Source organism: Vulpes vulpes, chromosome 8, assembly GCF_048418805.1.
Source record: "Vulpes vulpes isolate BD-2025 chromosome 8, VulVul3, whole genome shotgun sequence".
Classification (NCBI taxonomy): domain Eukaryota; kingdom Metazoa; phylum Chordata; class Mammalia; order Carnivora; family Canidae; genus Vulpes; species Vulpes vulpes.
The window spans coordinates 53,783,914-53,856,002 of record NC_132787.1 but is presented as its reverse complement, the minus strand read 5'-3'; the positions used below and the strand labels follow the sequence as shown (position 1 = coordinate 53,856,002).

The following is a 72,089-nucleotide window of genomic DNA, read 5'->3' as shown; positions in this document are numbered from 1 at the left end:
TTCTCTACTTCTTTCTGCATTTTCTTAATTTTTCACAATTAAATTTTATTACTTAATAAAATGTTTACAAAAAAAGAATTTAATACAGTGAAGCATATAATGTTGGGAGGAAGATTTTGCAGAACCAGATAGAGATGAGCTTACTTTAACACAAGGACTATCAGTTTATTGTAGGTTTTGACGAAAGCTCCATTTATTTTCACACACTAAAAGCCACAAGTATTTGTGGGAGGTCCCTGGACCTGAACTGGCTGGATTTATTTGTTGAGTAAAAAGTTATGGTCTCTCTGAATACTTTCCTACACACCTCACTCGACAGCCAGACCATTCTATATTCAATATTATTTGATATTATCTTTCAAGTTAACATGCCAGTTTGGGGTCCTCTTTGTACATTATCATTATGGCTTTTGTTTTTCTCATTGTTTTGTAGCTATGACACCATTTGAAATGAACAATCAAACAGATGTCACCGAATTCATCTTCTTGGGATTTTCCAACCACCCCAAACTACAGGGCTTGTTCTTCCTGGTTTTCTTGATCATTTACCTGACAACACTCCTGGGAAACATGCTCATAATAACAGCCACTAAAATCAGCCTTGCTCTTCATACTCCAATGTATTATTTCCTCAGCAACCTGAGTTTCTTGGACGTCTGCTATACATCCACCACCATCCCAGTCATGCTGGTGAACTTCTTCCACAGAAAGAAAACCATCTCATATGAAGGCTGCCTTTCCCAGATTTTCTTCCTTGTGACATGCACTGGCACTGAATGTGTCTTATTGGCTGCTATGGCTTATGACCGCTATGTAGCAATTTGCCACCCCCTTCAATATCCGGTCCTCATGAGTGTGAAGGTCTGTGTTTTTTTGGTGACTGGGTCCTGGCTATGTGGGCTGGTGAATTCTGTGATACACACAGTGCTGGCAGCCACACTCACTCTCTGTGGGCCCAACCAAATCAGCCACTTTCTCTGTGACATCCCATTGCTTCTGGAGCTCTCTTGCTCAGACACCTCTCTCAATGAGTCTGTGCTCCATGTGGCCAGTGCCACCATTGGCCTGAGCCCCTGTCTGTTTACTGGAGTGTCCTATATACTCATAATTTCTGCCATTCTTAGGATTCCCTCTGCTCAGGGCAGGAACAAGGCCTTCTCTACCTGTGCATCCCACCTTACTGTTGTTGTGATCTTTTATGGAATGGCCAATTTCAACTATGATAAACCCAGAGAGGGTTACTCCTTAGACATAGATATTCTGGTCTCTGTGCTCTTCTGTGTTGTGACCCCCATGTTGAACCCCATCATATACAGTCTGAGAAACAAGGAGGTCAAGGGTGCCCTGAGGAAGCTGGCTGGAGGGTATGTGATCCCTGGCAATATTAGTGTCTAGATCAGTGGTCTTCAAACAGATATGAAAAATTTCTAAGATATTTGTAACATACAGAGTTTTAGAGTCTGTATCCAGATGCTCATTTCCTACATACCACTTCCCAAAATTCATCTTTTTCTCCTCTCTTTCCACGGGTACTCTTTTTCTACTTTGCAAAGTCATGATGCATCAGATATTTTGTGTTAGTACTCAGTACCATCTTAATCCTTCTAAGTCCTCTCCACACCCTAAGGCTGAAATCCTGGAAAGATTATTTCTCAGGTTCCCTTGCCAACAGGGTTCCATTTTAAATTCTGCCAATATAAGAGCCATACACAAGAGATTAGGAAGGGAATATAGAAGAAATTGTCTTTTTCTGGATCTGGTAGTAGTGGCACACTAGCACTGCAGTGGCAGAAACAGACTTTTAGGGGTCATTAGCTGATGTTTACAGTCTCCTGAAACAGCTGTTCCTGAAACATGAGATCACACAAGTATGAAATGACTGTCTCTCTATAGGAGAGTAGAGGCTTCCATGAAGAGGGTAGTATAACCTGCCTTCCCCCTTTTCTGTTTGTCCAGCTTTTCCAACGCTTTTATCACTTATTTCCTGTGTTAAATTCTTTTGGGTTGAAATATCTAGATTAGTTTTTAATTTCCTCCTTGAACACTAGCTGCTACAGCATTTTATATCAGGATTTATTCTAAGAATGTGACCCTCAAAGTTTAGAAGTCTAGGGGGCACCCGGGTGGCTCAGTTGCTTAAGCATCTGTCTCTTGATTTTGGCTCAAATCATGATCTCGAGGTTGCGGGATCCAGCCCTGCACCAGGCTCTGTACTTGGCATGGAACCAGCTTTAAGATTGTGTCTGTCCCACTGCCTTCTCTTAAAAAAAAAAAAAAAAAAAAGATGTAAGTCTGGATTGTATATCTGATCTGATGGAGTTTAAATATTTTGATGACATCATAGAGAGTGGAAAATGGGAATCTAATCATTCATAGTGTGCAATAACAAAATGACTGCTTAAAATTATAAACAGACACTGTCTGAAATAAAATGTCTATTGGAAATCATACTTTGAAATACCAGTTACTACTATAATACTACAATTGACTTTTATGATGGGAATGAAAGCTACAAAATCATTTACTAACTGCTATTACTGATTGCAATGGGAGGTTTATAGGAAGAAAATGACAGGCTCAGGCATTTAAATTTCTCACTCAAGGCAAGGTCAAACAACCAAAAAATATTTTTATCTCTCAAGTCTGGTGAAGCTTAATTAAAAAAAAAATCTGATTTTCTGAGTTGCATAATTACAAAGTAAATCGTAAATCCATAATTTCTCCAGGTCTTTTATGTGGCACTTAGGACATTGACTTGGGAATGAGTGGAACTCTGATCATTAGAATGGGGAAAATATAGTGGATTTAGGTAAATCTTAAAACTTTAAACCCCTAAATTTTTGTTAAATTTCCTGACATCAGAAGTAGCCCCTGCTCCTCTATGGAGAAAATTAACTTTCCCTTAGTTGAAACTCTATAATGACCTCACCTGAGGCAATTGTCTTACAAGTAATGCCAATTCTCTTTAAGATTCTCACCTACCATCTTTCATTATCTCTAGACTAGACTCTTAAGGCCCAATTCCTGAAGACCTCAGGCTGATAGCACAGGGTATAACCCAGGAGATTATAATGCTCACACCAAAATAAAATGTCAACATTTTATCATTTTTTATTGGTAAAAGCCTTGATATGTATGACAATGAATTATTAGGGTGCCATACCAGAGGACAGAACATATTGCTGGATCATTTTGAATATATTCACATGGGTTCATTTCCTAGAAATTTTTGGTTCGGTGTGTTATCTTGAGCAGCTAGAAGGGGCTCTAATAGGTTCTTTGGTTGGTTAACTGAAACCTACACTCGATGGACTACATTCAATAAAATTAAGATGCCAGGATATTCCTGACATAATGTAAATCATGGGATCCAAATCTTCAGGGAAATAAAAATGTTCAATTGATTTATTTTACATCACCCACTTACCCTAGACCCACAAGTACTCAAGGAGGGACAAGAATACTTTCCCATTACCGAAACCTTGTGCAAAATGCATTGATAAAGAGAGCACCAACATCCTTATAAAGTTTGTAGTGGCTGTCCTCTGCATCCTGGGAATGACACTAGGAGATGGCATCATTGAAATGGGCTCCCTTATTTCAGTGGGGATAGTGGGATTCTGAAGCGATAGAAGTCATGTGGTTTCACAGAAATCAGAATATTTTAATCTGTAGAGATCTTTGGCAATGGCTAAATGATCACATTATCTCTAGATACGAAATGAATGAGTATCTTACTAAAATATTATCTGTTCAATATAATAAGAAAAACCCAAGTCCAGTAACCAAAATCATTAATTGAATCATTATAGTGGAAAGCTACCTTCACTCAGTTCTCAGACCTTCTGAACCAACAGATTTAATGAGGTTTGAAGGATCTGTGGAATTTGCGCTGCCATATAAAGCCCTTGATGCCCCAGTAGGAAAATTACAGTATCAATTCCCTAGAATATAGAACAAAGCCATGCTCTCTTCTGAAAATAACTCTTATCCCTTTGAAAAATAGCTGCTGGCTGCTATTGGGTAAAAGAGACTGATCATTAGAATGGGATACAATGTAACAATGAGATCTAAACTATTATATTAGCTGTATGTTCTCTGATCCACCAAGTTACAAATGTGGATGAGATAGCCTCATCATCAAGTGGAAGTGATATATATAATATCAGGTTCCAAATAGTCTTGAAGGTCCAAATTAGTGACATAAGCAAGTGGTTTAGACTTTCAAACGCCTTACCTTATAGTACTGGCGCCTCCCTCAACACATGGATTTGGGATACTAATCCTTTATCAGATATGTCATTTGCAAATGTCTTTTCCCATTCCATAGATTGCCTTTTAGTTTTGTTTATTGTTTCCTTAGCTGTGCATAAGCTTTTTATCTTGATGAAGTCTGAATAGTTCATTTTTACTTGTTTTCCCCCTTGCCTCCAGAGACATGTCTTGTAAGAAGTTGCTGTGGTCAAGGTCAAAGAAGTTGTTACTTGTGTTTTCCTCTAGGATTTTGATGGTTTCCTGTCTCATATTTAGATCTCTCATCCATTTTGAATTTATTTTGTGTATGGTATAAGAAAGTAGTTCACTTTTATTCTGCTTCATATTGCCGTCCAGTTTTCCCAACACTGTTTGTCATAGTACTGAAAGTCCTAGCTTCAGCAATCAGACAGCAGAGAGACATTAAAGTCATCCAAATCAGCAAGGAAGAAGTCAAACTTACACTATTTGCAGATGGCATGATACTCTATGTAGAAAACCTGAAAGACTCCACCCAAAAATTTGCTAGAATTTAGTAAAGTTGCGGGATATAAAATCAACATACAGAAATCTGTTGTATTCCTATACCTTGATAATGAAGAAGCAAGAAGAGAAATCAAGAAATCAATCCTATTTACAATTATACAAAGAACCACAAGATACCTAGGGATAAATCTAATCAAAGAGGTAAAAGATCTATACTCTGAAAACTATAGAACACTCATGAAAGAAATTGAAGAGGACACAAAGAAATGGAAAAACAAAAAACAAAAAAACAAAAAAAAGAAATGGAAAAACATTCCATGCTCATGAATTGGAAGAAAAAATATTGTTAAAACGTCTATACTACCCAAAGCAATATACACATTTAATACAAACCCTGTCAAATACCCACTAGCATTTTTCACAGAGCTAGAACAAACAATCCTAAAATTTGTATGGAACCACAAGAGATCCAGAATAGCCAAAGCAATCCTGAGACTCACGTGGACATGTGCTACATTCTAAAAGAACTACTTGAGCTTTCTACCTTCTACAGACAGAAACATGAGGAATATGTGTAGGACCAGAATCTAAGTGTGTGGGATAATGGTGGAAGGAATATAAAATCAGATCAGTCCAAATTTATTGATATGGTCTCAATAAGCAAAGATTCTGCATTTAATGTTGCAGCTTCAGGAATTAGAAAGGGCTCTGTTTGGCCACTTGCTGAAAACATAAACCTTTAAAGGTGACCTACAGTACATGAGTTAGAAAAAATAAGACCTACCTTGGTTTAATCCCTTTCTTTACAGAAAGGGATTTGAGGGTTTTTAGAGTTTGAAATGTTAAAGTATGTTTGTCATTTAAAACCAGCTTATCCATCCTAGAAGGGTCCAGAAGATACACCTTTCACCATAACTGTAAGAAATAAATTTGTGAGAGAAGCCTCAGCCTCCTTTAAAAGCTCTGTGATTGCTCTTCTTTGTAGGCCAGAATGTACAGGAGGAACTGTGGTTATTGAATTGGGAAACCTAAATGCAATGGGAATAATTGGTTCGATCCCGGGGCACTTAACCACCAAAGACAAAGGGCACATGGTTATCATAACGGAGAGAAGAGACAAAGCAGCAATAAGAATAGTTTGATTTGCACAGGGCTAGTTGATCATGGTGGCCCTAGAAGTGAAATAGATAAGCTACTAAATTGTTACTTGGTCTACATAAGGAGAAAATTTCTAGGTCAGGTGGACATAAGTCTAACTTCATAAAAATCAGAGTCATAGCCCCTCAATCAATTCCCAGACCTGAGACACTATATAGAATCAGAACCTCTTGAAAAAGGGGAGTCCAGTTCTCCTTGAGGAAAAAGACTGGTAATTTATACTATTAATATTTCTCCCAGTTCCCGCCCCCCCCCCCCCCCACCAAAGAAACAATGGCATTTTACTAAAGTAACTATACATTGGGGAAAAGGAAATAATCAGACCTTTCAGGGCCTCTGGCTCTGAACTGATGTTAATTCCAGGAGACCCAACACATTGCTGTGGCCCATCAGAGTATGGAAATCAGGTGATCATTGTGGTTTTAGCTCAGGTTTGTCTTATAGTGGGACCGCAAGTCCATCCTGTTGTTATTTACCCAGTTCTGGAATTCACAGTTGGAATAGACATATATAGCAACTGTCAGAATTCTCACACTAGTTCCCTGACCTGTGAAGTGAGGGCTATTATGATGGAAAAGACAAAGTGGAAGCCACTAGAACTGTCTGTTTACAGAAAAATAGTGAAGTAAAAGCAATACTACATTCCTGAAGGGATAGCAGATTAGAGCTCTTGTCAAGGACTCAATGAAGGAGTGGTGATTCCCACCACTCCCCCCATTTAACTTTCCTACTTGGCTTGTGTAGAAGACAGATGGATCTTGGAGAATGACAGTGGATTATCATAAGCTTTATCAGGTGGTGATTCTAATTGCAGCTGTTGTACCAGCTGTGGTTTCCTTGCTTGAACAAATTAACACATCCCCTGATACCTGGTATGCTGCTATTGATCTGGCAATGCTTTAAAAAATAAAATCTATTAATAAAGACCACCAGAAGCAGTTTTCGTTCAGCAGGCAAGGCCAGCAATATGCCTTCACTGTCCTACCTCAGAGGTGTATCAACTATCTAGCATTGTACCACAACTTAGTGTACAAGGATCTTGATTGCCTTTGCCTTCCACAAAATATCCCGGTCCATTACATTGATGGCATTATGCAGATTGGACCTAATGAGCAAGAAGAAACCACTCAAGACTTATTGGTAAGACATTTGTGTGTCAGAGATAAGGAAATAAATCTAACAGAAGCAGAGGCCTTCCACCTCAGTAAAATTTCTAGGAATCCAGTGGTGTGAGACATCTCATAAGATGAAGGATAAATTGTTGTGTCTTGCCCCACCTCTAACAACAACAACAACAACAACAACAACAACAAGGCACAAAGTCTGGTAGACCTTTCTGGATTTCAGAGGCAACATATTTCTCATTTGGACATGTTACTCTGGCCCATTAAACCAATTGATCTTAAGAGCTTCTACTTTTGAGTGGGGCCCAAAATAAGAGAAAGCTCTACAACATGTCCAGGCTGTCATTGAAAGCTGCTCTGCCACTTGAGCTATGTAATCCAGCAGGTCCAATGGCACTTTAAGTGGCAGCGGCAGATAGGGATGCTGCTCTCTGAAGCCTTTGACAGAACATAACATATATGGGAACTATAGCAACCATGCTTAATTTCTTTCTATTTTGCTCCCTATATGAGCATATATAAGTAGGTATTTTCTCCCTTCCTTTTCTTGCTATTTTTTATAAAGAATGTTGGTGGGGAGCTAATTCAATTATTTGGCCTTTAGTTATAGAATATCTAGAATGAATTGTGACTAAATTAGAAACAAAACTTACCTAGAAAAAAATATGACAGGTGAGACTTTGACACTGAAATCTGAAAAGGAGGGTGAGAGTATCCTTGTGTGGGGGACAATCATTTCATGTTACTCTGAGTCATTAAATTATTGTTTAGAAGTTTAAGTTGGAGTTCAAAGGTGTATGTGAATTATTTACCAAAGGGATAAACTATGCCAGATATGTGTCTTGGCACTCAGAATCATCCTCATCATTCTATGCTCTCTTCTGAATTACTGGAGCTAAAAATCTGGAGACTGAACTTCTAAGACTCCCTTGCTACTGGAGTTCTGTTTTAGGTTCAGCCAATGAAAACAGATGACAAACCATAAAGCATAGGGAAGGTAAAAACCTTTTCTTCTGACTCTGGCAGTCAAATGAGATTACAGACTAGCACAGGATCTTGCAATAGTGATATCAACTATAGACAAACATAGGATCAAATGAGCTCCAGCATGGATGGTAGCAGTTTATTACATTTCCTAATCTCTGGGAGATATTGTTTTCCTTCCTCATGTGCTCCTTCAATGTTTCCAAAATTCATTGAAATGAGTTCTCCATATTAAATGGCTTTCTATTTGATATATCTTCTCTTTCTCTGACTGATATAAAAGAACTACTCTCACCCTTTCTCAATCTTACTATGGTGCATAATCCCCAGGGTGTGGTAACCTCTTTTTTTTTAAGATTATATTTTTTAAGCAATCTGTATACTCAACATGGAGTTCAAATTTACAACCCCAAGGTCAAAAGCCGTGGCTCTACTGACTAAATCAGCCTGGTACTCCTGTGATAATCTCTTTAGATCCTAAAAAAATGTAATATTAGACTCAGTGGTAACAATAATTTAAAAATTAAATAATTTAATAAAAATTAAATTAACTTTTTAGGAAGTTAATTATTGAGAGAGACATCTTCATGCATGTAGTGTTTATTCTCATTCAGTCACATAAGAATGGGTCTTGGGCCTGAAACACCTCCTTATCAAGATATAAAGAGCCCATAGAGCCTAAGCTGGGCTTACCACCTTGTGTGTGAATATTTTTCCCTACTTCAAACTCAGCGTGTGCTCTTTTGTTAAGCTTAAGTGAGTATCTTAATGGCCCTCAGACACACTCCCAGTTTTCAGTGTTATGGACTTCATGGGGAGAGAAAGAGGTCCTACCTGAAGCAGTGAGAGAGGTACATGCAGGTAAATTGCCCTGTGTCAGTTGTGGAGAAAGTTCCACTGACTATGAGGGATTAATGCTTCCTACTGCTATTGATCTCACTCTGTCTCTTCTCCTAGCACATGTTGCTCCTTCCAGTGCTTGTCTGCCTGTGTTTTCCTTGGCAACTGCAGTAGCAAGATGCAATGGGAAGAAGTGTTTAGAATCTTCCCCTGGGATTGGTAACCTGTGCTTGGTGTTCTGTTCCCCTGGGATAGATGACTGGCTCATGGTACTCTATTTGGTATCAAATAGTTCCTAGTTCTTTGTTTTCAACAAAATTAAAGGGGAACCAAGTTAAGTAATTACCTGATAGGTCACTTTTTATATTTACTCAGACACTATTTCTGGTGTTCTTATTATTTCTTGATGAGTCAGGATTCCACCTATATAATTTCCCTTCAGTATGAAGAATCTTACTTAGCATTTTCAATAATGCAGCTCTTCTGGCAATATATTCTCTTAGTTTTCTTTTTACCTAAAATGGCCCTTATTTCACCTTGATTCTAGAAGAATAATTTCACTGGATACAGAATTCGGTAATTGACAGAGGTTTTTTCCAACACTTTAAAAATGTAGTTCCAGGAGGTGATCCAAGATGGCAGCATAGGAAGACCCTGAACTCACTTCTTCCCACAGACACACAGAATCTACACCTAAATATAGATCAATTCCACATGAAGAAGAACTGAATGCTAATTGAACTGTACCTGCACACCAAAGGATGCAGGAACCACACATAGAAGAGTTGGAGGGACAGGGACATGGTAGCTACAGGAACCCTATCCCTATATGATGACCTGTAGTAGGGAGGGATATCACTGAGAAGGCCTCATAGACTCACTCACCCTGGGGACAGCAAAAACAAAGAAACACATACATACACAACCAGATACCCACCCTCCCCTCCAAAACAACAACAACAACAACAACAACAACAACCCAGCAATTTAAAGGGAAACTAGACTATAAGTGAAGGAAATCCATTTACCAACCTCAGAGCATTCACCAAACTGTGGCAGAACTGCTGGAACTCTATCAGATTGGAGGTTCTGGCAAATGCCATTCTTTACATTCTTTTTCCACCTTGACAGTATAAATGGGAGCAGGATCCAGGCACTCTAGCCAGCATGCTAGAGCTGCCCCAGCAAGATCCAGGCCCCTAGGCTGCATCAGCTACAGCCATCAAACCAATGTGGCTCCCCACTCATGCCTACCCCAGTTCCAGCCATCACACCTTGGTGGCTCTGGTACGGTCTGGTCCTCTCTAGGACCCCCAGCCCAAGACCACTTCCAGCTCCAGTGATCTCACCAAGGCAGCCCCAATACAGAATGCCCCAAGATACCCTGGCTCACATCCATTTCCACACCACCTCCAGCCATCCTGCTATGGTGGGTGGCCACAGCATAAAATGCCCCAGTACCCCCACAGCCCACCCCCACTCCAGCTCCAGCCCTTCTGCCAGCCAAACAAACCCACAACTAACATTATACTCTGTGATAAAAAAGCTGAAAACCTTTCCTCAAGATCAGGAACAGGACAAGGATGCCCACTCTCACCACTTTTATTCAATATGGTATTGGATGTTCTAGCCACAGCAACTAAGGCAAGAAAAATAAATAAACATTCAAATTGGAAAGAAACTGGTAAAACTGTCATATATTCAAATAATATGATGATATATATATATAGAAAACCCTAAGATTCCACCAAAAAACTATCAGAACTAATAAATAAACTCAGTAAAGTTGCAGGATACAAAATTAAAATACAGAAATTATTTGCATTTCTATACAGAGTAATAAGCTATTGGAAAGAGAAAGTAAGAAAACTATCCCCTTCACAAATATATCAAAGAAAAAATATCTAGGAGTAAATTTAACCAAGGAGGTTAAATACCTCAGCCTTGAAAACTAAAACGCATTGATGAAATAAATTGAGGAAGACACAAATAAATGGAAACATATTTCATAATCATGGATTTGAAGAATTAATTTTGTTAAGATGTCCATGTGGCCTAAAGCAATTCTAAGATTCAATGCAATCCCTGTCAAAATACAATGGCACTTTTCATAGAAATAGAACAATAATACTAAAATTTGTATAGAATCACAAAAGATCCCAAATGAAAAAAAAAAAAAAAGATCCCAAATGGCCAAAACAATTTTGAGAAAGAACAAAGATGGAAGTATCACAATGCCAAATTCCAAACTATCTACAAAGCTATAGTAATCAAAGCAGTATGGTATTGGCACAAAAATAGACACATGGATCAATGGAATAGAAAAGAGAACCCAGGAAAAGCCCATGCACATATGGCCAACTAATCTATGACAAAAAAGGTAAGAATATACAATGAGAAAAAACAGTCTCTTTAATAAATGATATTGGGAAAACTGGACAGTTACATGCAAAAAAAGAAGGAACCTGGACCACTATCTTACACGAGATACAAAAATAAATTCAAAATGGATTAAAGACTTGAATGTTAGACCTGTTGCTATCAAACTCCTAGAAAAAAATGTAGGCACAAGCTTTTTTTTTTACATTTTTATTTATTTATGATAGTCACAGAGAGAGAGAGAGGCAGAGAGAGAAGCAGGCTCCATGCACCGGGAGCCCGACGTGGGATTCGATTCTGGGTCTTCAGGATCGCGCCTTGGACCAAAGGCAGGCGCTAAACCGCTGCGCCGCCCAGGGATCCCCAGGCACAAGCTTTTTGACATTGGTCTTAGCAATAGTTTTTTGGACCAGTCTACTCAGGAAACAGCAATAAAAGCTAAAATAAACAAATGGGATTACATAAAACTAAAAAACTTTTACACAGTGAAAGAAATCAACAAAACAAAAGGCAACCTATTGAAAGGGAGAAGATACCTGCAAATAATATATTCAATAAGGAGTTCAAATCTAAAATACGTGAAGAACTTACACAACATAACATAAAAAATAGTCTGATTAAATATGGGCAGGGGTGTTTGGGTGGCTCGGTTGATTAAATGTCTGACTCTTGATCTCAGGTCAGGTCTTGACCTCAGAGTTATGAGTCCATACCCCACATTGGGCTCCATGCTGCACATACAGCCTGCTTAATAAAATAGGCAGAGACCTTAAATAGATATTTTTCCAAAAAAGACCGATGACTAATAAGTATGTGAAGAGATGCTAATCATGGGGAAGTGCAGATCAAAACCACAATGACATATCATCTCACACCTGTTAGATTGGTTATTATCAGAAAGACAAAAATAACAAGTGTTGGTAAGGATATAGAGGAAAAGGCACCCTTTTACACTGCTGGTGGGAATGTAGATTGGTGCAGCCACTATAGAAAACAATATAGAAGTTCCTTAAAAAAAAAATAGAGCTACCATGCAATATAGCAATTTCATTTCTGGATATTTATCCAAAGAAAACAAAGATACCAATCTGAAGAGATATATACACTCTTGGGTTAGTTGCATCATTTTTTACAATAGCCAAAGATATGGAAGCAACCTAAGTGCCCATCAATAGATGAGTGGAACAAGATATGATATACACACATGCACGCGCATACACACATACACTGGAATATTACCTAGCCATAAAAAGAACAAAATCTTACTGTCTGCAAGAACACGGATAGAATTAGGGGGTATATGTCAAGTGAAACAAGTCATACAGTGAAAACAAATCCCTTATGATTTCATTTATAGGTGGAATATAAAGTACAAAACATAATGAATCAGGAGCATGGACATGGGGCAAAATATAGGAGAGGAGGAAGGATTGCTCGAACAAAACACAACAGAAACAGACTTATAGATACAGAAATGTTTTTTAATTTCCTAATATTTTGTGATTTTCCATTTACTTTTTTTGTTATTGATTTCTAGTTTACTTTCATTGTGATCAGGTATATTTTATGTAATTCCAATAACAACGAGAGAGAGAAACAAATCATAAGAGACTCTTAATGTTAGAGAACATACTGAGGGTTGATGGAAGGAATGGGTCAGAAATGGGCTAAATGAGTGACAGTATTAAGGAGGGCACTTATTATGATGAGCCCTGGGTGTTATATATAAGTGATGAATCACAAAATTCTACTCCTGAAACCAGTATTAAGCTATATGTTAACTAACTAGAATTTAAATATAAACTTGAAAAAAATTATTAACACTTATTTTAAGTCCCACTTACATGGTTTATTTTGGCAGAAATCAATGAAATAGAAACCAGACCAATTAAGCCAGGAGTTTGTTCTTTGAAAATATTTTTGTACTCAATGTTTTTTGTGATTTTCTTAGAATTTTTTAGACCCGATCGTAGTACCCTAGGATTTTATGTGCACTCAAAACGAATGTTTATTCTGCAGTTATTGGGTAAAGTGCTTTATAAATATCAATGACATGAAGTTGTTCAAATCTTTAAATAAAATTATTAACTTGTCTATTCTCCTTTCATTCTGTTAATTTTGTTTCCAAAGTAGATATTTTAAAATAAAATTTGTTTTGTTGTATTTTTTAATTGAAGTAAAACTAATATGCAACACTACATTAGTTTCAGGTGTACAACATATTAGTTTGGTATTTGTGATGCCTGAATGTCTCAGTAGGTTGAGTGTCAGACTCTTAATTTGGTTCAGATCACCATCTCAGGGTTGTGAGATTGAGCCATGTGTAGGGCTCCATGCTGGGCATGGAGCCTGCTTAAGATTCTCTCTCACGCTCTGTCTGCCCCTCCCTACATCTACCCCTTACACATGTTTCTCTCTCTAAAATAATAATAATAATAATAACAATAATAATTAATAATAATTTGAGGGACACCTGGGTGGCTCAGCAGTTGAACATCCGCCTTCGGCTCAGGGCGTGATCCTGGAGTCCCAGGATCAAGTCCCACATCGGGCTCCCTGCATGGAGCCTGCTTCTCCCTCTGCCTGTGTCTCTGCCTCTCTCTTTCTGTGTCTCTCATGAATAAATAAATAAAATCTTTAAAATAATAATAATAAATTGATATTTGTATACATTACAAAGTGATCAACACAGTAAGTCTAGTTGTCATTTGTCACCCTACAATTGACCCCTTTCACCTTCTCCACTCATTCCCATAGTTCTGTTAATTTTGCATGAAGTCTGAAGCTGTAATTAGGTGCATAAACATTTTTTAAGATAACCATCACCAAAATCTCATTTTACCAACATTTTAATCATTCCTAAATGATCCCTAATTTCATTTGTAGTCAGTTCCCATTCCCATATCCAGCCCCACGCAACTATTAATTCATTTTCTGTATATATGGATTTGTCTATTCTGTATATTTCACATAAATAAGATCACATAATATGTGGCCTTTTGTGTCTGGCTTCTTTCGTTTAGCATAATGTTTGTAAGGTTCATATATGCTGTAGCATATGTCAGTAGTTCATTCCTTTTAATAGTAAATAATATTCCATTGTAAAGATAGGCCACATTTTATTTATCCATTAAGCATTTGATGGACATTTGGATTGCTTTCACTTGGAGAATAGTGTGAATAATACTGCTATTAACATTCATGTACAAGTTTTTTCTTGAACATATATTTTCATTTTGGGGGGGGCACATCTCTAGATGTGAAATTTTTGGGTCCTTTTGAAGCATTCCCAGGCTGTTGTCCAAAGCAGTTATATCATGGGGCACCTCAGTGGCTCAATCAGTTAAGTGTCTGACTTCTGCTCAGTTCATGATCTCAGGGTCCTGGGATGGAACTCCGCATCTGACTCCCTGTTCAGTGGAGAGTCGGCTTGACCCTCTGCCACTCCTCTTGCTTGTACTCTCTCTCAAAAAAATAAATAAAATCTTTTTTTTAAAAAAAAGGTAATGAAGCAGCTATTGCATTTTACATTCCCACCAGCAATGCAAGAGGTTCAAATTTCTCCCTATCATCATTAACAGTTATCACTCTTTTTGATTATAGCTATTCTAGTGAGTAAAAAGTGGTTTTGTTTTGCATTTCTCTGATGGCTAAAGATGTGCAACATCGTTACTTGTGCTTATTGGTCTTTTGTATATCTTCTTTTGAAGGGTCTACTCAGAAACTTTGCTCTCTTTTAATAAAGTTATTTGACTTTTTATCAATGAGTCGTAAGAGTTCTTTGATACATTCTAAGTACAATTCCTTATTAGATATTTGTTTTCAAATATTTTTCCCATTGTCTTTCACATTCTTTTTTTTTTAAGATTTTGTTTATTTATTTATGAGAGACACAGAGAGAGGCAGAGACATAGACAGAGGGAGAGGTAGGCTCCCTGCAGAGAGCCCAGTGTGGGACTCCATCTCTGGACTGGAATCACACCCTGAACCAAAGACAGATGCTCGACCGCTGAGCCACCCAGGAGCCCCTGTCTCACATTCTTGATGATACCTTTGAATCACAAAATGTTTTAATTTAATAAGTCCAATGTCTCAATGTATCTATTTGTGGTTTTTTTTGCATTGACTTTTGATGTCAAATCCATAAAACTATTGTCTAACTCAGTGTCATAACAATTTATTCCTTTGTTTTTTTTTTCTAAGAGTTGTATAGTGTTAGCTCTTACAATTAGGAATATGACCCAAGGGCAGCCCCGGTGGCTCAGCGGTTTGGCGCCGCCTTCAGCCCTGGGTGTGATCCTGGAGACCTGGGATAGAGTCCCACATGGGCTCCGCCCAGGGAGCCTGCTTCTCCCTCTGCCTCTCTCTCTGTCTCTGTGTCTCTCATGAATAAGTAAAAATAAAATCTTTTTTTTAAAAAAAGGAATATGACCCAATTTGAGTTAATTTTTGTGTACCTTACTTACAAATCTTAAAAATGATTTTTTTTATTTCAAGTTTTTATTTAAAGTCAAGTTAGTTAACATATATAGTAAAGTTGATTTCTGGTGTAGAATTTAGTGATTCTTCATTTACATATAACCCCTACTATTCATCACAATAAGTGCCTTTCTTAACACTTATCACCCATTTAGGCCATCCCCTCATCCACCACCTCTCCAGCAACCCTCAGTTTGTTCTCTATAGTTAAGAGTCTGTTTTATGATTTGTCTCCTTCTCTTTTTTTCCTTTCCTCTATGTTCATCTGTTTTGTTCTTTTTTTAAGATTTATTTATTTATTTATTTGAAAGAGAGTGAGCAGGGGAAGGGGCAGGGAGAGAATCCTCAAGCAGATTCCCCACCAAGCACAGAGCCCAACATAGGGCTTGATCTCACAACCCATGAGATAATGACCTGGGCTGAAAAGCAAGAGTCAGGTGCTCAACCGAATGGGCCAGTCAGGTGCTCCTCATCTCTTTGGTTTCTTAAATTCCACACATGAGTGATATTATATGGAATTTGTCTTTCTCTGACTTATTTCACTTAGCATAATACACGCTACCTCCATCCACATCATTGCAAATAGCAAGATTTCATACTTTTTGATGGTTGAGTAATATTCCATTGCATATACATACCACATCTTCTTTATCCATGGACTATTGTTGATAATGCAGCTATAAACATTGGGGGGCATGTGACCCTTTGAATTTGTATTTTTGTATCCTTTGGGCAAATACCTAGTAGTACAATTGCTCAGTCATAGGGTACTTCTATTTTTAACTTCTTGAGGAACCTCTATACTGTTTTCCAGAGTGGCTGCACTAGTTTCCACTCACCAACAACACAAGAGGTTTCCCCTTTCTCTGCATCCTTGCCAACATCTATGGTTTCCTGTGTTGTTAACTTTAGCCATTCTGGCAGGTGTGAGCTGGTATCTTATTGTAGTTTTGATCTGTAATTCCCTGATGATGAGTGTTGGTAAGCATCTTTTCATGTGCCTGTTAGCCATCTGTATGTTTTCTTTGGAAAAATGTCTATTTGTCTTCTGACCATTTCTTAACTGGATTATTTGTTTTTTGAGTGTTGAGTTTGATAAGTTATTTATAGATTTGGGATACTAATCCTTTATCTCATATGTCATTTGCAGATGTCTTCTCCCATTCTGCAGGTTGCCTTTTAGTTTTGTTGTTTCCTTTGCTGTGCATAGCTTTTTATATTGATGAAGTCCTAATAGTTCATTTTTGCTTTCATTTCCCTTGCCTCCAGAGACAGGTCTAGTAAGAAGTTGCTGTGGCCAAGGTCAAAAAGGTTGTTGCTTGTGTTTTCCTCTAGGATTTTAATGGTTTCCTGTCTCACATTTAGGTGTTCATCCATTTTGAATTTATTCTGTGTGTGGTGTAAGAAACTGATCCAGTTTCATTCTTCTGCTGTCCAATATTCCCAACACCATTTGTTGAAAAGACTGTCTTTTTTCCATTGGATATTCTTTCTTCTTTGTTGAAGATTAGTTTACCATCTGGTTTTGGGTCCATTTCTGGGTTTTCTATTTAGTTCCATTGATCTTTGTGTCTATCTTTGTGACAGTACACTACTGTCTTGATGACTAGAGCTTTATAATATAGCTTAAGGTCTGGAATCATGACGTCTCCAGCTTTGTGTTTCTTTTTCAAAATTGCTTTGGGATTTGGAGTTTTTTGTGGTTTTATACAACTTTTAGGATTGTTTGTTTTAGCTCTGTGAAAAGTGCTGGTCGCATTTGATAGTATTGCATTAAATGTATAAATTGCTTTGGGTAGTGTAATATTTTAACAATATTTGTTCTTCCGATCCATGAGCAGGGAATGGTTTTCCATTTCTTTGTGTCATTTTCAATTTCTTTCATAAGTTTTCTAGAGCTTACAGAGTATAGATCTTTTACCTCTTTGGTTAGGTTTTTGTGGGGAAGGAGCAGAGGAGAAGGGAGAGAGAATCTTAAGCAGGATCCATGACCAATGAGGAGACTGACCCAGGGCTGATCTCACAACCCTGAGATCATGACCTGAACTGAAATCAAGAGTCAAATGCCCATCCAACTGGTTAGGTTTATTGCTAGGTATCTTATGGTTTTTGGTGCAACTGTAAATAGGATTGATTCCTTGATTTTTCTTTCCACTGCTTCATTTCTATATTACATATAGAAATGTAACAGATTTCTGTATGTTGATTTAATATCCTGCAACTTTGCTGAACTTGTGTATCAGTTCTAACAATTTTTTGGTAGAGTCTTTCAGGTTTTCTACATAGAATATCATGCTGTCTGTAAAGAGTGAAAATTTGACTTCTTTCTGGCTGATTGGGATGCCTTTTATTTCTTTTTGTGTCTGATTGCTGAGGCTAGGACTTCCAGTCCACTATGTTAAATAACAATAGTGAGAGTGGACATCTCTGTCTTGTTCCTGACCTTAGGAGAAAAGCTCTTTCTCCCCATTTCGGGTAATACTAGATGTAGGTCTTTCATATATGGCTTTAATGATGTTGAGGTATATTCCCTCCATCCCTACCTTGTTGAGGGTTTTTATAAAAAAAAAAAATGGATGCTATATTTTGTCAAATGCTTTTCCTGCATCTATTGAGAGGAACATATGGTTCTTCTCCCTTCTTTTATTCATCTGGTATATCATGTTGCTTGATTTAAGAATATTGAACCACCTCTATAGCCCAGGATAAAAATGGTATTCTATGAACAAAACCTATTTGTGAGCTGGAAACTGCCTTACATGTGATCTTTTGAACAACACAAGATTCACTTTGACATTAACTGTGATGCATGGGAATATGCCAAACTATCTTGGCACTTTTGTTTTGGGGGCCAAGCAGGTGAGTGGTTCTTAACAAAATCTAGTGGTAGTTGTATGAGTTTTTTTTAAAAAAGAGAGACAGAGACTTTTTCTTCAGGTTCAAACATTAAAAGAAGAGCAACAAAATCCAGGTGAGCTGCAAAAGTTGAATCCCAAAACAATATTTCTATTTTGGATGGCTGTTGGTTATGCCTAGATTTTATACAATTTGTACACCTCCATTATGACATTTCTGAGGTCTCCTGATACATATCATTCCTCCTCAGTAAGCAGAAATAACATAAATTATTATTGGTGTCTGCATTTTGACATCTAAGTTTGACACTATCAGATGTTTTTGCCTTAGTTTTGTTGCAGTAAAGTATTGTGAGATTATCTAAGCCTACTGCCTTTCTTTTGACCTGGGGGCATAAGTTTGCCCTGAAGAGCTCCTGGGTTTTTTTTTCTCATATTCCAGAGGCAGTTGATGTTAGTAGCAACTCACTGGCAATGTCAAGCAGAAGATTGGGGGAGCTATGAACTACAGGGAGCTATAGGGAAGACAGAAGGTGTAGCATTTGGGAAAGCAGTTTCAATCAGAGCATGGGTTGGTACTGAGAAACGGGTGTATTGTTGGAGTCATAGCTTTGAAGGACAAGACACAGGTCAGTCTAGGTGGGTGAGTCAAAAGAAAAGGAAAGGCATGATATGGAGTTTAAGAACAAGGTCTCTGTACAAGGACTCCAGCTCAAGTGAAGGAAAAAGCGCATCTGTAGAATCTAAGTAAGTGGTTATGAATCTAAAATGCAGACAGAACAGCAAAACCAGCTACTTACTCAATAAATACAAGAGAGTCTTGTTTGCATATATGGCTATAGGAAAAACATGGAAAGTCTTCAGACTGGCCATTAGGGCATCAGTAAGGAAGGGAGTCCAGAAAAGCAGGAAATAGTAACTTGAGATTTAGAACCAAACTGCCAAAGATAGTATAACAAAGATCTATCTGAGGTTTCTGAGGGGGACAACTGTGTTTTTTAATTTCTAGTACTCCAGTGCCAAAATTGACCTGATATAAAACAGGTACTCAGTGCATATTGTGGAATGAGTAAATATTCATAATAGGATTAAGTTCCCTGCTCATAAGCTTAGCTTAAACTCTTTAGTGTGGATGTCTAAGGGTTTTAATTTATTTTTAATGTTTTTAAAAATAAACTCTATGCCCAATGCAGGGCTTAAACTCATGACTCTGAGACCAAGAGTTGCGTGCTCTACAACTGAACCAGCCAGGCCCAGGGTGTCTAATGAGTGTTAGATATACACAGTTCTTCAGAGAGAGGGAGGACTCTGCAAATGACTAAAGTTGGAAAACTTGGCCTAGAGGGTGGAATCACTTTGGCCCACTGAAGAGTATTCACTGTCAGTGTCCAGTCAGACACATGGTGGTTAAAATGAAGAAGCAATGCAATAAGGGTTGGAAAGTTAAGGAGTGGCCTATCATACCAATCTCTCTTCTTGGGGCACAGAAGGAAAACTGCAGGTATGCTGAAATGGAGAGCTATATCTGCTCACTGGGTACTTAAGATGGCAAAAGAAAAAAAAAAAAAAGACTTCTGATCCTGAAAATAACAAATCAGAGGATAATTTGAAACCAGTATTAGGGACACCTGACCCCAGGGGTTGTCTTCTACTCTTTAGGAGTAATTGATTTGAACCACTCAGAAGAACCAGTAAATTCTCAAACTTTTCATGATATCATATTTACATTGTATAAACATCTAGAATGATAATTAAAAAGTCATGATTAGTAGAAACCATAAGAGTCATCTCAACAGATCTGACAGTTCAGCCCCTGGAGCCATCTCCAATGATGAGGAGCTCACTACTCCCTAAAAGTTATTAAATGTTTGCTCAGATTAAATTAGTGAAATAAGGACTTGAAAAGCAAAAAAGTAATACAACAGCAACAACAAAAACAAACATAAAAATTAAACCTTGGAAAAAAAAAAAAAAAGAAAAAAATTAAACCTTGGGGTGCCTGATTGGCTCATTTGGTTAAACATCTGACTCTTGATTTCCTCTGGGGTCATGGCCTCAGGGTTGTGAGATGGTACCCTGTGTTGGACTCTGTGCTCTGGACACAGTCAGCTTGGGATTCTCTCTCTCTCAAATAAATAAGTAAATCTTTAAAAAAAAAAAAAAATAAATAAAAAATAAAAATCAAACCTCTATGCCAACAAATACTTGCTTCAATTAAACATGAGGATGATATTATTACAATTCAATAAAAATTTCTCAGCTTCTCAATGGTGCTAATCATGCAAAAGATTCGCTGGGGAAACTTTTGGATTTACAAGTAAGCCAAATAAGTTATGAATGAAAACCTAAGCTACTGACACTAATATGGAAAATTTAACCCCCTTAGATTACTAAACAGAGATTTCATATTTTGACAAAGCAAATTTTTATTTCTTATTTATGGCCTCCAGACATTTTGGGTTTCACCACCTACATTCAGCGTTAAGAATTGTTTAATTTTAACTTCAGTATCAAGTTTCCATTGAATTGTAAATATGGGGATCCCTGGGTGGCTCAGCGGTTTAGCACCTGCCTGCAGGCCCAGGGGACCCGCATGGCAGTCCCACGTCAGGCTCCCTGCATGGAGCCTGCATCTCCCTCTGGCTGTGTCTCTGCCTCTCTCTCTCTCTCTCTCTCTCTGTCTCTCATGCATAAATAAATAAAATCTTTTTAAAAAAAAATGAATTGTAAATATGTTAAGATAAAAAATAAATAAATAAATATGTTAAGATCATTAAGGCTTTGAGATTGGAATTTTAATGAAAGCTTTGTCTCTTAATCATGTCTTAAATTCTTATAATAAAGAATAAGAAGTGTACCTTATTTTGCATATATGCTTTGGATACCTCAAAGTACATCATTTTATAATCAGTTAATATAAAATATTATGGCATAATTATAACAACTTAATCCCTTTCTGTCTTGAATTTCACATTTATACAATGAGTACAATAATAGTGCTATCTCATAACTTGTGTAAAGATTAAATAACTAATACATGTAAAGCAATTAGAACAAATCCTGGCACCTAGGAAGTGCTCAAAAAGTGTTAAATATTTTTTATAGAATCATATGTATCTACACTCATAATACAATTTGGAATATCTGGCTTGAATTCAGTCATATGAAAATGTTGTATATTTTCAAATTAATAGCATGGGTTTTACTTGTGGATTTGTTGGTTTATTGAACTCAATCCAAAGATGGCAAGTCATGACAGAGGATAAATACATAGCATTGACCCTGGAGTCTGACAGCCTAGGTTTGTATCCAAACCATGACACCTATTAGCTGAGTGAACTTGGGCACCTGATTTATTTATCTGGCATCTCTCTGTGTCTCATTTTTCTCATTTGTAAGAGGGGGTCATAAAAGTATTTATATCATAAGGTTGTTGTGAACCGAATTAATAACTGAATTAATATATGAGGAGTATTTAGAACAATAAGGTGTGTGTGTGTTTACTACTGCTTCTAGGTATACTGTTCTTTTCCAGGGCCTGTCTACAAGTAAATGAAGTTACATTTCAAGGCATTTAAAATAAGTAGTGCGAACAATTCCAAAAGACAACCAACTTTCACCTTTGAAAATTTATGTTCTTTTTGTTAAACTTGTTTATTCAAGAATTAAGTAGTGTTTCTTGGAGTGCTTTTTTTCTACAAATATACCCAAATGAAGTTAGGATATTCAGTTGGGATATCCTATATCATGAGATAAATTAATATACCAGTTCCAAGGTAGGAAGAATTTGAGATTCACCTACAGAGAAGATGAAGACCACAAAAAGCTGTGCCCTCATTACAAAGAGATTTGTTGCAAGTACACACAGATTCCTAACCCATTTTATATGTGGATTTACTGAAAAAGCAATGCCTGAAACTTGAGGATTTTAGTGCTGGCAGCCACTCTGGAGATTGATGTGAGCATCTTGGAGTCCATTGCAGATCCTTCCTCAACAAATTTTTCTCCCTTTTAAATATGTGAAGACTCCACCCTTAACTTCCTTTTTCTCATTCTAACTACCCTTCCTGGCACATTTCACACATAGCAATGCCTTTAGCTTCCACCTTTATGCCAATGATTCATACTGTTATCTTCAGCCTTTCTCTTGAGTACTAATCCTATGCTTTTAATTGCTGATTGAGCACATTCTCATGGATAGCCTAAAGCACCTTAAATTTCCAAAATGATTCCATTATCTTCATTCTATCCATGCATCAGTTAGTGGCATCCCCTTACTGCTGAACTATCCAAATTGATTCAACAAATCCATCCTCACTCATAGGCTCCAGGATACTCAAAAAAGTCTCCCTCACTGTGAACTATTACTGTGAAGACCTTCTACAGTCTCCAAAACCTCTGTCTTCATAGATAGACCATTTCTTTCAAATATATTTGGATATCTGTCCACCCTCCAGACCTAAGTGAGAAATTTCAAATGCCAGGATCTACTGACCACTAGGAAAAAATCAATGGATTTTGTGATTTTGAAATTATGTGTAAAATTCCATGAATGTAGGTAACTTCATTTTTCTTAGTCCTTGGATGTCATCTGGTCATTAGAGCACATCATGATCCAGTTAAGGCTGACAACCTCAGGATATTTCCTTCCAAATGTCCTCCACTTCCCAGTGTTCCTTCCTCCCCTTGAAGATGCCTCACTCCTATACCTAAGTCTGGTTTCCATGCAGATCCCTGGATTCTCTGCTGGTCCGGAAAGGGTAGAAAGATACTCTCTGAGGCTCCTGTTGCAGAAGTATTTGGTTTCTTGTTCCCAAAACCTTGTCCAGAAGGGCCTGACACAATTCCCACAGCCAAGTTTTGTACCACAGAGGCAACTGATTTCCTGTCACCTCCCCTAATACCCCAGAAACAAGCTGGGAGCCTGACAGCAGCCTCCTGGAGTTGCCCCCAGTTACAGGTTGTCCTTGCAACCTGTCAGGAACCTCCAAAGATAGAGATGCAGCTGCTAGTCAGTTATTACCCTCAGAGCTCAGAATATAAGTACCCTTCGTTTTTTAGGATTTTATTTATTTATTAATGAGAGACACACAGAGAGAGACAGAGACATAGGCAGAGGGAGAAGCAGGCTCCCTATGGAGAGCCCCATGCGGGACTTGATCCCAGGACTCCAGGATCATGCCCTGAGCCGAAGGCAGACACTCAACCACTGAATCACCCAGGTGTCTCTCTAAGTGCCCTTCTTCCCTCAGTACCTATGCAGCCCTTGGAAATGTTCACCAGTGTTCCAGAAATATTAGGAACCTTTATACTGCAGCCATTCTTATATTGAATCCTTCTGAGCCTGTTTATCTTTTACTTCTGCTGTTTATGATTCATGATCTGACCATAACCTAGAGTATCCTTATCCATCATTTAAGTTTATATCTTATCCCTTCGCTTATGGAGAGAAGTGTTCTCCATAGGTTATAGAACAGCCCATGTACACACATCACCATCACATTTACTCACATACTCACACATATGCTCATATATACCACTGTGGCTTTGCAATCTATCTGTGGCCCATGGACCAAGCAAATAGACTCACTGCTCCAAACAAATCATTGACTCTTACTTTTGAAAAAGTCTTCAGTTCTTACGTACATACACATGGACATCCTACTGATCTTTATAAGAAAAATAATGAAGATCAAAGATCTGTTAGGAATCCTTGGTCACCATACAATCATCATCTGGGACCATTACCAGTTCCCGTGAGCATAAGCCTCCAAGGCTTTTCTACAGACCGTACCATTCTTTGTGAAATTAGATGCCCAGGATACCTTTTACTTCATCTTCATCTAGGCAATAGATGACCTTTCAGATATGTCTTTATTGGTGTGAGTTTATCATGATGTCCTCTGGGTTCTGCAATACTCCAACCAATGTCCTTATATGATTAACAGCATTTTGAATGACCTTGTGGTAGGGTGTGCTTATAAAACATGCTAATATACCTACATTGACATCCCATGACCTTCAAGCAGCAGTTAATCACCTATTTTGTAACTGCGTCCAATTCAATTGGAAAATAATTAAGAAATTCAAGGTAGAGATTCTGGATACACTGTAATTAGCCATGCAGTATGTGTTTATTTATTTACTATTGCTGCTGTAACAAATTTAGTGCTTTAAAACAACACAATTTATTATCTTCTGGTTCTGAAAGTTAGACATTCTAAAGTCAAGATGTCAACAGGCCACATTCCTTACAGAGGCTCTAGGGAAGAAATTGTTTCCTTGCCATTCCAGCTTCTATAGACCACATATATCCTTCAACTCACGGATTCTTCCTTCATCTTCAAAGAACAAATGACCCGCAAACAACATGGAGGTTAGGGGCAGTGATTCTCCATTTAGTCAAAAATCCACATGTAACTTTTGACTCCTCCAAAATTTAACTAACAACCTATTGTTGACCAGAAGCTTTACTGATAACATAAAGTCAATTAATACATATTTGGTGTTATATGTATTATATCCTGTGTTCTTACAATAAAGTTAGCTACGGAAAGGAAAATCTTATTAAGAAAATCATAAGGAAGAGAACATTAGAGTACCATATTGTAAAAAGTTCTCACATAAGTGGACCATGCAGTTCAAACCTGTGTTGATCAATGGTCAACTCTGAATCATTCTAACCTCTGCTTCCATCATTCCATCTCTTTTCCCTAACTTTGATCCACTTGTCTCCCTCTTATAATTTCATGATTACATTGCATGTACCCAAATAATTCAGGATAATCTCTTCATCTCAAAATTCTTAATTTAATCACATCTGCTAGTCCCTTTTGTCATATTAGATAACATATCCACAGATTCTGGGATATGGGACAAAGATGTCTTTTGGGGGCCATTATTCTGTCTGCCATAGTGAACAAAGTGACAGTTTTATTAGGATTTGTTTCCCTTCTTCCTGTTAATAAGTGTGCTAAGTATTCCCTGGATCCACTAGTTACTACCAGCAGCTCATTCTCTAGTTTACCACACTGAAATATGCAATACTGACCCCTCTCAGAAGAGATTAAGAGTTTTCTTATAGATAGAGAATGATGTAGTGTTTCAGCATATTTCTCTCTCCCTTGATTTTCACTATGCATGGCCTCGTTGGTAGCACCACATGTCTCCTGCAGGTGAATTTCAGTCTCCCCTCTGTTTATTTTTTTCAGATTTTAAATGCTAACCCAGTTAAAAGTTCATTATCTTTTATATGTGGGTTCAGTGTGCTGGACATACTGTTGGAGAGCAATAAGTGGGTTGGTCTGGCTGCAGCAAAGTGAGAGAGAGGGACACATATTTATTTATACATTTTATTTTCTACATCTTATTTATACATTTTATTTATGTGTTAAGCAGTTGATAGACATATTTTTCTACTTGTTGATTATTATGCTTCTCTGAACATTTATGTAAAAATTTTTGTGTGGACATATGTTTTCATTTCTCTAGATATATACACGGAGGAGGACTGCTAGGTCATGTGGTAACTAACTCTGTTTACTCTTTCAAATATTTTTGAAGACTGCCAAAATGTTTTAGAAAACAGCTGTACCAATTTATATTCCCACCAGCAAAGCATGAGGGTTCCAATTTCTTCACATCCTTACCTTATTATCTTTTTGATGGTAACTATTCTAGCAGGTGTGAAGTGGTAGCTCATTGTGGTTTTGTTTTACATTTCTTTGATAGCTAATGATGTTGAGCATCTTTTCATGTGCTTATTGGTCATTTGTATATCTTCTTTGGAGAAATGTCAATTCAGATCCTTTTTAAATAGTGTTAACTTTTTATTACAGAGTTGTAAGAGTTCTTCATGTTTTCCAAATATAATTTCCCTAGTCAGATCCATGTTTGCAAATATTTTCCCGCATTCTATAGATTGCCTTTAAAATTTTTTTCATTAGTTTCATGTGTATAGGATTGCCTTTTCACTTTCCTGTTGGTTTCCTTTGAAACACAAGTTTTTCTTTTTTTCTTTTTCTTTTTTTAAAATGTACTCATTTTATAGAGAAAACGATCATGTAAGAATGGAGCAGAGAGGAGCAGAGGAAGATGGAGAGAATTCCAAGCAGATTCCACGCTGAGCAGAACCTGACATGGGGCTGGATCCCATAACTTCAGGATTACCATCCGAGCTGTGACCAAGAGTTGGTCACCCAACAAACTGAGTCACTCAGGTGCCCCAAAAGGTTTTCAGTTTTATGAAATCCAAGTGATATCATTTTCTCTTCTATCATATGCTTTTGGTATCATATCTAAGAAAGTTTTACCAAACTCAAAGCCACAAAGATTTATTCCTATATTTTATCTCAGTTCTTTACAATTTTTGCTCTTACACATAGATCTATGGTCCATTTTGAGTCAGATTTTTGCATGGTATAAGGTAGGAGTTTAGCTTTATTCTTTTGCATATGGATATTCAATTGTTCCATCAGAATTTGTTGAAAACACTATTCATTCCCTATTAAATTGTCTTTCACTCTTATTGAAAATCAACTGACTGTAAGTAAAAAAGTTTGTTTATAGATTCTTAGTTCTATTTCGTTGATCTATGTATCTCTCCTTACACCAGTATTATACTGCCTTTATTGTATCTTTACAGTAAGTTTTGAAATCAGAAACCATGAGTCCTCCAACTTTGTACTTATTTTTCAACATTATGTTAGCTACTGAGTCCCTCACACTTGCTCACTAAAGATTTTTTTTATAAGGGATGACTGGGTGGCTCAGTCACTTAAGCATCAGACTGTTGGTTTTTGGCTTAGGTTATGATCTCACGGTCTTGAGACTGAGCCCCACATCAGGCTCTGCACTCAGTGGGAAGTCCATTTGAGATTCTTTCTCCCTTTTCTTTTCTTTTCTTTTCTTTTCTTTTCTTTATTTATTTTTAATTAATTTTTATTGGTGTTCAATTTACCAACATACAGAAAAACACCCAGTGCTCATCCCGTCAAGTGTCCACCTCAGTGCCCGTCACCCATTCCCCTCCAACACCCGCCCTCCTCCCCCCTTCCACCACCCCTAGTTCGTTTCCCCGAGTTAGGAGTCTTTATGTTCTGTCTCCCTTCCTGATATTTCCCAACATTTCTTCTCCCTTCCTTTATATTCCCTTTCACTATTATTTATATTCCCCAAATGAATGAGAACATACACTGTTTGTCCTTCTCCGATTGACTTATTTCACTCAGCTCTTTCTCCCTTTTCCTTTGCTCTATCCCCCATATGTGCTCTCTCTCTCTCTCTCTCAAAATAAACAAATAAATAAATCTTTTTAAAAATATTAGATTATCAATTTCTGCAAAAAAAAATCAGATGTTACTTTAAAAGGAATTACATTGACTCTATAGATCAATTTAGGATATAATACCATCTTAATCATTTAAATCTTCTGATACATGAATGTGGGATATATTTCCATTGATTTAACCTTCTTTAATATATCTTTCCATGTTTGCAGTTTTCCAAGTATATATTTGATTCTATTTTGTTCTTAGTATAAGCATTTTACATCAATAAATATCCCTTGGTTATTGCTTTTGCCAGATCTTATATATTTCAGTATTTTGTATCTTCCTTTTTATTCATCTCAAGGTATTTTCTAATTGCCCTTGTGATTTCTTCTTTGATTCATTTGTTACTTAGGAGTATGTTGTTTAATTTCTATATATTTGTGAATTTCTCAAGTGTCTTACTGTTATTGATTTCTAATTTTATTATATAGTGATTGGAGAACGTATTTTGTATAATTTCAGTCCTTTCAAATTTACTGAGATGTGTTCTATGGCCTGGAATATGATCTATCTTGGAGACTGTTCCATGTGTACATGAGAAAAATGTGTATTTTGCTCTTATTGGGTGAACTAAACTAATACTATGGACTGAACTGTGTGCCCCTAAAGTCTATGCATGAAAGCTATAACTCCCAATTTGAATGTGTTTGAGATAAGGCCTTTAAGAAGATAAAGTTAGATAAGGTCATAAGAATGGGATGCTAACCTGACTGGTGTTCTTATAACAAGAGGAAAAGACATCAGAGTTCTTTTTCTCCATGTGTACACAGAAGAAAAGCCATAAGAGGACATGACGAGAAGGTGGGTTTATACAAGCCAGAAAGAGAGGTGCCACCAGAAACCCAGTTCTCTGGCACCTTGATCTTGGACTTCTAGCCTCCAGAACTGTGAGAAAGTAGATGTATGTTATTTAAGCCATCCAATCTGTGGTACCTTGTTATGGCAATCCAAGCAGACTAATACAGGTGGAATGTTTTATATATATTTGTTAGATCTTGTTAGTATACAGTGTTGTTCAAGTCTTTTACTCCCTGGTTGATCTTCTACTTAGTTGTTCTAATTATTATGAAAAGTGGGGTGTTGAAGTTTCCAATGACTACTGTTGAATTATTTATTTCTCTCTTCTATTATCTAACTTCTGTTTTATGTATTTGGGGTTCTGTTATTAGATACATATATGATGGAACCTCTATTTTAACAATTACTTGGGTCAAAAATCTTAGAGCCAACTTTGACTTTGTTCTTTATATCACATTTGATAGCAAATCCATCAGCAAAGCTTGTCTTCTTTAACATAAATATATATATTCAGAATCCAACTACGTTTTACCACCTCTACTACTACAGTCTAATTCAAGGGATTTTGATATATGAGTATGGAGTTCAGCAAAAGAGGAAAGGAATTAAGATATAGATTTGGAAGTCATCAGTATACCAATGTAAAGGCATAGAAATGAATGAGAAAACATAGTGTGTGAGAGTCCCTAAGAAAATAAACAGATTTTGATAACTGAGCTCTGTGCAGTCCAATATTTAGGGTTCAAGAAGATGAGAAGTGTCTTAGTCCATTAGGCTGTTATAACAAAATACCACATATTGGGTAGCTTATAAACAACAGAAATTTTTTCATCACAGCTCTGGAGGCTGCAAGTTTCAGATCAGGGTGACAACATGATCAAGTAAGGGCTCTCTCCCAGGTCACAGACTACTCCATATAGACTTACATGGAGAATCTTGTACTAGAGCACTAATTCCATTCATGAGAGTTTCACCTCCCAAAAGCTCCCATAATATTGGGTGTTTAGATTCTGACATGTGAATTTTGGGAGGAACGCATTTAGACCATAGCAAGAAGCTATCAAAAAGACAGAGAAGGATCATTTAAGAGGTAAGAGGAGAATCCAGAGTATTGCCTTATAGCCAAAAGAAACTAAACAATTGTTTATGTCAAATAAATCAAGAAAGATAAGTTCTTGGAAATGGTGATTGGATTTGGTTACATGGAAGTTATTGGAGACTTGTACAAGGTGGCTGTTTGATGAACTGATAGAAAGAAAAGCTTAATTGACATAGTTTGAAAGATAGTATATGGAAAGAATGTGGAATTAGTGAGTCAGTTTGGATAGTTTTTATCACTCTTTTTAGGGTTTTTGTAAATGGAAGCATAGAGATGTCCTCCCTCTGAGCTCCCTTAATGCTCTAGGAATTTCTCTTTCTCATTGGGCTCATTTCTTACTATATATAACTGTTAATGTGTCTGTCTGATAGTCAACAGAGCAAGGTAGAAAATTCACCTTCATTGCCATGGGACCATTATCACAAATATACATCACAAATACAAGGCAGAGAGGAAACTGTCCATATGGAGGAACACCTAGCCCCATCTAAGAAGCTCAGAAAATGCTTTCAGATGGATGCATTGTCAGAATTCAGTATTAAAAGAAGAGCAACATTTGCCAGTCAAAGTAAAATGAAAGCAAAGGCATTCCAGACAGTGAAAAACCATGAGCCAAAGAACAAAAGGGTGAAAAGAATTGGTGTTTGAAAGATCCCCATTTGTACTTTGAAGTTGAAAGCATTTTTGGATGGATTATTCTACATGGCCTACTGCTAAGTGCTTTCTAGGTATTATCTGATTTAACTTCACAACAAATTTATGAGGAAACCACTACTATTAAAATTGTCTTTGGGGTACCTGGGTGGCTCAGTGGTTGAGCATCTGCCTTTGGTTCAGGTCATGATCCTGGGGTCCTGGGATCAAGTCCTGCATCAGGCTCCTAACAGGGAGCCTGCTTCTCCCTCTGCCTATGTCTCTGCCTCTTTCTGTATGTCTCTTGTGAATAAATAAATAAAACCTTTTTTAAAAAATAAAATAAAATTGTCCTTATTTTAAAGATGAAGAAACTAAGGCAAAAGAAAAGAACCTTTCTAAGGTCACAAAGCTAGAGGATGGAAGAACTGGATTGGCCTGAGTCTTTTCTACCTTAACCACTATGATATCTTGACTTGCATACTGCGTGAAGGTGTTTGAATTCTACAGAGCTATTGTTCTCAAAATTTGGACCCCAGACCAGCAGCAACAACTTCACCAGGTAATTGTTGGTAGTTCACATTCTCAGTCCCTACCCAGATCTACTGGATCAGAAACTAGACAAGAGGCCAGCAATCTGTTTTTAAGAGGTCCTCCAAGTGATTCTGATATGCACTGAAGTTTGAGAACCACTGTTACAGAGAATGAGGAGCCCCTGAAGTACTTCAAGCTGAAAGAAGACAGAATCCATTTTGAGTTGTAGAAAGATCATGGTAGCAAGGCAATAGCATTGTCAGAATGGTTTCCATTTTTTTTTATGTTGATAAGACAGAGTTTATAAGTGTTACTCTTCAGTTGCCAAGCAAGGTTACATTAAGAAACTTAATATATTCATTTGTTTCTCCTGTTACTCAGAGAAAGAAGTTTTAGGTATTTTTAATGAACACACATAATGTTCACATGGGGTCAAAACTGAGTAGAATGAACTGTGTCAGCTCAGTAGGAGGAAAACAAGGTCCAGTTCAAAGAAGAACAAATAGAATGGTAATGGTGAAACAACTGATATGGAAGGTAATACTTAAAATCCGAACATATGTCACACTTTCTAGTTTAAAGATCAAAATATACATGATGACTGATAATAGCTGTCTTAAAATAAAGGAGGGATACATAGGAAGACTAGACAAGACAGGATTAGATAAAATAGAAAGGAATTAAGCTAGACTTTGCCCCAAAAGATGCACTGGATTCCAGAATCACTTGAAAAAATGTATATTGATTTACTTGTTCATTCTAGCATTTATTCAAGAAAATGTACTGAGCACCTTTCAGTATGCCAGATATCATAGTACGCATTAAGACTGGAGAGGTGAACAAAATTGGGGAAATCCCCAGGCCTCACAGAATTTATCTTCTGGTTGGGAAGATAGAAATTATATATACATCTTATTAAATGTCAGACAATGGTTAGTGTTACAAAGAGAAATAAAAGAGACTAAAGAGACAGCAAGGGGTTCTTTTATAGTTGGAGAGGTTAGAGGACCCCTCCCCAAGGAGATGACATGGAAGAAAGGACGAAAACAAGACAAAATTGTGCAAATATCTAGGGAAGAAAATTCTAGGCAGAGGCAACAGCAAGTGAGAACATGCTTAGTAGCTTTCTTACAAACCAATGTTATATATGTGTCTTTATTTCATTTTATTTATAATAATCATATACATCCTTTCATTATTACCATTTTAAAGAGCATCTGAAATATCCTCTTTGCAAAATTGTACTATTTGATACAGTTTTATTATCCATAGTAATCAAGTTGTACTTTAGATTTCTAGATTTATTCATTGTATATAGCCATAACTTTCTAACCTATTGACCAGTGTCTCCATTACTTCCCCTACCTCCCCGACATTCATACCACTCTTCTACCCTCTGCTTCCAGTATTCAACTTTTTAAGATGCCACATATAAGTGATATCATGAAGTTTGTTTGTTTGATGTTTTATTTTCTGTGCCTGGGTTATTTTACTTAACATATTGTCCCCAAAGTTCATCCACATTTTTGCAAAAGACAGTATGGCTTTCTTTTTAAAGACTGAATAAATTTGCATCATATATAGGGAAAAAAGTGGCAACATGCTTGGTGTAGTTGCAAACAACAAGTCTAGTGTGCATGAAGCCAAGAGAGAATAGGAAGAGTGATAAGAATTAATCCCTGAGTACTTAGGGACCAGATCATATGGGCTTCAGAGACCAGGATGTTGGAGGCTTTTTCCTGTGTGTGATGAGAAAGCCCTGGTAGATCGAGCAAAGGACTGAGACAACAGGATCTGTACCTGACTTACAATGGGGTTACACCTCAGTAAGCCCATTGTAAATTGAAAATATCATAAGTCAAAATGCATGTAATACACTCAAACTACTGAACATCATAGCTTAGCCTAGCCTACCTCAAGTATGCTCAAAACATGTTAGCCCACAGTTAGGCAAAGTCATCTAACAAAAAGCCTATTTTATAATGAAGTATTGAAGATCTCCTGTAATTTATTGAATGCTGTACTGAAAGTGAAAAAAAAAGAGAATGATTGAATGTGTACAGAATGGTTATAATTGCACTGGTTTCTCACCCTTGTGATCTCCCGTGGACTGGGAGCTATGACTCCCCTGCCCAGCATCATGAGAAAAAATGACACTGCATATCACAGGCCCAGAAAAGATGAAAATTCACAACCTGAAGTACGGTTTCTACTGAATGCGTATTGCTTTCACATTATTGTAAAAGTTGAAAAATCTTAAGTTTAATCATTGTAAGTTGGGGACCATCTGTATAAAGTGTCATTCTGGCTGCTGTAAGGAAAATGGACTAATAGAGGCAAGAGTGGAGACTAGGAGGTTAGTAAGGAGGCTGTTGCACAGTTGAGGGAGCAGGTAATGATAGCCTGGACTAGGGAGTTAGCAGTCTATCTGGTGAGAACACATGTGGGAAGCATTTGGAAGATAGTCCTGAAGAGTATATGTATCTTAAGAGATTTTTACATGGACTAATAGACAATCAGATTTGATCCTTCAAAAAAAAAAACCATATGAGGTAGATACTATAATCTTTATCATTTAGACAAATAAACTAGAAAAAGATTACAGAGATTACTTGTCCAGGATCAGAGTGGCAAAGCCAGGATTCAAATCTACCTGGTACCAAAGCCTGCTCTTTCCACTGCAGTTCACTAACTCTGAATCTAGAATAGTTACATTGGGAAAGAACCCAATGTTAGCTCAAAGTTTAAATGAATAAACTAATAGAAAGTTGGTGATCATTTTGATTCCTCCCTTAAGAAATACAAAATATCAGACTCCCTGTATGGAGCCTGCTTCTCCCTCTACCTGTGTCTCTGCCTCTCTCTGTGTGTGTCTCTCATGAATAAATAAATAAAATCTTAAAAAAAAAGAAATACAAAATATTTGACAGAGGGGAAATCTTAGTTGAAGAACAGCTTTATCAGTGAGGAAATATATAAAAGAAATTATCTTAAAACTAACATGTTGATTAAAATTTCTGAATACTTATAAACTCTAAAAAGAGAATCAATCTTAGAAAGATAAACTCCATACAAAACAAAAATTCCTCCCCTCCAAAAAATTTCAAGAAATTTGTTATAAAGCACAGAACCAAACATTTATCTTGAAGAAATTAGCAAAGAATCATATACAATTATATAAAAGATGCTTATCATAGTGCTTCTATAATGACCAAATCATGAAAACAACCTAAATGTTCAATAATATGAGATTAATTAAGTACATTTTAATGTATACTTCCACACTATATAATGTTTTGTAGGCATTGGAAATTGTACATTAAAATATATTGAAAGCTATAGAAAATGTGCTATGACATTAGTAAAAAAAAGAGATACAAAATAGGGTATAAACTAAGAACTCTATTTTGTTAATCTATAGATATATATACAGCCATAAATAGACACAGAAAGAGAATGGATGAGGGGAGAGGGGAAGAGGAAAAGATAATAAAAATAGAAAGAGGGCAGGCGACATGAGGGCACTGCATGTTACACGCAACTGATGAATTATTGAAAACTATATCTGACGGACACCTGGGTGGCTCAGTCATTGAGCATCTGCCTTTGGCTCAGGGCATGATCCCAGGGTCCTGGGTTTGAGTCCCACATCAGGCTCCTTGCAGGGAGCCTGCTTCTCCCTCTGCCTATGTCTCTGCCTCTCTCTCTGTATGTCTCATAAGTAAATTAATAAAATCTTAAAAAAAAAAAAAACTACATCTGAAACTAATGATATACTATATATTGGCAGATTGGATTTAAATCCAATTCAGTTTAAACTGAAAAGAAAGAGAAAGAAAGAAAGAAAGAAAGAAAGAAAGAAAGAAAGAAAGAAAGAGAAAGAAGGAAAATTAAAAAAGGAGCCTCTGAGTGGCACAGTTGGTGCCATTTGACTCTTAGCTTCAGCCCAGGTCGGCACAGTTGGTGCCATTTGACTCTTAGCTTCAGCCCAGGTCATGATCTTGGGGTCTTGAGTTTGAACCCCACATCAGGCTCCAAGCTTAGTGAAGAATCTGCTAAAGTTTCTGTCTCCCTCTCTCTCTGCACCTCCCTATGCTCTCAAATAAGTGAATAAATCTTAAAAAAAAAAAAAAAGAAAAGAAAAAACACATTGAAATAAAACTGATTCCATGGGTGGTAAGCATCTTTTTGGTATTATTTTTATCTATAAACACTTATTATTATTCATAATAATAAAAAGACATTTATCTAAATAAATTTAATATAGTGAAGGCAACGGAAGGAGGGAAGTTTTTGCATAGCTAGTGAGAAATGAGCTCACTCTAATGTGGAAACTCATACAGGTTTGAACGAAGTCTGTATTCATGCTTACCCTCTGGCACACACAGAGGCTCACACAGGAGGTGCCTGGGCTCCAGCTGGCAAAGTCTGTCTAGTAAGGAGTGGTAACTGTCTCCCTGAAGACAGCCCTGCACACTTCCTCCACAGTCCAGGATGATTTGCAACCAAAATCATTTGACACAATCCACAAGTTTACAAACCCATTTGGGTGTATTTTATTACAGTTTATTTTTCTCATTGTTTTGTAGCTGTGAAAACACTGGAAATGAATGATCAAATAGATGTTACTTGAATTCATTTTCTTAGGATTTTTCCAACCATTCAAACTACAATGCTTCTTCTTCTTGGTCTTCTTGGTTATTTACCCAGCAACTCTCCTAGGGAACACACTTATAGTTAACAACCACCAGGGTCAGTCCCAACTTCCACGCTATAATGAATTTTTCCCTCAGGAACCTGAATTTCTTGAACATCTGCTACATGTCCACTACCACGTCAATCTGCATTGAACATTCCACATACTTTAGGCCAATATCTGCTTGATCTTCTCTCATTTTCCAGAGATGGATATTTACAAATAAACTAAGAAATCTACCACATGCCCTGCCTGAGAGGCTGTTGAGTGTAAGTACTTTAACCACCCACCTCCTTAGGATTGCTTTATCCATTCCCATAACTTTAAAACTTATATGTCTGCAACTCTCAAATTTATATATCTGGTCTCTTGAGCTTATAACTTACAGACGTGATCGCCTACTGACAGTTCCTTTTAGATGTCTAATAGGCATCATAAACATACTATGTTCAAAATAAAGGTGTTAATTCCCCCTTCCCTTTATCTATCCCTATATTTGTCTTCTACCATCATTCAATTCCCAATTCACACAGAGCAGTCAACATATGACTGAGTCCTGTGTTTCTGAAAACGATCTCATTGACCTTCCCACAAACCAGGGCCTCACTATTACCAGCTCTTACTCACATTCCAGCACTATTCTTTCAGTCATCTTTCTGATTCCACTCTTATTTCGCTGCAATTTGTTTTCTACAAGGTAACTAAAATGATATTTTGAAAATATAAACTAATAATCACATACTCCTCTGTCTTCCCTCAGGAAAAAAAGAACCACTTTCTATGTGTATTTCTCTTAGAATGAAATAAAATGTATACTCCTGAGGTTCCTCATCTAATCATGAATGGGTAAGAAGATATGTCATCAGAAATTTTTTTAATGTAAAAATATCAGAAATAACCATGTCAGACATTGGACAAAATGTAGTACAGGGATCCCCAAGAAAAAGAAAACACAGTAGGCCCTACTATTTCAAATCCTCCTGCCAGAAGGTAATTTCCCAACTGCAGTGCAGGAAGGAGAATTCAAACAAAGCCCAGTCTCATGAGTCCATCTCATTCTTTTGAGGAGAAAGAGGAGGGAGGTCAAGAACTCTGGAATTTGTGGAGCAAGATAGTCAAAAGGAGGCAGTTATACAGAGAAAGAATTTCAGAAATTTACATTAGCATCCCCTTGAGTCTTTGAACGCCAATTCATGCATGCATAGGGAGAAACTTCATGAAGCTAGGCAAGAATCACCTCTAGGGAAGACTAATTACCAGGCAGATATAAAAAACAGTAAGCCAAATTATTCCCAAGTCTAGAAGTCATTCTAATTTCCACAATGTGAAGTGTAGAGACATCACTGACACACAAAGCAGTCAGTAGAGATACCTTAGAAGTGTAACTCAATTTGGGGCTCTGGCTAGCCTAGTCAGTAGAGCATGGGACTCTTGATCTCAGGGTTGTGAGTTCAAGCCCCACATTGGGCATGGAGCCTATTTTAAAAAAGAAGAAGAAGAAAGAAATGTTAAATTAGCCCTGAAGGCTCCTCTAGACCTGTCTTAAAGACTTTCATGACCTTGAAAGAATCAAACTGATGTGCAACTAAGCTGATAGAAAAAAAATCATTCTTTAGGGATCCCTGGGTGGTGCAGCGGTTTGGCGCCTGCCTTTGGCCCAGGGCGCGATCCTGGAGACCCGGGATCGAATCCCACATCAGGCTCCCGGTGCATGGAGCCTGCTTCTCCCTCCGCCTGTGTCTCTGCCTCTCTCTCTCTCTCTGTGACTATCATAAATAAATAAAAAATTTAAAAAAAATTTAAAAAAAAAATAAAGAAATGTAACAAAATATAGAACTCAAGAATATAAAATTCATTACTTCTAGCATCCAATTAAAAATTTACCAAATGTAAGATGAAGGAGAAAATACAATTTCAGGACAAAAACAGTATAAACAGATCCAAAAATGACAGAGATGATATACTTAGCAAATAAAGACATTATAGTGGCTACTATAAATATGTTCCATATGTTCAATAATGGAAAAGAAAACATGAACATAATGAAAAGAGCAATGGAAGACACAAAAAAGAACCAGATAAAACTTCTTCTAAAGATAAAAAAATACCACCTCTGAAAGAAGATCACTGTGAGACTAATATGAAACTAAAAACTACAGAAGAAAAGATCAGTAAACTTAAAGACATAGCAACAAAAATAATGCAAAATGAAATACAGAAGGGAAAAGGCTGGGAGAAAACCCAAAGCTTTAGTAATTTGTAAGACAATATCAAGTGATCTAATACACAGGTAACTGGAATCTTTGGAGAAGAGAGAGAAGGGGAACGGAAAAGGTATTTGGAAAAACAATGGCCAGAAATCTCTAAATTTTATGAAATTATCGACCCACACATCAAGGAAACTCAGTGAACTACAGGACACACACATATCACCACTTAAGTACATCATGATCAAATTGCTAAAAGAAAAAAAATTTGATAGAAAGTTTTGAAAGTGGGCAGCCCAGATGGCTCAGCGATTTAACCCCTGCCTTTGGCCCAGGGTGTGATCCTGGAGACCGGGGATCGAGTCCCACATCAGGCTCCCTGCATGGAGCCTGCTTCTCCCTCTGCCTGTGTCTCTGCCTCTCTCTCTCTATCTCTCATGGATAAATAAGTAAAATCTTAAAAAAAATTTTTAAAAATTTTTTTAAAGTTTTGAAAGTAATAATAAGAAAAGACACATTACATACAGAGACACAAAGATAGAAATTATCATGGATGCCTTGTCAGAAACTGTGCAAGCCAGAAGACAATAGAATAACATCTTTAAAGTTCTAAAAAAAAATGTCCATCAGCAAACCTATATCCACTGAAAGATATTTTTCAAGAATAAAGCTGAACATATTTTCACTGAAATTACCACTAGGTGTTTCCCAAGAGGGTTACAAGCTCCTGAAAGACAGATCTTCTGTATGCACATAATAAGCCCTCAAAAAATGTTTATTCTTGAACCAAATTACATTTAATTGTTCAATTGATTTTTATGCTTACTTTATGCATTATATTCATATATTCATATACATGTATTTCTATTACAGAAGTGTAGATAAAAATAAGTATAATAAATGAAAATTATAATTGCATTTTTGTTTATTTTTTTAAAGATTTATTTATTTATTTTGAGAGAGAGAACACACGTGTACAGAGCGAGGGGTAGAAGGGCAGAGGGAGAGGGAGAAGCAGACTCCCCACTGAGCACAGAGCGCCCACAGGACTCAATCTCAGGACCCTAAGATCATGACCCCGAGATTATGACCTGAGCTGAAATCAAGGGTCAGATCCAAACCAACTGAGCCACTCATGTACCCCTTAATTTTACTTTTAAAGAAAAAGCCTCTCTTCACTGTGAGACTAGTTTAAGAAAAAAACTCCTGGGAGAAGCCAAGATGGCGGAAGAGTAGGGCTCCTCAACTCGTCTGGTCCCACAAACTTACCTAGGTAACTTTCAAAACATCCTGAACACCTACAAATTCTAAATGAGATTTAAGAGAGAAAACCCAGAATGCTACAGAGAGAAAAGTGTTTGCTTCTGACAAGGTAGTAAGGTGGAAAAAAAAAAAAAAAAAAAAAGATGGAGAGTGGAGCTGTGGCAAACTGAGCCAAAAGGGGAGCCCCAAGGAGCCAGGTGAAAGCGGACCCATGGCAAGCTAGACTGAAAGCCCAGACACAGAAAGCCTGGGCACAAAAGCCAAGCCCTGGATAAGCGAGAACTTTATAAATCTGCACCTGAGTCTTCCCTGACTGAAAAGTGCTCAGCAGGGAAATAGGGCAGAATTGCAGGAGGGCAGTGAAGCCTCAATATTCCCAGAGACACAATAAGAGTAGGGTGCCCAGGGGAAGGTTCACTGCAAACCACAGTCGGATCTCCATAAAGAGTTGGAGTGTTGCAATCCTCAGAGCATTTGGGAGAAGCCCAATGGTTAAGCCTGCCAGTACTGGAGCTCCCTTTACCCTAGAGCCCGTCAAAGGACAGAGGCAGGTGCCCTCTGTTCCCTTAGGGAGAGGCAGACCCTGGGAGGGCACAGGACAGGAATAACTTTACTTCCACTGGGCACCCTTCAAATTGTGCAGATCAAGGCACTGGTGCTTGCCCCCAGGAGCATCTAGGCCAGTGTGCACTGAGAGACTGCGGTTTGGTACTTGCAGGAGCTCTTGGTTCCGGAGCTGGAGATCTGGCCAGCTCTTCTTTTTGCCTTTCACCTGGGAGAGGTGTGGCCTCTCCCAAATTGTATCTTCTTTTTGCCTTTCACCTGGGAGAGGTGTGGCCTGCCAGGGAACAAAGGCCTCTCAGCATGAACAGCTCATACTGAGCCTGGCAAGGGGCGGGGTATCTCTCTAAACACCTGGCAAGGGGTATCTGGCAAGGGGTGGGGTATCTCTCTAAAGGCACAGACACCTGAGAATCAGCGCAGCAGACCCCTCCCCCAGAAGAACTGCTGGAAGAACATGGGAAGAGCAAGTTTACTGAGCAAGCGGCACTGGAAAGCTCCAGGACTGAGGGACAGTAGTATATAGAACTAGAGGGTTTTTTTTTTTTTTTTTTCATTAGGATTCATTTTTATTTCAGGTTAAAAATTTCCAATATTTTTTCTCTTTTCCTGCCTTACTACAATATTTTACCAACTCTTCATTTTTAAGCTTTTTCCTTTTTGACTTTCATATTTCTACAATGACATGTCTTAGATATATTCTTCACTTTTGGCTTCCCTTCAATGTATTCAATTTAATTTTGCTAGATATATGAGTTATGGGTATTTGGTTTTTGTTTTTTCTGTTTTGTTTTGTTTTATAATGGTGGAAGTTAGTACCTTCTAACACATGGACCAAAATACACCCAGAACCAAGTGGAACACCGTATTGATTCATTCTGTGAGATTATATTCTTTCTTCCTTCCCATTCTGCCCCCCTCTTATACCTTGTCTATGTATTTGTGGTCGATGTTGGGTTTTTTATTATAAGTGTTGCTAGTTTATATAAATGTGGAATTGAGCATCTTCTAACACAGAGAACAAAATACACTCAGAACCAAGAGGATCACCCTCTAGGTCCCCTAAGGGAGACTATATTCTCTCTCCACCACCACTTCCTAATTATCCCCCCCCTTTTTTCTTCTTCTTTGTTTTTTTATTTTTGTTTTTTATTCTTACTATTTTGTTTTAAAATTTGTTTTTCACTTTAGTGGTCCTTTTGTTTTATTTTGTTCTATTCTTTTTTTTTTTTTTCTGGTCTCTGACCTCTTCAGAATCATCTAGGGTGTATTTTACTTAGGTTGTGGTTGATATTTTTTTACTCTGCTCACTCACACAGCCACTCTGCACTGGAAAAAATGACTAGAAGGAAGAATTCACCACAAAAGAAATAACCAGAAGCAATACTCTGCCACAGAATTGCTGGATGTGAGCTTAAATACAATGTCAGAAATACAATTCAAAAGTACAATTATAAAGTTACTGGGGGCTATGGAAGAAAAGCATAAAGGGCTCTAGAGACCTACTGCAGAATTAAGATCTAATTAGGCTGAAATTTAAAATACTTTAACTGAGATGCAGTCTAAACAGGATGCTCTAACTGCTAAGGTTCATTAGGTGGAAGAGGGAGTTAGTGACATAGAAGACAAGTTAATGGAAAGGAAGGAAGCTGAGGAAAAAAGAGAAAAAAACAATTAAGAGCCCACGAGGAAAGACTTAGGGAAATAAATGATGGCTTGAGAAGGAAGAATATTCATCTTATTGGGATTCCAGAAGAGACTGAGAGGGAGAGAGGACCACAAAGTATATTTGAACAAATCATAGCTGAGAACTTCCCTAATCTCGGGAAGGAAACAGGCATTCAGATCCAAGAGATAAAGAAAAAAAACCCGAATCAATAAAAATCATTCAACACCTTGACATTTAATAGTGAAACTTGCAAATTTCAAATATAAAGAGAAAATTCGTAAAGCAGCTTGAAACAAGAGATTCTTAATTTATATAGGGAGAAATATCAGATTAACAGCAGACCTCTCCACAGAGACCTGTCAGGCCAGAAAAAGCTAGCATGATATATATTGGGTACTAAATGAGAAAAAAAAATGCAGCCAAAAATACTTTATCCAGCAAGGCTGTCATTCAGAATAGAAGGAGAGATAAAGAGCTTCCAGGGTAGACAGAAACTGAAAGAATATGTGACCCCCAAACCGGCTCTGCAAGAAATATTAAGGAGGACCCTGTAAAAGAAAGAGGAAGCCCAAAGAAACAATCCACAAAAACAGGGACTGTATAGGTAATATTGTGACACTAAATTCATATCTTTCAATAGTAACTCTGAACATGAATGGGCTAAATGATTCCATCAAAAGACGCAGGGTTTTGGACTGAATAAAAAAGCAAGGCCCATCTATATGCTGTCTCCAAGAGGCTCATTTTAGACCTAAGGACACCTCCAGACTGAAAATGAAGGGGTGGAGAACAATTTACCATTCAAATGGTCCTAAAAATAAAGCTGTAGTAGCAATCCTCATATCAGATAAATTAGGTTTTAAACCAAAGACTGTACTAAGAGATGAAGAGGGACACTATATCATACTTAAAGTGCCTATTCAACAAGAAGACCTAACAATTATAAATATTTATACCCCTAATGTGGGAGCTGCCCAGTATATAAATCATTTAATAACCAAAGTAAAGAGATACATAGATAATAACACATTAATAGTAGCAGACTTCAACACAGCACTCTCCACAAAAGACATCTTCTAAACAGAATATCACCAAAGAAACAAGGGCCTTGAATGATACACTGGACAAAATAGATTTCACAGATATATAAAGAACATTCCATCCTAATGCAACTGAATACACATTCTTCTCAAGTGCACATGGAACTTTCTCCAGAATAGACCACATGCTGGGTCAAAAATCAGGTCTCAACTGATACCAAAAGATTGGGATTGTCCCTTGCATATTTTCAGGCCACAATGCTTTGAAACTAGAACTCAATCAAAGAAGAAATTTGGAAGAAACTCCAACACATGGAGGTTAACGAGCATCCTACTAAAAGATGAATGGGTCAACCAGGAAATTAGAGAAGAATTAAAAAGATTCATGGACATTAATGAAAATGAAATGCAACCATTCAAAATCTTTGGGATACAGCAAAAGCAGTCCTAAGAGGAAAATACATCGCAATACAAGCCTCCCTCAAAAAAATTGGAAAAAACTCAAATACACAAGCTAACCTCAGACCTAAAGGAATTGGAGAAAGAACAGCAAATAAAGCCTAAACCAAGCAGAAGAGAGATAATAAAGATTAGATCAGAATTCAATGAAATAGAGACACCATGACCAAGTGGGATTTATCCCTGGGATACAAGGGTGGTTCAACATTCTTAAAACAATCAACATGATAGAGGAGAGAAAGAGAAGAGAGAAGAGAAAAAACAAGAACCATATGATTCTCTTAATAGATGCAGAGAAAGCATTTGACAAAATACAGTATCCATTCCTGATTAAAATTCTTCAAAGTGTAGGGTTATAGGGAAAATTCCTCAATATTATAAAAGCCATTTATGAAAAGCCCACAGTGAATATCATTCTCAATGGAGAAAAACTGAGAGCCTTTCCCCTAAGATCAGGAACACAACAGGGATGTCCACTCTCACCACTGTTATTCAACATAGTACTAGAAGTCCTAGCCTCAGCAATCAGACAACAAAAATAAATAAAAGACATTCAAATTGACAAAGAAGTCAAACTCTCCCTCTTCACACGTGACATGATATTATATATAGAAAACCCAAAAGACTTCACCCCAAGATTGCTAGAACTCATACAGCAATTCAGCAACATGGCAGGATGTAAAATCAATGCACAGAAATCAGTGGCATTTCTGTACACTAATAATGAGACTGCAGAAAGAAAAATTAAGGAATCAATTCCAATTACAATTGTACCCAAAACCATAAGATACCTACGAATAAATCTAACCAAAGAGGTAAAGGATCTGTACTCTTAAAAACTACAGAATACTCAGGAAAGAAATTGAAGAAGCTGTAAAGAGATGGAAAAACATTCCATGCTCATGGATTGGAAGAATAAATATTGTGAAAATGTCTATGCTACCCAGAGCAATTTACACGTTCAATGCAATCTCTATCAAAATACAATGGACTTGCATCACAGAGTTGGAACAAATAATATTGAGATTTGTATGGAGTCAGAAAAGACCTCAAATAGCCAGAGGAATATTGAAAAAGAAAACCGATGCTGGGTGTTTCACAATGCCTGATTTCAAGTTGTACTGCAAAGCTGTGATCATCAAGACAGTATGGTACTGGCACAAGAACAGACACATAGATCAATGGAGCAGAATAGAGAACCCAAAAATAGACCCTCAACTCTATGGTCAACTCCCCTTCAACAAAGCAGGAAAGACTATCCACTGGGAAAAGAACAGTCTCTTCAATAAATGGTGTTGGGAAAATTGGACAGCCACATGCAGAAGAATGAAACCGGACCTTTCTCTTAGATCATACACAAAGATAAACTCAAAATGACTGAAAGATCTAAGTGTGAGAGAAAACTCCATCAAAATCCTAGAGGAGAACACAGGCAACACCCTTTTTGAACTTGTCCACAGTAACTTCTTGCAAGATACCTCTATGAAAGCAGGGGAAACAAGAGCAAAAATGAACTATTGGGACAAAAAGGATAAAAAGCTTCTACACAACAAAAGAAACAGTCAACAAAACTAAAAGACAACCTACAGAATGGGAGAAGATATTTACAAATGATATATCAGATAAAGGGCTAGTATCCAAGATCTATAATGAACTTATTAGACTTAACACCCCAAAAACAAAAAATCCAATCATGAAGTGAGCAGAAGACATGAACAGATATTTCTCCAAAAAGGTCATACACATGGCCAACAAACACATGAAAAAATGGTCCACGTCACTTGCCATCAGGGAAATACAAATCAAAACCACAATGAGATACCACCTCACACCAGTGAGAATGGGGAAAATTAACAAGACGGGAAACAACAAATGTTGGAAAGGATGTGGAGAAAGGGGACCCCTCTTGCACTGTTGGTGGGAATGTGAACTGGTACAGCCACTCTGGAAAACAGTGTGGAGGTTCCTCAGGAAGTTAAAAATAGAGCTACCGGGGATCCTTGGGTGGCTCAGCGGTTTCGCGCCTGCCTTTGGCCCAGGGCATGATCCTGGAGTCCCAGGATCGAGTCCCGCGTCGGGCTCCCGGAATGGAGCCTGCTTCTCCCTCTCCTTCTCCCTCTCCCTCTGCCTCTCTCTCTCTCTCTCTCTCTCTCTCATAAATAAAAATAAAAAAAATAAACTTAAAATAAAGTAGAGCTACCCTATGACCCAGCAATTGTACTACTGGGGATTTACCCCAAAGATACTGATGTAGTGAAATGCTGGGACACCTGCACCCCAATGTTCACAACAGCAATGTCCACAATAGCCAAACTGTGGAAGGAGTCTCGATGTCTATCAACAGATGAATGGTTTAAAGAAGATGTGGTCTATATTATTCAGCCATCAGAAAGGATGAATACCCACCATTTGCTTTGAAATGGATGGAACTGGAGGGTATTATGCTGAGTGAAATAAGTCAATCAGAGAAGGACAATAATCATATGGTTTCACTCACACGTGGAATATAAGAAATAGTGAAAGGGATTATAAGGAAAAGGAGGGAAATGAGTGGGAAAAATTAGAGAGAAAGACAAACCATGAGAGACTGCTAACTCTGGGAAATGAACAAAGGGTTGCCGAAGAGGAGATGGGTGGGGGGATGGGGTAACTGTGTGACAGGCACAAAGGAAGGCACTTGATGGGATGAGCATTGGGTGTTATACTATATGTTGATAAACTGAATTCAAATAAAGACAAAACAAAAAAGGAAAAAAAGAAGAAAAGACCAAGAAAAAGAAACACGCATTATATTTGTAAAAATGTGCTCTGTGCTGTAAAATGCTTTAAAAATGATAATGATATGTTTTCAAATTAATATTTGAAAAAAAAAGAAAAAATACTCCTGAGTATTAACGTGGAAAGCCCTCTGACACAGTTTTTGGAGAACTAGAGAGTCTAAGTATCTCAGTTTAAATAATAACTTTTACCTGATTTTCTTAGCATTTCTATGTGTCTAAATTGGTTGATAAACATCTATATCTGTCTGGCAACACATTACAGCTGTACCCTTTTCATTTGAGAACAAAATCTGCACACTTTTAAAGAATGAATTGTTTTCTCTAGGATTTACAATAGAATTAGTTTCACTTATCAGCCTATCAGTCTGGTGATCAATAAGCTCACCACCCAATACATTAGTAAAATAATAAAAAATCTCTGTTTTTCTGCCCCACCAAAATTCTTCTCAAGATGGCATCCCCTAGTTACTTACTAAATTAATAATTATCAGAGAGATGCCTAGGTGGCTCAGTTGGTTAAGCATTTGACTCTTGATTTCGGCTCAAGTCATAATCTCAGAGTTGTAGGATCGAGCCCCATGTTGGGCTCCACAGTGGGCATGGAGCCTGCTTGGGATTATTTCTTCCTACTTCTCTCTCCACCCCTCCCCACCAATAATCAGAAATAATTAGTATCTTAAAATAAGATTCTACTTGGCAATAATTATGAAAACTATTTGCTTTTTCTGACGAATGATTATTAAAAGCCCAATTAATATATGAGAATCAAATACCATTTTTAAAAGACTACTCTCTATATAGCATTATATTAAGTCACATAAATAAGTTATTGGTAATTGAAAAAATAAAAGTGAACAGACAAAAAACAACTAGAAGGATTGATCATCAGCCAGTCTGAACAAGAAATGTTCAAGAAAAATTTTCAAATATAAGGAAACGGATACAAGGCAAAGATTGGATTTATACATGCAAAGGAAATACTGGAAATGGTATCTATAGGAGTAAATATTAAAACAGGGGATCCCTGAGTGGCTCAGCGGTTTGGCACCTGCCTTCGGCCCAGGGCGTGATGCTGTAGTCCCGGGATCGACTTTCGCATCGGGCTCCTTGCATGGAGCCTGCTTCTCCCTCTGCCCGTGTCTCTGCCTCTCTCTCTCTCTCTCTCTCTCTCTCTCTCTGTGTTTCTCATGAATGAATAAATAAAATCTTTAAAAAACAATTTTAAAAAATTTCTTTGTCATCTTTTTATTTCCTTCAAAGATAATGAACCATTTAGGGCAAAACTATTAACATATTTTGGAGTCTATAGCAAACATAGAGATAAAAATCTGTGATGCCAGCAGCCTGAAGGATGGGAAGAGACTACAGAAAGCATCCTGTAAGGCTCAGACATTATTTGTGAAGTAGGATAATAGCATCCTAAGGTAGATTATAAAAAAAAAAAGTGTGTTATAAACTCTAGAGCAACTCCTGACAACAACAAAAAACATAGCTAATAAATAGTAGAGATGAAATGGAATTAAAATCTGGGCATATGGTAAGTATATCTTTTTAAGAAACCACAAAACTGTTTTCCAGAGTTAGTTGCTGTAGTCTGCACAACCACTAGCAAAATATGGGCATCCCAGTTGCTCCACATTCTTGCCCACACTTGTTACTGTCAATATTTTTAACTTTAGCCATTCTATTGGGTATATATTGATATTTCATTATGACTTTAATTTTTGGTTTTCTCAGAGCTCAAGAGATAGAGAATCTTTTCCTGTGCCTGCTGGCATTCATGTATCTTCTTTTGTGGAGGGTCTATTTAAATTTTCTGCCCATTTTTATTAGATTTTCATCTTATTAGAGTCACAAGGTTTCTTTTTCTTTAAGATTATTTATTTTATCTTTTTTTAAGATTTTATTTATTTATTCATGAGAGACATGGGCAGACAGAGAAGCACGCCGCAAGCCAAAGACAGACGCTTAACTGCTGAGCCACGCAGGCATCCCAAGATTTTAGGAAGAGAGAGTGAGGGGAGAGGGGCAGAGGGAGACAGAGAATCTTCAGTAGACTCCCCACTTAGTGAGGAGCCCAACATGGGGCTTGATCCCATAACCCTGAGATCATGACCTAAGCTGAAATCAAGTTGCTTAGCTCTCTGAGCCACCAAGCACCCTAAGATGTCTTTATATAGGTCACACACATTTTGTCAGATATATATACTGTGAATATTTTCTCCCAGTGTGTGGCTTGATTTTTCATTTTATTAAGTATTTTATGAAGAGGAGACATTTTAGAGGTTTGGAATTTTGATGAAGTCAATTTTATCATTTTAAATGCTTTTGTCCTATTTAGTGTCTGAACTAGGAAATCTTTGCCTATAACTGATTTACACAGATTATCTATGTATTCCTCTGGAAGTTTTACAACTTTACCATGCTTAGGTCTACAGATAAATTTGAATTAACTCTTGAGTATAGTGTGAGGTAAGAGCTGAGGTTGATTTTTCTCCATATGGATATGGAGAAGCTCAGACACAAAAGAGTGCATTCTGTATGATTGCCTTTATATGAAATTCTAGAAGAGGGAAAGCCAATCACTAATAATAGAAACAAGAAAATGGTTGCCCAGGACTAAGGATGGAGAATATTGGCAAGAATGAGAAAGAAGGGAAGACTTTGGGTACTACAAATTCTTTGTTTGGATCCTAATTGTGGTTACTTGAGGTAACCATATTTGACATTGTTAAACTCACTAAATTGTATATTTCAAATGAGTGTATTTTATTATATATATAATAAATATATATAATATCCTAAGGGCACCTGGCTGGCTCAGTTTGTAGAGCATGAGACTCTTGATCTTGGGGTCATGAGTTCAAGCCCCATATTGGGCCTAGAGCTTACTTAAAATATACATGTATATATTATATATCCTATATAATACATATTATATACCTCAATAAAATAAACTATATATAACAAACATATCTCTATATATAATATATACTTTACACCAATATATAATATAATAATATAAAAGTAAATTATATATAAGCAAAATATAATAATACATGAGTAAATTATATAATATTAATAATATAACCCTGCCTCTCTCTAGCCTTATCTCATACCAACTCTCCACCTAGCTCCATCTTCTCTTTGATCTGCTACTTCAACCACAAGGGGTCTCCCTTCTTCAACAAAGCATGACCTTTCCTGCCTCCAGGCTTCTGTACTTGCTGTTCCTTTAGCTAGAGTAATAATCCCTAGCTCTTTTGATGTCTGGCTCCTTGTCATTCTTAAGATCTTACCTCAACCGTTCCTTCCCATGCTGTTTTAATATAGCCACACCTCACCCTAACACTCCCTTTTTGACTTGGCTTGGCTTTCACAACCTAGTGAAGGCGTGATCTTCCAAATATGACTGAATGTTTTTGAGATTCTGTGTAACAATAATTTTACTTTTTAATTTCAATTAGTATCCCATTGTATAAATATCCCACAATATTTTTATCCATTCACTTTGCTGATAAAAATTTGGGTCATTTCCAGTTGAGTCTATTAGGAACAAAACTGCTATAAACATTTGTGTATAAATACTTTGTGGCCATGTTTTTCATTTCTCTTGCAATACTCCCACTCAGAAGAGAAGGCTATTTGCAAAGTCTTATGTACAGCACACTCTTAATTATTTTATTCTGAACTAAAGCGCTTTAGGTGGGGAAAGATTAATTAGCTTTAAATGATAACAAACAAATAGTAATATTTAGATATGCAAGAGCTATCCCTCTTGCATAGTGGGGGGGAATGGAGAGAAATATATATATTTAGTCATTTTTCTTCAAAGTATGGTCTCACAATTTTATCTGTTGTATGACAGGATAAACAAGCATTTTAAATGTCACTCTGAAAAGCAGTAGAGTTCCATATGAATATTTACTGAAAATGAATAAATTATGGTATATTCATACAATGCAATATTAAACAGGATGTGAATAAGCTAGAGTTACATGCAATAACATGGAAAAATATTTCTTTTTAAGAGTTTTTTTTTAATTGAACAGGTTATAGAAGAGATTTAGTCAAAAAGACCAAAGCACATGTCATTATCAGTCTCCTCTGATTCTTCTTTCTTTGCTTCCACTTTCTTCTCCTAGGTGGAAGCAGCCCTGGTGGAGGAAGCAGGACCTCCTGCTGGTGCAGTGCTAGCTGCTGAGGTGGGTCCCCCAACCCCTATGTTGCAGATGGGGCTCCCAATCTTGACATTGGCCAGGGCCATTGCAAACAAGCTGGGCCAGAAAGGTTTAACATTTACACCTGCTGCTTTAATAAGGGCATTGATCTTATCCTCTGTGACCATCATCTCATCATCATGCCGGATTAGTGTTAAGTAAATGCAGGTAAGCTCCAAGAGGGAGGCCATGGTGTGGGCAAGTGGTGAGCAGGTACTGCTGGGCATGGTGCTAGTCACTAGATCAAGTGAGGGCCTCACTCCAGTGTGGCTTGAGCTTCCTTGGAAGGACTGAGCACCTTAGCAGCAGCCGAGGAAAAAGAAACATGGATAAATCTTAAATCTTATGAGGAAAATCATCTTATATTTTAGGTTCATCTTATATTTAGTCATCAATGGTATATATGTTTTCTACTTTTCATTAAGGGAGTAGCACATCCATAGGCCCTAACTAAAGAGTAGTCCTGTACAGTGATGACATACCATGTCAACCCTCCCACCCCCCACATTACACACACATATTTTGGACAACAGATATATGTCTGCCCTAAAAGCAACCAATCCATAATGAAAATTAAGACATGCAATCCATGCTCAATAAAATTAAAACAAACACATGCAATCTGTGCTCAATGGATTCCAAGCTCATTATGAAAGGCAGAGGTAATAACAAATTCTGTCTTCAGGATCTTCTCAGCAAAAGTATATCTAAATGAGGCCCTGAACAAAAAGAAACATATGCAAATATGGCTGAGACTAAAAATGAAATTTACTGACTCACATCACTAAACTAGACAAAGGGAAACAAAGTATACTTTAGAATAAGATATATAACCAGGATTAAGTATAGCAAGCCTAACTGTGCATGCATTTAATAACAGAACATCAAAAACTGACAAAACTGAATGGAGAAATCAATAGATCCATAACTGTAGTAGAGATGTCAACACCCCTCTCAATTGCTGATAGAACAGTTGATGATGGTAGTCTTAAAAACCACTATGCCAAGGACTACACTGACCACCATTTATGAGGCTTTCATGCCCAGTGAATGGTGATCTAATTCCAAAATTCTTTTTTGGAGTCTGTTTCCTAGGAACATTCTCAATGTTTACTATCTTAGCCATATTCCTCAGAAAACAGATCTGAGACAGGGACCAGTGTTGCAGGACCCCACCTGTATTGAGAGTGAGAGAAGTAAGGTGGAGCAAAGAAGTGATCCAGTTTTGACAGAGGACTCAGTTGATCCCATGTGAAGCAGAATAACTCTTAAGAGTAGTCTCAAATTGAGGCAAGGGGCCTTTGTAGCTCCCACATCAAGCAGGCAATGGAAGGGCGATGCCTCCAAGGAGAATGTTACCTTAGGCCAGACAGCTCCTTTCAACTAAGAGCAATTCTTAGGTAGGGGCTTTGCTGTGAGCCAGTGAGACAGGAGACTCAGTCCTAAAAGGGGATGTGGGCAGTGCAGCATCCCGTTTGCTACGAAAGATCTGAAGCTTAGTAATGTTACCTTTGAGATACCTATCAGACATCTGACTGGAGATGTCAAGTAGCCAGTGGAGTATAAGATCTTGGAGCTCAAGAGAAAGGTGTGGGCTAGAGACAAATTTGGAGTCAACAGCATTTAGATGACACTCTAAAACTGTAAAACTAGATGAGATGACCAGGGAAATGAGAAAAGAAGTAGTCCTTGGGGGATGCCTGAGTGGCTCAACGGTTGAGTGTCTGCCTTTGGCTCAGAGCACAATCCTGGAGTCCCGGGATCGAGTCCCACATCAGGCTTCCTACATGGAGGCTGCTTCTCCCTCTGCCTATGTCTCTGCCTCTCTGTGTGTCTCTCGTGAATAAATAAATAAAAATTTTTAAAAAGTCCTTGGTGCACTTCCAAATGAAGAGGTCTGGAGGAAGTTGAGGAACAGTCAGTGAGGGAGTAAGAAAGCTAAAAGTCTGTTACCAGGAAGCCAACCACAAGTGTTTCCAGGAGGAAGAAATGACCAATGATGTCAAGTGCTGAAGATATTTCAAGGGAGAGGACTAAGATGTGTCCATTGGATCTAACCATGTGGCAGCCACTGGTGATCTTGACAAGAGCAGTTTGAGTGGCATAGTGGAGATGAAAGCCTGATTGGTGTCACTTTATGAGAGTATGGGAAGAGAGGAATTGGATGCATTAACAATGAGGCATTTGCTATAAAGGGAAAAAAAGAAATGCAGTGCAACTGAAAGGGGAATAGGGCTAAGAAAGGCAAGGGAGAAAGAAATGAAGTTTTTCAAAGATAAGAGAAATGACAGAATGCATATAATGAAAATGACTGGTCACACAGGATAACTGATAATGTGGGAGGAAGAAGGAATAATGCTGAGTTATGGCCTTGAGTGGGATCTGGTGTACAAGTGAGAGAGTTGGTCTAGTTAGGAGTGTAGGTCCTTTAACTGGAGGCAGCATATGTGGGAGTTGGTAGGAGTATTGTGGAAGTTCCTTTGATTATTCCAATTTTCTCTGTGACATAGAAAGTACTAGGATTGGCGGAGAGTGCAGACTGAAGAGATGCTAGACATTTGAGGAGAGAAGAGTAAATGGAAGAAAGATGTAGTTTGATAGCTGGGCAGCATTAATGCCCACTTGAGGTCATTAATTTAAAGGGTCATTAATTTAAAGGGACAGTGATGAGCATGACTATTTCCTCATTGCAACTATTCATCCATAAAATGGGAATAAAATCATCGCCTCCTCCTTGGGTTGTTTGGAGGATTTAAGGAGTCAACATTTTCATACACAGCGTCACTTAAGTGTTCTTATTATCCTGTAGGGTACATATCTCAATTTTTATCACAAATGAGTTGACTCATAGAAACTCAAGGTTAAAGACCATTGAGCCCAACCACTCAATTAATACTTGAATTATATCCACATTGCTATTTAACCTTTGTCTGAGCTGCTCAGGGACAGCACATGTGCTATGCAGTCATTTCATCTCTGAACAACTGGGGAAATAAGGAAATCTGCTCTGTAGTAACTTTCACCATGTCTACTCATTTAGGCCACACAGAAGAAAGTATTCCTGTATATGGGTCTCTCTCTTCTATAAGTGGTCCTGATCGGGTTTGGCCATAGATTGGACAGCAGTCCACATAGCCACCCTGGACACTCAATATGCTCCCAACCTTGCCTTCTTTATTAGCATTCACAGAAAAAAACATTTCTCCTTTTTAATTCTTCTCACCTCCTGGAGCCACATTCCTGTCAAAATTTCTTACTTGGTTATCTTGTTTATCTCCTCAGTGAAAAGTCTGTGTGTGATTTGCTTTTCCCTAATCTAGAACAATTCTTCATTCTGGAGAACTTCATAAGATCTCAGTGGTTATTCCATGAAAAATAGTTTTATGTAGTCAAATAATTTTGGAAAACTGCAGGCATAATTAAACACTTTTCTCATGTAGAAGTATGCTAACACATACTATAAATTCCCCGAAGGCAGCTGTAATGCATTTCCTAAACGTGTTGGTTAACAAATGCATTTTGTTGTGGTTGCTTCTTTTCTGGGACTAGCACTCCATAGAGCAACCTTTGGGAAGTCTCGTCCAGGGAATTTATTTCAAACCTAACTAAAATACCACATATAAAATATTGACTTAGATTACTTTATTATAAAATTACATAAATATGCACAATCATAAAAATAGGTGTAAACTCCACTGCTTATGCATACAGCTCTCATATAAGCAACTATAAAACCAAATCAATTTACAAATTAAATATAAGCAAACCCAATAAAATTCAAATTGACCACATTAAGTTAATGTGACATGTAGTACTGTTTTGTTTAAGCAAAATCACCAATGCGGAGCTTATTGATAAAAACATAACATCTTATTATTAACTCGGTTTTTCTGACTTTGTGCACGATGAACTTGCATTTGAATCATCATATCATTACTGATAAATTTATTTTTTAGAAGTGGAGCTTATTTAACTCCAGATTTATTCTTGGATGGGTCAATCAATGTAAGGGTGCACCCCTCCCAAATAAAAAACTATAATTTTAAAAAATTCTTTTAAGCAAATTAGTTGTTGCATATTGACTTATTTTCTGCTGTTGAACTGTAATAAGTTAGTTTGAACAAAGCATACAAGGAAAACACTTAAAATATGAGTACCATACAAATGCTGTACTCACTGACATGCACAGATTCTTTCAAGTTTAACGTTTCTATTTTTCTCTGTCACATGGTAGTGAGGAAAATTCTCCCAGTCCTTGTACTCTCCTGAACTAGCAGAAAATCTCCATCTATAGATGATTTGGAGGCATTATCTGGCCTTCACTTGGCAGGAATGTGATCACAAATAGAAACAAACCCATGCAGAAAAACTAGGGGGCCATGTTCAATTTTTAAGAGAATCATCATAACTCAGAAAATGCTTATATTCATTTTTAGAGATTATTATAAAAGTGGAACAGATCAAGGGAAAATAGAGATTAGGTGCTGCTGAAATGCCTACATTGCTCTTTGCAGAGAAAGTCAGTCCACATCCTTTCTTCTCAGCAGAGGGATGAAGAAAAACCACTCAGCCAGAGTTTCCACTTCCAGCTGTTCTCTATGGTTCCTTCTCCTTCCCCACAAACGACAGGAAAGGAGCGATCAGGTATGTTTTGACATTCGTTCACACCAATGTGCTACCTCTCTTGGCAGTTTTAAGACTTTTAATCCATTATTGTGGAAGGAAAGACTTTCCCCTCTCACTAAAGGAAATTCAATTTCAGACTCCCTGGACTGGAGGAGGAAACTGGATATGGGGATGGAGAGGATACTTAAGAGTGACTCTTTCCTTACAATATAAGCTATACTTAGGAATGAAATTGAACAGAATACAAACCTAATCTGAAATCTAACTTGCACTCACAGGTTAAGCAGGTGACCTGGTAACTGCTTAACCTGTGAGGTAACTCACAGGTTAAGCAGGAGAAAGCTGCTACCACATTAATCTCCCTCAAGACACCCTCAAGTCCCTTCTTCCCAATGTCCTCCTCTGGACCACAGCTGTCTCTGGCGTGAGGCTCTCTTTGTGTCTGCCTTTCCTCTTTCTGAGGCCTGTCAGTCAACTCTGTCCCATCCCAACAACTCTTCACCCAGGAAGGGAAAACATGCTCTAGGACCCCATCTGCTGTGAGGATGGGAGGCCCTGGGTTGACATGGAAAAGACATGAAGGGAACCTCGCCTCAAGAGAATTCCAAAAGCTGAGAAGTAAGATGCATGCCCTTTGTCTTTTGTGTGTGGCAATAATAAAGATACTAAGATGCTAAAGATTAAAAATACAGAATATGGTCTCCAAGTACACACTGATGTTTTTTTTAGCTATAAGAATGGTGAGCAGTGCTGATCAGCTAAATGAAAATATGTCTTGAGGATTTTCCCTGGTTAGTAATGCCACTCATTCAACTGGATTTTCTGATCTGAAGAGCTCTAAATGGCCAATATTCCAACGAAGTCAGACATGGCAGGATTTTTTTCTTTTCTTGAAGAGAAGAAAAAGAAAGAACAACATTACCATAAACTGGGATTAAGAACATACAACTTGGGATCCCTGGGTGGCGCAGCGGTTTGGCGCCTGCCTTTGGCCCAGGGCGCGATCCTGGAGACCCGGGATCGAATCCCACGTCGGGCTCCCGGTGCATGGAGCCTGCTTCTCCCTCTGCCTGTGTCTCTGCCTCTCTCTCTCTCTCTGTGACTATCATAAATAAATAAAAATGTTTAAAAAAAATTAAAAAAAAAAAGAACATACAACTTAAATATTTCATGCAAGACATGTTCCTAACTTCTTTCTGTGTAATGTTCATTGTTTTTCCTTCTCATTTTTACTTTTTTTTTTTAACTTTTCTGCCTCATGCTTTCAACAAATATTTATTAAACCCCTTTGATATGATAGGCTCTTTGCTAAGTGTCTCAGAGTTCAAAGATGAAAAACTGGTCTCTCATATTAAGGGACTTTCAGTCTAAAGGAGGAAACAAATAAGCTAAATAGCAAGACAGCAAATAATTTCAATATGGGACCATTCCTTTACTTGCTCCAGGCATCTACTTTCCTGTTACCTCCACAGAACAAGGCCCACCCTGTCTGCTAAGATTCTATAGTCCTTTCTGCTTAATATTTTGCAGAGAAGGGCATTTAGTCTATATGTTTGTGATCATGGAGATATAGACCTTTATATAAGGGCAACCAATCCACCTATTGATTGCAAGCTCTTTGTGCAGGGCTTGTATCTAACTGTCCACTTCATACACCAGGCACTTCACTGGGAAGGAAGTGTAGTAATACTCCCCTGCTGCCACCTGGTGCTTTATTTACACTAAATTGGGCTCACAATAGTGGATAATGCAACTGAAAATCATTTACCACACTCAACTCTAAAATGAAATCCCAGCCCCCCCCACACACACACACATGGACACACATGAATACACACTCCCCATGCACACGTATACACTTGCCCTCATTGCTTCCATCTCTGTTAGCCCAAGGCAGGTTTTCTGGGAAAGTGTATTCGACTAAGACTAGAGAATGGGGCAAAGGTGCCATGACTGGAAAATGTTTTTCCTCTGGATGACAAAAGTGCCTGCTGTGATGATGAATCCAACTGTAGAGTCAAGAGTTAGTGAAACAAGCTTTGGCCATCAGCTTGTCTGTTAACTCTTTGCCAAATATTTTTTAACACTGACTTCACGACAGGCATAAATGAAGTCTCTGGGGAATCATTGGTGGACAAGATGAGTACCTTCTCTGATCTAAAGGGGTAGAAAGTCCTGTTAACTCTTAACAAATAAATAAAATACTATCAGGCATGCATAAAGGCTAGCAAGAACATCAAATATGGGGATGTGACTAAGGTGCTGCTTCAGTGAAGTGGCCAGGGATGGCTGCTCAGAGGTCACATTTGAGATAAAGAGGTAATATTGATGGGGGGAATGGAGTGGCCATACCAAGATCTAGGAGAAGAGAATCGGAGACAAAGAAGCCCACACAGTTCTTTAGAAGAGAAAGACTGTGGTATCTTCGGAACAGGGGAAGGCCAGGGTGGTCAGAGTAACATGAGGCGAGTGATGGGCAAGTGGAGAAAGGGGAGACTGGTGAGAGTGGATTGTGAGATGCTTGGGGGACAGCAAAATAAGGTCTTTAGATTCAATCCTACATGCAAAGGCAAAACTGCTAGATGGATTTAAGCAAGGGGGTGCTCTGCTCTGCTTTTATGAATGATCATGGAGGATGGATTATAGGGAAAGTGTGGAAGTCTGAGACCAGTTAAGAGGCTGTGGCTGTAACCTAGATATAGAGAGGATGGTGTGTGTTCCAGCAGACAGTAGAGATGGGAGAAGTGTCAGCTTTGAGATATACTTTATAGGTAGAGCCTAAGGGTTTATTGAAATCCTAGATGCAGGGATATGAGTATAAGAAAGGAATCAAAGAGGGCTTTCAGAGTACCTAGGTAGTTGGTGGTACCATTTGCTAAGGTGAAGAAAGCTAAGATGTGGGAATATATTTGTGAGTAGGGAATCGATGGTTCTGTTTGGCCGTGTTATGTTTTAAATATCTGTTAGACTTCCAAATGGAGTAGACAGGTAGCTGCTAAATCTGGATCTCAGGGAAAATGTCCAGTGCAGATGTGGGCATCATCAGCATGTAGGTAGTACATGAGGCCATGTTTGCTCCCCTTACTCTGCTTTAGAGCTTCAAATAATACCCTTACCTAATATCCTGTATCCCAGCTCTCAGAAAATCATGTTTCTATTGGCAAGAATAGCAAAGTGAAAGATTGGATGGGGTGGTAAAATCTGCCATCCTAAAAAAGAAGCAACTCCAGGCACATACATAAGATGTCAGGCTTTGCAAGGGCTCTACTATCAAACCCCTTGTGTTGTTGGTGAGGAGTTCTGTGTGCAAAGAGGTGAAATGACCAGTGATGTCTCATAGCTGGTGTACACAGCAGACCCAGACCTTGAAAATACTTGTGCTTGCTGGCTACCACAGTCCTCTCAGCACTCCCTCTGGCTGCCAAGATGGCCTGATGGTATAGAGTTGGTGGGATGCACACAAGGTCAAGTATATGTACATCCCACAAATGAATGTAAAATGAACATTTTATTTTTTTAAAGATTTTATTTATTTATTCATGAGAGACACACAGAGAGAGAGAGAGGTACAGGCAAAGGGAGAAGCAGGCTCCATTCCATGCAGGGAGCCTGACATGGGACTTGATCCCGGGTCTCCAGGACCATACCCTGGGCTGAAGGCGGTGCTAAACCGCTGAGCCACCCGGGTTGCCCTAAAATGAACATTTTAATCCATATTTGGGATTTTCATTCTTTATCCTTCAAGAGTGAGAGTTCCAGATATAGCATAGAACAAATAGGACCAAATGTTTTTAAAAATAGCAGTACTCCGGAAACCAGTCTGTTCATCTCTGTCTCTAGGGCTCCTCCAGAGCCCCATCATCTGTCTTGGTCATCAGTGAAGGCCTTAGGGCACCTAGCTGCCAGATGCCCTGGGAGTTCACATCTGCCCTTTGTGAATATGGCAACAGGAAGGTAAGGCGCCACTCTGTGTCCTGCAAAGCACCGCTAGAGGGCTGCAGAGACTAGCAGTGACAGGTACCGCTGGCTGGCCAGTGAGACCCAAACAGGAGAACCAGTCATCATCACCTTGTGGCCCAACACTCCCTCCTTTTAGGTGAGGGAAGAAATTGGAATCTCAGAAAGATGAAGGCCACCGACTGGTGAGTGACAATCACAAGTCTATCACAGGTCCTCTGGTTCACAATTCAGTGTGATACAGCAGCAAGTGCATGAGGTTTAGAGCCAAGAATCCCTGGTTTTGCTGTGTTTCATTTTGTGTAGTTGGTCAAATTGCCCAACTTGCCTGAACATCAGTGTCCAGGTCTGTATTATGGGTAATAGTGCTCCTGCCATGTATGTATCATGTTAGGTCAGTAAGGCAGCAGAGTTGAGAGGCCTGCCGCTTACTGAATGTTTGCCAAAACCCCAGGACTTCCCCTCTTCCTGCTGAGGCCCTGGTTCCTCTCTGAGCTAGCCTATCCTCGCGAAGCAACTTTCAGTAATCAACCCAAATGGTCTCGCCTGTTTATAATTCGTTGCTTCATAGTGAAGTATGTAAGCAGCACTACCGAGCACTTAACAAAACCATAGGATATATATGTGTGTGTGTGTATTTATATATGTAAAAAAATATATATACATATATATACATATGTATATATATACATATACATATACACACACACACACACACACACACACACACACACACACGCACACACACATATAATTAGGAGGCTGGAAAAGAGCCTGTCATCCTTGTCAGTGTCCTAGGATTTGGATCCCAGGATCTTTTCACCCACCCCCAATCAGTGGATGTTTGTTGAGTTTGTTCAATGTACCAAGGAGTATGCTGGGAATTGAGAACACTGGGGAGGCCTGCCCCCAACACTAACCACCATTCTTTTTTTTTTTTTTTAATATTTTATTTATTTATTCATGAGAAACACAGAGAGAGAGGCAGAGACGCAGGCAGAGGGAGTAGCAGGCTCCATGCAGGGAGCCCAATGCAGGACTCGATTCTGGGACTGTGGGATCACGACCTGGGCTGAAGGCAGAGGCTCAACCGCTGAGCCACCCAGGAGTCCCACTAACCACCATTCTGCTCCAAGCATTGCCTATATCACCTTATTTATCTTAGCTCCTTTCTTCTCAAGACAGTCCTCCAGGTCAGGCCTCCTTGGCTTGATTTTAGAGATGAGGACCAGAGAGGTTAATTAACTTGTCCAAGTCCTACCAGCAAGTAAATGGCAATGCTGGAGTTTAAGCTCAGCTCTGCCTGTGCTTTTGCTGCGCCCCTTTTTATTGAGGTGCTTGCCAAAAATGAGAATGTGGGAAGTGCCATAAAAAGAAGGCCATGTGGAGTCTTGAAGGGAGTGGCTGCTCTGGAGGAAAGCTCAAAGTAGACAGGCCTGGAGGCAGGAAAAAGGAAAGAATTCCTACATACCTATTTGCAGTAAATGTGATGTACTGAAACATGATGTAGTTGGTATATGAGAGAAAGACACACACACACATGCACGCCCACGTGCACGCACACAAGCATGCCTAGGCTGATTGAATTCTCTAAAAGAATTCTTGCTGGAAGGAAGTAGGAGTCAAAAGCTGAAGTGAAGAAATCCAAAGTTGGAGTCATAACGCCGATGCACTTCACGACCAGCTCACCCAGGAAATTAATTTCACGTTGAGTTGTTCTATTACAAACCCTGACTGAAGTGTGTCCACAAGGTAAACAACGGGAAAGCCTCCAGGAGCTTCCCTAAAGCATGTAACATAGCCAGAGGCTGACCTGACCTAATTGGCAGAAGTAGATCAGAGGCCAGGGAAACCCAGTTCTTTTCCACTGACCGCAAGCCTGGCCAGCTGCCACTTAAGGATGCCATCCCAGTGGTCACACACAGCAGCTACAAGTCTACCCCTACCCTAACCCTCAGAGGTGCTGCTCACTGGCACATCAGTCATTGTTAGCACCTTCTGAACATGAGAGTCCAGATGCTCTTGCAAAGCAGTTCTGGAAATAGCCAGGCACCTGAGTATAACCTGATACAGGAAACATTCCATCAGATACAAAGCATACTCCTCCAAAAGGCAGGGAGAGGAAGTCATAATTAGAATCATTCATTCATCCAGCAGAACTGAGTCTCCAGCTATGAGCCAAATGTAGTTCTCAACCCTGGCTGGACAGAAGAATCACCTGGGGTCTTTTAAAAATACCAATGACAGGGTTCCACCAAAAACCAATTAAATAAGACTATCTGGGAATGAAGCCCAGGCCTTTGTATTCTTTAAAAGCCCTCTGGATGATTCTTATGTGGTAGAGAACCACTGCATTACATATTATATACAACAAACAACAAAATCACTGATCAGGCCTCAAGGAACTCACAGTTCCACAGAGCCCTACAGTTCGCAATGGTTTTTTTCCTGCAGGTGACCTTGATTGATCTTTACAACCAGCCTGTGTTAAAGTGAAAACCACAGGCCCAAAATGGCATCACTTGGGCCAAGCCAAGTCACCAAACCCCAGGTTTAATACCTAACCTAACTGCAGTTCCAACCTTCCCCAGAAATGTTAAGCCTTAGCCTGTCAAACAGGAATTTTCTGATAAACACCATTGAAGTCATCTGTCACAGGGGCCCTCTCCATCTCCTAAAGGAACATGAAGTAATCCACCTAATAAGACCCCTGCCTTTCCCCTGGGGGAATGTGCCCTTGCCTGGAACAATCTTTTTTTTTTTTTTTTTTTTTTGCTTATAACTTTCTTTCTTCACTGTTCTTCCTATAAAAAAATCTTCCATGTTCTACATCTTGAAGCATCTCTATTTGCTACACAGGATGCTGCCCACTTAATGAATTGTTTAACGAAACCAATTAGATCTTCAAATTTACTCAGTTGGGTTTTGTTTTTGAACGCCTGGGAGGGTGTTGTTATTGCCCATTTTGCAGATGGTGTAGCTGAGACTAAGAGGGAGCATACATGCCCAATGTCACGCAGCAGGTAAGCACCAGAGTGGGCACAGAAACTGGCTTTTCTGATTCTAAGACTCTTGCTCCATGTCACTGAGCAATGCACAGAGGAATTGGACTTGAGGAGAGGCTCAGTCCATGTTGTAACTACACCATGGCAGGGGTCAAGAACCAAAGGAACACATAGAGGCAAGTATTAGATGGACCTACTTGTCCCAGCAAATGTCCACTAACCAGTTAATGTCCATCAGTGTTCCTATAACTGTGTCTATGTTGATCAACTGCTTGTTTATTTAACCACTTTCATTAAGGACTTTTCTCGGCAACAGAGCCTGTGGCCAGAATAGTAAGTAGATACTTAAAAGATCACCTTGCCAGTCTCAGCAGTTGGTCTTGGGATATACTAATGACCCCTAAGAAGAATACAATTTATTGCACAAATTCTTAGGTTGTGAATGGTAGTACCAGCAGTTTTGCTGATTTGCTGGCCATGCATTAATGGTCAGTAGGTGTTTGAGGCGCAGCCTGTGTTAATAGAAAGAGGGAGACAGGTGCAGCATGTGGCTAATCTCAGAGGCTTTGAAATCTAATTCCCTCTCTGGGTGGTGGTTCAGCCTTATAAAACCTTTGCCTCTTTGGGTTACATACACGCAGTTTTGCCTACTCTGGAGTGGGCTATAACATTTCCAAGGTGGCCTCAGAAATACTGAGTCTGGTTTTCTAACGTTCTTTGGGAAGCAGGAATTCCTACTCTTCATGAGCAGATTGACTACCCTGTGCAATTTGGCTTGAACTCATCTCTGACCTGCTCTTCCAGCCACTCTTCTTCACTCCTACTGTCCATCACTAATAAAATGCAACCCTCTCATTTTGCAAACAAGGAGACTGCGGTCTTGAAAGAGACCTGGTCGGAGCCAAGTGAAGAGTGGTAAAGCTAGGACCAGCTGAGTGTCCAGGCCCCACCCTCATGCTCGGTCAGCACAGAAGCAACCAGGACTGACCCGCATTTGCACGTGTAGATCCCATTCCAAAGTCTAACTAGAGAAACTCCGTTTTCAGCCTCATTTAGACATAATACAGTACTCAACTAGGCTAATTTTATTTATTTTTAATTTTCCTTAAATGCATTTTTAAAAATAATCTCCACACCCAATGTGGGGCACAAACTCACAACCCTGAGATCAAGAGTTGCATGCTCCAAGTGGGCCAGTCAGGCTCCCACTCTACCAGGCTCATTTTAGTGGCCCTTATGCATGGGTTCAACCTTAGGCAACATCACAATGTAAGCAAAGCTTGTCTCACAACCCCTCACCTGTTTCAGGTCAAGAATAAAAAACTTCAATATGCTAATATGTATTACTAATACCTTAATATAGGCAAAACCCATGTTTTTAAAAAAGGATTTCACCTTCTATGTCAGCTATACTTCAGTGATAGGAAGGAAGGAAGGAAGGAAGGAAGGAGAAAGAAAGAAAGAAGAAAGAAAGAAGAAAAGTAAGAAAGAAAGAAAGAAAGAAAGAAAGAAAGAAAGAAAGAAAGAAAGAAAGAAAAGAAAGAAAAAAAGAAAGAAAAGATAAGAAAGACCCATTGGGAGAAGAATCCAAAAAAATAGAAGTCTAACAGCAGTAGTCTTGGTCTGTGATACCTGTATTCAGACCTTCTTGGCTCCTTCAATAACCATAAAAGTAACAATAATCAACATACCATTTAATCAACATACCAGTATGTTCCAGGTGGTATAAAATATGCTTTTATATATATTTAATGTTTTAGCCCATGTATAGCAGATCTTACTTTTTCTATAAGCAGATGAGGAAATTCAAATGCAGAGTGGGTAATAGCTTGCACAAGTTCACACAGTGAATAAGTACCTGAGCCAGAGTCAAGTGTGCCTGCTGAAAGACAGGATCTTTGTACCACATACATAAACCACATATACTCCTCCTCTTGAACTGAGGTCTTATACGAACAAGTGTCCAGAAACTGTGGATGTGGCAAGGCCTGCACACAGATTCAAGGATGCACAAGGGAGAAAAGCACCAGCCTCTAAGGGCTGAACATCTTGTAGTTCTCTTCTAGTTCCCACCGCCCACCCCAGCCCCCAACACTCCCATCCTAACCATTCATCTCCTTGTTAGTCATAGACCCTGGAGGGTGTGAGGGAAACACGCAGTTTGAGCACAGCCTGGCCCAACCCGGGAATGGAGCCTGATGCCTGTGACATTCATCAACTGGTTAATTTCAGAAAGGCATCCATTTGCACCAGCTGCTTAAAAAGCTCTCTGCCCTCAGGAGATGCTCAGCCAATCACAAAGCAAAGGCAGGGAGTTTTTCTGGTAACCATGTTCAACCCGGTGTCTGCTGCTTGTTTGGTTGTATAATTTCACTGGAGCTCAGGAGAGTGGAGAGTACAGTTAAAATGAATGATCTTATTTCCTTTAAATTATTATTCTTATATTTATGGCTTACATCCATTCTTAATGCACATGTGCCCTATTAACCTACAATCATGATTATGATGGTGATGGTCGTGATGAAAATGACTGCTATTGCTCTTTATATGGTGAGAGATGCCTGGCTGTTTCTGACAGATTCTCTCCAGGTGGCTTTATCTCATGTGTGTGTGTTTGGAGGGAGGGAGGAGGCAAAGTCCCCACAGGTCTGGGATCTGCTCCTGAACTCTTGTCAGGTCAGTTTCCAGCCTTAAGTGAGAAATTCCTTTTAGAAGTGATTGATTAACCAGAATGCAAAAACACTCACATAGAGAAGGACAGATTCTTCACCAATCCCCAGAATTAATTCTAAGGTCCCAAAAAGAGATCAAATGCTTTGTGATCACAGATTTGGAATAAAAGGCATGGGATGTCCTCAAGTGTGCAGGTGGGGACTGTGGAGGGCCAGCCCTTCCTCTACAGCTAATATTTATCAAGATCTCTCATTGTGTCAGGCACTGGACAGGAATGATCTCAAACTCTGCAAGAGACCTAAGAGAAGGGTGCCAGTTATCAACCCCATTTTGCAGGTGGTAAAGCAGAAGTTTGAGAGGTCAGCTTACTCATTCAAGTCCAGGTGCATCTATCCACAAAGCTAATGCTCAACCACCTGCACAGTCCTCTCTGTAGGGTTAGGACTTCTTAAAGAGCTGACATTTGTTCATTATGGGACCACCTTCTCCCTTGCATAGTACTGGAAACTTCTGACTGATTTTTGCTTACATGTTCCTTTTTACGGTCTCTATGTAAGCCAGCTGTCTGGCTGCATTTGATAGTTTATATTTTTGTTTTAAACTCAATGGTAGAGGGGCACCTGGGCAGCTCAGTTGGCTAAGTCGCCTATTCTTGATTTCGGCTCAGGTTATGATCTCAGGGTTGTGGGACTGAGCCCCAGTGAGCTTCGTGCTCAGCAGGGAGTCTGTTTGAGATTCTCTCCCTCTACCTTCCTCTGCCCTTTCCCCTGCTCATGTTCTCTCTGTCTCTCACTCTCTACATCTTTAAAATACATCTTTAAAATAAATAAACTCAATGGTAGATTGGAAAATGAATTAAAAATCAGGCAAAAAATATGTATAATATTTTGTAATATTATGTAAAATATGTATAATATACCATCAAAAAGTTGATGGTAGAAGAGTGGGGTTGGGAGATAACATAATATGCAGATGCTGCATTCATTCATTTATTCAACAATAAATCTGTGCTGAGTACCTACTGTGTGCCACCAACTGAGTCCTAAGAGCTGACAATAAAAGATGAACAGGACTTAGTCTATGCCCTCAAGCTTCCCACAGTATAGCAGAAGCAGGAATGGGAAACATTAATGATCCAATGTTCAGGGTGTTTGGAAACAAAGGAAAATGTATGTCTTGACCTTGCCAAAGTCTCTGGGTAGGGAAAGAGGTCTGGGAAGACTTCATCTATCTTCTATTAACACATTAATAACAGCATAAGATCAGTTGAAGAAGTTCATATTTTAAGTCCCTGTTTAGGACAAAGATGTCTTACCATGGCAAGTTTAGCTGATCCTTGAACAGTGCAAGGGTTAAGGGTGCTAACCCACTGCACAGTCAAAAACCCACATATAACTCTTGATTCCCTCAAAACTTTACTACTAATAGCCTACTATTGGCCAGATATCTTAAAGGTAACAGTCAATTGACACAAATTTGCATATTACATGTATTATATACTGTATTACTACAATCACGTAAGCTAGAAAAACGAAAATGTTATTGAGAAATTAAGGAAGAAGCTTTGTGCAGTGGCAGTATCGTAGCCAATGAGGTTTATCCAAGGCGCGATTATTGCTAATAGAAATTAAGGAAGAGAAAATACATTTATAGTACTGTACTGCAAAAAGCCTGCATGTAGCTTAACTGACTGGGTGGTTCAGTCAGTTAAGCCTCTGACTCTTGATTTTGGCTCAGGGCATGATTGCAGGGTTGTGAGATACAGTCCCATGTCAGGCTTAGTGCTAGGCATAGACCCTGCTTAACATTCTCTCTGTTCCTCTCTCTCTGCCCCTCCCCCTTTCTAAAATAATAAATAATGATAATAAATAAAATTAGAATCCATGTAAGTGGATCTGCACAGTTCAAACCCATGCTATTCAAGGATCAACTGTATTTAGAAATATTAGCTTAGAATTAAATAATAAGATATGCTGAAGAGGAGTTAAAAATGATAATAAACTGAGGCACCCGGGTGGTATAGTCGATTGAGAGTCCTGCTCTTGGTTTCAGCTCAGGTCATAATCTCTGGGTCCTGGGATCAAGCCCTGCATTGGCTCCACACTCAGCATGGAGTCTGCTTGGAATTCTCTCTCTCTCTCTCTCTCCTCCTCCTCCTCTCCCACTCTCCCCCTCCTTCCAGTGCTGTCTCCTTCTCTCTCAAATGAATAAAGTCTAAAGACTTTATTAAATAATAATAACAAGCTAACAAGTATGAAATCAAGCACTAACCTAAGCTTTTTTTAAAAAAAGAATTTTATTATTTACTTATTCATGACAGACACAATGGGGGGGGGGGGGGGGGCGGGCAAAGATACAGGCAGAGGGAGAAGCAGGCTCCATGCAGGGAACCTGATGTGGGACTCACTCCCAAGTCTCCAGGATCACTCCCTGGGCTGAAGGCAGAGCTAAACTGCTGAGCCACCCAGGCTGCCCACTAACCTTAGCTCTTTACATGTATTAACTCATTTAGTCCACACTAGAACCCTAAATTCTAGTAAGTATGAATACTATTCCCATATTACAGACTAAAAAACTGAGTCACAGATTGATACAGAAGGCCAGGTGATACTCATTAACTATGATGTATCTGGGTACTAAGATTAGAGCAAGGGGTCAAGAGGAGACATCAAATTTGAATTAGAACAACACTGCCACATATTAGTTCTATAGACTTGGGTCTTCACAGGTAAAGTGAACGGGCAGGTAGATAATTTCCGATTTGTTTTCAGTGTCAAACCCTAAAAATCCTTAACTTTGTTTCCAATGGAATAAAATAAGGAAGGGCAAGAGATGAGAAACAGAGGAAAGCAGACTAAGACCATCAAGGCTTTGGGAGATGCCTCTGGATCTTCTTAAAACCTGTACCCAGAAGGTAACCTAGAACAAAATGAATGTATGAAGGAAAGAACTTGTAGAGGATAAATGAAAAGCTCACTCAGAGATAGAAAAAAATTACTGTATACAGTATAGCAGAAAAGAAAGTAGAAGCATAGTTCATGACAAATCATCAGTGGGAGGGCAGCCCTGGTGGCGCAGCAGTTTAGTGCCGTCTGCAGCCCAGGGTGTGATCCTGGAGACCCTGGATCTAGTCCCACATCAGGCTCCCTGCATGGAGCCTGCTTCTACCTCTGCCTGTGTCTCTGCCTCTCATTCTCTCTCTGTGTCTCTATGAATAAATAAATAAATAATCTTTAAAAAAAAATCGTCAGTGGGAGAGCCAGGGGAACATGACAAGCAGACATGGATGGCCACCCTTCACGGTAGGGTTGCAAGATCATCAGTTCTGGCATCAGACTACCTCAAGATTGAATTCAGGCTCTGCTACTCTGTAGTGTGACCTTGGGCCAGTCCCCCACCCTCCTCTGGGCCTCAGTTTTCCTCATCTATAATATGGAGATAATATTAGTACCTTCCTCACAGAGTTGCTGACCAATAAGCTGAAATAATACACGTGTGGCCCTAGAATGTGGCAACGTGCTCTATGAGTTTAGCCATTGTTATTAATCCCAAATCAGTGGGAGACAGACAAGTAGCATTCCAGTCTTTTCATCATATCTGGCCTGATTATTCCTTGACAGAAGTTGTAGCAGTGGCAAGAGGCCAATGTGAACAGTCGATGAAGAAGATCCCTGATGAATGCTAAAGAACTGAGACTAGCTTTATGGAGAAGCAAACATCAAGGCGTGAGTCATTATATATATATGTAGGTGCATGAAGGCGCTCCCTCAAAAATGCCAACAAATTGTACCTCTTCATCTCATTTCAGGGCAGATGAGCTTGCTTCACATAGGAGGGAAGAATTTCCTGATAAGGGATTAGGTATAGAGTTCTAAGCAAGAAAGGGTACCTGTTTCCTACTTTGGGGGGCTTAAAATATAAATACATACATTCTTACCCTGCTGAAGAGGGGCTTAGCCAAGGCCCAGTGGTGACTGGTAGATGATTCCCTCCAATTTTTAGGCCTAAGAACCTAGCATTGAACCCATTCTAGTGGTTGCTTTGATTCTATTTTTCTCACACTCATCACCCCTGGAGCTGAGCACTTACTGTGTGCCAAGCATCCTTCAAGGTCCCACATTTCAGCTATATTCCAGACCCCTTCTCCTTGCTGGACCTTTCTGAAATACAGTTGTGCACATGTGCATTCAGTTCCCATCCAATCTCCATTCTTGTCCATCCTCCAGGAGCTCATTTCTGACACACAAGCACATACTCAAGTCAGCCATAATGTGATGCACTTCCCTCGTGTCTGTGCCTAAGGATGGGCTGGTGGAGACAGTGTGATGCAGGTTCAGACACTGAGAGCCTCCCCAGAATCTGGGTCTCCACATTCACTCCTAGCAAGGAGGGCCCCAGAAATCGTTAGTGCAGTGCACGGACTTCCCTCAATTTCTCAGGTGCTGAGTAATGGGGGGTAAATTAAAGAGAAGAATCATATAAATAGACCACTTGAACAAATGATCATATTCACACATAGGAAACACAAGAGCAAATGAGAACAACAGGGGAACCCCGCACTAATGAGACCGGAAGGCTGTTTCAGTTTCTGGGCTCTGCTCTGTGGAGAGAGCAGAGCAGTTTTAAAAGGGCAAAGCGACTCAGTTGCAGGAATGTCCTGGGGGAGAGAATCCCACCAGGACCAGCTATTATTAAGCTGTCATGAAGGAGGTGGGGAAAGGCTGATGTGTGGACTGTTCTGAGAACAACCCAATGCTGGGTCTGATCAGATATCATCCTCTTAATGCTGCCTGGTTTTGTTGTTGTTGTTTTTTGTTTTTGTTTTGTTTTGTTTTTTTGAGAAATAAATGCCCAGGGTTACCCTGCATCTTTGCAAACTCCCCAGCGAGCCAGCCCCAGTCTGGGCTTGTGCTTGGGCAGGGGCGAGAAGTGTAATCTGACGCCACCACCTGCTGGCTGGCTGGAGGGCTGGCTGGAGGGCAGTAGGGAAGGAAGGCGGTTGTTTGAGAATCTTTGTAAAGGCTTTGCTTCCTCCCTGTCCCTTCCCTCTCCTCCCACATAATTGCTTATTCCTCTGGCAAAACCCTGATCCTCAGTGCGAAAGTTCTCCGCGTATAAAAGAGGGGTGATAACATTTGTTACCCACTTTTTCGATGTCTTGCAAGGTTTCATGTTTTAATAGTTATAAAGCATCTTGAAGTTCAGCAAAAGGTGACCATTTGTAAACACCTTGAACTGTCATTGACAACTGATATTTAGTGAGCAGAGACTCAGGAACAGAACGTGTGCTTGATATTATATGTCATCTCCTTCAGGCTTCACGATGGCTTGGTAAGGAAGGTATTGCTATCTCTACCTTTCTGGCAAAGAAAAAAAAAAGCTTAGAAAAATGAAGTAACTTGTATACATTTATAGAAGTAAAAAGAGTCTGGCCCTGAAGTTTTCCCAATATATGGTTCAGCCTTTCCATGTACTTTGGATTGTGTCTCCTTGGACTTTCTATTCATTTATCCAATGACTATCCACTGTGTGCCAGGTATTCTTCATGTTATGTTTTTGTCTCCTCTATATCTGTGTGTATGTCTGTGTCTGCTTTTCTGTATCTTCCTCTGTCTCTTGGTCTCACACACACACACACACACACACACACACACACACACACACACCCTGAGCCAGGTGGAAGGCAGCCGGGTTATGGATGGCCAGTAGTTCTGGGCCCTACCCCACAGAGCCCTTCTCCCTGTCCTCCTTCCCCCAATCCTATTCTCATCACACAATTCCCAGTGATGTCAGTACCTGTCCCCTGCTAACAGGGCCCGTTTATGACATGAAGCCAGCAGTTTGGAATCCTGCATCCCTAGAGTGAGCCTTCCTTGGCAAGATATGAAGAAGTTTGTCCATTCATTGTATGCTACAATTCATTTGACAATAAATCGTATATTGCTTTGTAACAGCTCTCCTGTTGTTGCTTTAACAACTGTTTGGGCCTTAGAAACTTCCACATCCTTGTGTCCTGTTCCTAGAAGCAGGAATCATGTCCTATGTCTATTTCATCAACATCGCTACATATGTTTGACACATGACAGGCATTCAATAAATATTTGTTCGCTTTCTATCCAATTTCCTCCCCTCCTTGGGTCTGCCCGATTACCTCTCTTCCCACTCTCTGTGCTTTCCTGGAGGCTCCTCATCCCCTTCCTTTCTAGGCTTTTCATTCCTTCCCCTACTCAGGTAACTTGGCATGGAGTCTCATTTACTTGCTAAATCACCTTTTTGGGTCCCATAGGTGGAAAACAAACCAAATTTGGAATCTCCTGATCTCTAAGTTTTGGTTACTCTAGGATAACAGAGTTTGCTGGCTACACGACCTTGACTAAGCCACCACATAGACTCTTATGGGCATCTATGTCTCCCCATAGTCATTGTCTCTTGTCCTCTCCCCCACTTGGACCATGTAAAGGGACATCCCTTGCAAAAGTCATTAAGGTCCTACCAAAGCTTAATGCAACAGACCATTTTCAGCCTTTAATTTTACTTCTCAGCGCATTTGTCCTTACTGACCAGTTTTTCATAAACACTTCCCTCAGCTTTGATGACATCACTTTTGTCATACCTTCTGGCTTCTCTGGCTGCTGCTTCCTCTCATTATTATCATTCCTACTCTTATTACACATAATTAACATGATAGCTAGCATTAATTGATGCTTCTATGCACCAGGAGTTTTCTAAACTTTCTAGATGCTGTTCTGTAAGGTAAGTACTATTGTTGCCCCAATACAGAGAGAGACAAAGGCTCACAGGGGTGACACACTTGCCCAGAGACAGATGGCCAAAGGTGTCTGATTCCAAAGCTTATTCTCACAAAAGAAACGAGACACTGCTCCATCTCATTTGTAGCTTCTCTTCTCTTCACTTTTAGAGCTCCTTGGAGCTCTGGCATGGGCCTGTCTCTCCTCTCTGTCTACCCTCCCTGGACAATCTCACCCACTTGACTTGGTAACCATCCATATAGAAATACTACTACATGGCTACCTTCAGCCCATGCTCTTTCCTGACCTTCAGACCTTTTTCTCCAACTGCCCATGCACAGGACAGTGACATTTGAGGTCTCAAACATGACATGTTACCTTTCCCTCAAAACCTATTCTTCTCCCTGAGAGCAAACTCCCTCTCTCAATAAAATCACATGATTATCCATCAATTGCCCAAGTCAGAAAACTTAGTGTCCTCTGTTTTAAATCTTACTCATCTTCCTTATTCACCTTTCTTTCTTTCCAAGGGCCTTTAAGACTTGGTTCCTGCCTCTCCTTCCAGCTGTATTTTTCCTTTTAAAAAATTTTTTATTATTTTTGGGGGTGCCTGGGTGGCTCAATCAGTTGAGCAACTGACTCTCGATTTCAGCTTAGGTCATGATCTTAGGGCCCTGTGTAGGGCTCTGTGCTCAGCAGTCTGTTGGAGATGAACTCCCTCTCCCACTCTCTCTGCAACTCCCCTGCTCACACTCTCTCTAAAAAATAAATAAAATCTTTTTAAAAATTAAAAATAAATAAAAATTTTATTATTTTAAGTAATCTCTACACCTAATGTGGGGCTTGAACCCACAACCCCGAGATCAAGAGTTGTACACTCTACCAACTGAACAAGCCAGGCCCCCCCAGCTGTACTTTCTCTGATTCATCCCCATTCTTCACCTAGCTGTGATCACCCTATTGCAGTTTCAAGTTGAACCAATTACTTCATCACAATTACTTTCCAACTGTTGATGTAGTTCCGTCTGTTGAAGTATCTCGAGGATCCAGCATAGTGCATTATACATCAAAGGCTCTAAAAATAATATTGAATGAATGAATGAACGAACTGCAAAATAGAGTTAATTATAACTACTTCTCTGTTATATTGGGTAATTGTGAAAATTACATGGAATAGTATTTGCAATTGTACTTTGTAAGCTATGAAATTGTAGAATCCTTGCAACAAT

General features: G+C 38.8%; 1 protein-coding gene and 2 pseudogenes across 1 annotated transcript; 2 read left to right on the top strand and 1 right to left on the bottom strand.

The window, feature by feature from the left end:
- The first annotated feature begins 435 nt into the window (after positions 1–435).
- On the top strand, positions 436–1,395 carry LOC112907726 (olfactory receptor 5V1-like). Its single transcript, XM_025983059.1, has one exon. The coding sequence runs from the start codon at positions 436–438 to the stop codon at positions 1,393–1,395; it is 960 nt and encodes a 319-aa protein (XP_025838844.1).
- A 48,301-nt stretch (positions 1,396–49,696) lies between these two features.
- On the bottom strand, positions 49,697–50,041 carry LOC112907682 (large ribosomal subunit protein P1 pseudogene; annotated as a pseudogene).
- Positions 50,042–65,671: 15,630 nt separating this feature from the next.
- Positions 65,672–65,743, top strand: LOC112907798 (U4 spliceosomal RNA; annotated as a pseudogene).
- The last annotated feature ends 6,346 nt before the right edge of the window (positions 65,744–72,089 follow it).

Bases quoted from the DNA above. Each gene is read 5' to 3' on its own strand.
- LOC112907726 (XM_025983059.1), top strand. From the start codon at position 436: ATGACACCATTTGAAATGAACAATCAAACAGATGTCACCGAATTCATC.